The following is a 72,089-nucleotide window of genomic DNA, read 5'->3' on the forward strand; positions in this document are numbered from 1 at the left end:
TCTTGCCTCAAAGTGCCAACATCCGGCACAATAATCCTACTCTTGAATCTCTATAACCCATCTTTTTCTTCCGACACTCTCCACTGTTTTCCTTGCTCAATGGCCGGTAACACTTTCCATAACGCTTCATCATTTTGATGAGCCTTCAGGAGTTCGGACTTAAAGTCACTTGAGATTTCTAATCGGCTCAAACACAAGGTTCCGGATACTTCTTGAGTACCAATTTTCAGACTCTCGAATCCCTTGAGCAACTTCTCCTCTTGGAGCATCATCCAAGCTGCACATAACGACTTCCGACTTAATGCATCCGCCACTACATTCGCCTTTCCCGGATGGTAATGCAATTCAAAGTCGTAGTCCTTCAACAATTCCATCCACCTTCTCTGCCTCATATTAAGCTCTTTCTGATCAAAGAGGTACTTCAAGCTCTTATGATCAGAGAAAACTTGGAACTTAACCCCATAGAGATAATGCCTCCACACCTTCAAGGCAAACACAACCGCAGCGAGTTCCAAATCGTGTGTAGGATAATTAACTTCATGAGGTCTCAACTGTCGTGAGGCATACGCCACCACATTATGATGCTGCATCAGCACGCACCCTAGACCCTTTAATGAGGCATCACAATACACCTCACAAGGCTCGTTCGGCTCGGGTAACACTAACACAGGTGCAGTGGTCAACCTTTTCTTCAATGTCTGAAAGCTCTCCTCGCATTCAGGAGTCCAAACAAACGGAGTGTCTTTTCGGGTTAACTTCGTCATTGGTAACGCTATCTGTGAAAAGCCCTTGATAAACCTTCTGTAATAGCCAGCTAAACCCAGAAAACTCCTTATCTCTGTTACGGTGGTTGGTTGCTTCCAATCCATCACAGCCTCCACCTTAGTTGGATCTACGGCTATTCCCTTCTTACTCACCACATGCCCCAAAAACTTCACCTCACTCTTCCAAAATTCACACTTAGACAGTTTTGCATAAAGTTTCTTCTCCTTTAGAATCTGCAACACGGTCCTCAAGTGTTCCGCATGCTCTTCTTCAGTCTTGGAATAAATCAGTATGTCATCAATGAAGACAACAACGAATTTATCCAGAAACGGACGGAAGACTCTATTCATGTAATCCATGAATACCGCAGGAGCGTTCGTCAACCCAAAGGACATTACAGTGTACTCGTAATGACCATAATGAGTCCTGAAAGCGGTCTTAGGGATATCCTCACCCCTCACCCTTATCTGGTGATAACCGGATCGCAAATCGATCTTGGAGAAAACTCCAGCTCCTTGCAACTGATCCATGAGATCATCAATTCTCGGCAATGGGTACTTATTCTTTATTGTAACCTTGTTCAACTGCCTGTAATCCACACAGAGCCGCATACTCCCATCCTTCTTCTTCACCAGTAACACTGGAGCACCCCACGGAGAAACACTTGGTCGTATAAAATTCTTTCCCAATAAATCCTCTAACTGAGACTTTAGCTCGTTCATCTCCAACGGTGACATCCTATAAGGAGCACTTGAGATTGGTCCCGCCCCGGGATCCAACTCAATAGCAAACTCAACCTCTCGGTTAGGTGGAAACTCATCAATATCATCGGGAAACACTTCCGGAAACTCACACACAACCGGAATCTGTTCCAACCTTTGATCATCTCCCGAAACGCCCGCGGTTAACAACATGATACCCTGACATTCGATTCTAGAACAGTTCACCATCATCGAGTTCAAGTAATAATTATTCACCACGACCGGCCCTTCTGTATCTTCCGGCATAAAGTACACCGACTTTGTAGAACAATCAAGCAGAACATGGTTCATAGATAACCAGTCCAATCCCAAGATAAGATCAAGACCGACCATCGGCAAGCAGACTAAATTATGAACAAAATCACGCTGCTTGAACCTAAAGGAAACTTCCGGGCATCCTAGCCTAGTTACCGTGGCTTCATGGGTAGCATTGTACACCCTTAGATCATAACCTAAAGTTACAATCTTCAACCCTAACTCATGGGCTTTCTCAAATGTAATGAATGAATGTGATGCTCCCGAATCAAATAAAGCATTTAAAGTTTGACCAGCTAATTCACAGTTACCTCGAATGAGTGTCTCAGATCCCTCAGCTCCTACAGCTGAAGTGGTGAACACCCGTCCAGTCTGTTGTGCCTTCCCAGCACCTTGTTTCTGCTTTTCCGGACAGTTGGCGGCTTTATGCCCCGCCTTTCTACAATTGTAGCACAAACCCCATCCGGCCTTGCATGGTGCTCCCGGATGGTGACTTCCACACCTAGTACAAGCTTGATCATTCTGAGGCTGCTTCCCAAACTTCTTTCCTTGGGAGTTGTTGTTGTTGTTGGGCCTCCTAAATGAGCTTCCCCTCTTGAAAGACGGACCCCTAGGTGCAAAGCTCTTCCCTCGGTTCTGTGGGAATGATCCTTTGTGACTTCCTTTCTCAGCGGTTGCCCTTTTTACACACTCCTCAGCAACCCTACACTTGTTCACTAATTCGGAGAAAGTCCTAATCTCCATTGGTCCCACTGAACTGAAGATATCACTCCGGAGTCCTCCTTCATACTTAACACACTTCCATTCCTCATATTCCACCGGAGTCCCTTGGCACATACGAGAGAACCTGAACAGCTCCTCAAACTTGTCAGTATACTCTGATATGGACATAGTACCCTGCTTCAGTTGTAACAATTCAAGTTCCTTAGCCGTCCTAGCAGAAGTCGGAAAGTACTTCTTATAGAACTCTTCTTGAAAGACATTCCAGGTGATATAGTCATCACCCTGCTGCAGAAGACGTCGGATACCTTGCCACCAATGCGACGCCTCACCGGTGAGCATATAAGTGGCAAACTCGACACGCTGTCCTTCAGGTACCACTTGTGCTTGTAATGCTCGCTCTATAGCCTGAAACCATGTATCAGCCTCAGTCGGGCTAGTAGTTCCCTTGAACTTAGGCGGATTAACCTTCAAAAAGTTTGCCAAGGTCATCGGGCCCTGAACTCCACCTCCATCATTACCATGGTTGTTCATCTGTTGACCAAGAGCCTCAGCAGTGGCTTGCATAGCAGCAGCCATGTTCTCCAACGCAGCCATAAAGTTCACCGGGTCATTAGGGTTATTCTCCGGTGCACGAGCATTCGTACGACCTCTCGCACTACCTCTACCGCGTCCACGAGGCGCCATCTGGTTCCTATACACACCCAACAATCGATATTAAGTTGATCAGTCTCAATATCGGAAGTCTAGTGCTTCAAAGTCCCAAATGCATGCTCATGAACGTTTATGCCAATTATATCGAGCAGATATACTAATAGCACATAACACACATACAGAGAATGCACAGAAGCATAGTCAGTCCATCCCTCAGGCTCTACAGGAACGAACTGCTCTGATACCATAATGTAACACCCTACCATACAGAGTCTTATGCTTAAGTCATAATTCAGAGATGGCAAGGTATTACAACCTCTAAAATAAAAATTTAGTACGTATAGTAGTATGAATGATTGATTATAACTAGGAGCCTTTGTAGAAAAAGGGGTAAACAAAAATCGCAACTCAAAAGCGCATCACTCCGATCGATAACGTAACGAACAAGGATAACCAACGCGAGATTATATATATACAAAGGAGTGTCAAAAATAGGAATATCAAGACTCAAGATCCGGCTGCGAAGATAACCGGTCCGAGCATAGTAATATATACATATGATAAAATAATGAAAACCCCAAAGGAAACCCAAAGGGACACAAATACATAAACCTATTCTCCAAAATCTCCCATAAGAGGAGTCATCACAGTTTGTATTATTTAATGGAGATAAGAGTATCTAAGCAAAACATATAAACCAAAACATAGTCCCCAAGCACAAGGAATCTTCGCAAATCTAGAAGTCTCCAGCATGCCTCAGCGGGAAACCTCGCGTCCTGCATCTGAAAACCACAAAATCCGCATGGGTGAAAACCAGATGTCCCCAGCATGGTAACAGCTTCCACATATATAATACATAATAATAGAGGAAAGCCAAAGGCAATCCTAGAACTCCCTCCAGATAATATCAAAGCTTATAAACAAGCTAAACCATATAAGGGCATCTGACTAAAGATTCTTCAGTCTAACTAATACTTTCCCTTCCAATTCCTTCAAACCTCCCAACCACCAGCAGGAGTATATTATAGCAACACAGTTATATCAGACAAAGAATATACAAATAGGAGCAGTTAAGGCATTTAGACAATTAGCAAGTAATATGCAGTCAAATAGGCAATCTCGAACAATTCATATAGTATGCATATGATGAATGCCTGTCCCTAGTGGCTGATGATATCATCTTGTCGGTTATAGAGCCAACCCGACAAGTCCTGGTCGCTAACCATTGGACTGTCCCTCTGTCGCGCATCCCCAACTCGAGTTATACTCGTTATAAACTTGATCATAAACATGATCCATATCCATCACCCTCACTGGTGAATATTTCGGGGGCGAGCTCATCCGGGTCTTTCACAGTGCCCGGCCACACTTACGACATGGGGTCACCAGAGTATCAAGTCTCAACCTGGAGCACATGGTGGCTAGCCACTGCTACTACCCAGGGAAACTCGTATCTCAGATAGTGGAAGTGCAAATCACAATTATCAATAATTCAGCATAAACATGCATGAATCCTCATCCATGGATCAACATCCATATCAGCCATCCGGCTCACGGTTCAGTCCAGAACCAGCCAATATTCATAGCATACACAGCTATTCCGGCTCACGGTTAAATCCATAACCAGCCATTTCATTAACAATTATAGCCTTTCGGCCCATGGCATAACAAGCACTTCCACCACCATCCTCCGCATCTCACATAATCATCTTGATCCTCATTGATCATTCATATTTCCCTTGCTTCACCCGCAAGTTAACTCATTCACTAGCCCCTTTTTAATAGCTAGGCATGCCATAATGATTTAAGACATAAATGGTGAGATCGGAGGCTTAAAAGTATGAGATTTGGCTTTTAAAACTCAAAAATCAACTTTGGGATGAAAACAGGGCCACGCGTACGCGTACTCCACGCGCACGCGTGGATGGCCTCAAAAACTCATCGACGCGCAAGCGTCATGCACGCTAACGCGTGGATTACAACTTTGCCAATCGACGCGCACGCGTCAACCACGCGTACGCGCGGGTGTTCTCGTGCCCCAGGCACAACACCGGCACAGTTCTGGCATAACTCTCTGGAAAATGGCTGGGCATTGGGTGCAGCACAATCGGCGCGCCCGCGCACATCACGCGTACGCGTGGATGGCATTTTTCGGAAGATCGGCGCGTACGCGCCAGGTGCGCCCACGCGCAAGGGGTCATTCTGCTAAAAATTTTCTAAGTTAAAAGCTGCAGAATTTCACAGATTTACACCCCAATCTTCCAACGGACATAACTTCCTCATTTTAAATCATTTTTCACCCGTTCTTCAAACGGTATGGACATCCCGGATCCAATTTCATTTCTAAACAGATTTGGTACAAAACGGAGATCCGTAGTCCAAGTCATGTCCCGTCAAAGTATGCCCAAAAACCATATTTTCATACAAAACCACAATATGCCATTTTCAAAACAAACCATTTTCAACTCTTTTCAAAATCAATCAAAACATGCCAATTTCATCCCCTTTTCTTTGAAATCAATCAAAATGTGTCAAATTCAACGTCAAGCCTCCTCAACTCACACATTGACACATTATCACAATTTACCAAAATCACTATCTCATCATTTTACCCCACTTCACCCAAGTGGCTCAAACCCAAACATATTGACATATCATATACTATTCCTCATGCCAATTTTCAACAACACCAATTCCAAATAACCATCATTATACATAATCAATATCATATTCACCATCAACATGGTTCAACCCACAATTCAACCATAACCAATCATCAAGCATATATCACAACATGCATACTTCTCATACATCATACCATTAAGGCATCAATAATCATCATCACATATATGACCACATCATATATCTCAATCATTTAACAACATCAACCATTCAATGCCTATCTTAGGGCCTCTAGCCTAAGTATTTCCTACCACATTACATATTAGATACGGGAAACCGAAACCATACCTTAGCCGATTTTTCCAAGCTCCACCGGAGCACTTCCAAACCAAATATCCACAAGCTCTCAAGGCCTCAATACCTCCAAGAACAGATTTTTCACCACCAAACCCTTTCCAAGCTTTTCAAAATCACCAATCAAGCTCCAATATCCACACATACACAACCTAAGCCACAACCATCATACCCATACACAACATCTCAAAACCCAAGCATCATAAAACAACAAAATACACTAGGGTTGAGAATCTTACCACACCTAAGGTCCAAGGAGACAAGATTAACCTTCTCCTTCAAGAGAGTTTGGTCCTATAACATCAAAGAACCCAAAATCTCAACATTTCACCCATGAAACTCGAAAATAAGGGCTGAGATTTCGAACAGCAACACGTGGCTTACCTCAAGATTGATTATATGGGTTTTGTAGAGCTCTCCGCGGTGAACGCGTGGCCGCAAACGGGGCGGCAATCGGAGCTCTAGATCAAAAGTTATGATGGTTTGAAGATCAACCAAGGGAGAGAACTTGAGAGTGTGTTCTTCCTCCCTTTCTCTCTAATTTCAGCTTGTGTGTGTAACAAATGAGGAGAGAGAGTGCTGAAAACTAGGGTTTTGGTTAAGTTATGTTGGGCCAAGGGCCCACTTTGGGTCCGGTTGGCCCGGTTTGGCCCGTTCGGTCCAATCTTGGTCCGAATTCTATAAAATTGGTACCAAAATTCTCGTCTCAGTCTCCTCTATCACATTTAGCCATAAAAATCACATTTTAGGCTTTCTAGAATAAATTCTCATTTATGGGTTAATTAGCCATTAATTAACCGGGTTTTACAGTCCGCGCCACCCAACAGCCGCCGTCGCCGTTGGTCTGCTGTAGAACCGCCATCAAGAAATAGAACCGCACGAGGAGGCAGAACCGTCGTGCCACCGTCGCTGTTTTCATCGCGTGTGGAGTTGCCGTTGCTAACAAACCCAACCGCCGCCCAGTTGTGTCGCCGCCATGAAGACCTCGCCGACGTCTTCCCCTTCGCAGATCGTTGCCGTCTTTGGAGCAGAGAGCGAAAGAGATCTCACGGTGGAGGGAACAGGGAGGCGCCACCGTGCAGCGAGAAGATACCGCCGCCGCGAAGCTACCGCCGCTGTTGCACGCTCCGTAACCGCTACTGCTGGGGCTGCGCCGCCGTGACAGAGTTTTTGCCGCCCGAAACCCGCCGCCGCTGCCACCAGAAACCGCCACTGTGGCCTAAGTCAGTTTGGTAAGCTCTAATCTTGCCTCAGATCTTCTTTTCTGTTAAGTTGCTTATACTGTGAGTTGTTATTGAAGTTGTTTGCATTGGATTATATAGTCACCACTACTGCAGAATCATCAGAGCTTCCGGCCGTTATTAGAGCTGCTGTCCGGTCCATTTAGAAGCTGCTACTGTGTCGTTCTATTCTGTCTATCATGGTAAGAATATTCGGTGCCGTTCTTGTTTATCCCAACATCAATCATGTTCTAATATCGCACAATATCCGTCCCGCGTTAATTCTAAATTATGCCAGATAAATGGTTGTTGCCGTGATCCCTGCGGTTGATTGGGAATTTCTGCGGTTGCTGCTGATTAACATGAGAATAAGGATTTAATGTGTTTAATTATGCAACTTGCGACTAATTGAGGTAGGGTTTTTCTTAAAATCTAATTTACATTATAGAGTTGTGATAAATAGATATTGATGCAAAAAGATATATTTTTGTGATTATATTTGTCTTGTGGATGTAATGGATTGTTGGACTGGATTATTGGGTGCTTGATTGTTTGACTGAAGTACGGTTGTTGATAAGAAATAGATTTGGAAAGTTATTTACTTGATTATTGTGAAAAGTGGTTTTTCTTGGTTTGAAGTTAAACCGGTTTGATTTTGAGTCGGTCTGATTTTATAAATAATTTAATACTTGAGCTGGTTTGACTTTAAAAAGAGTTTTATTATTAGAATTGGACTGATTTGAAAATACTTTGATACTGGAATTGGTTGAATTTTGGAAAGTGATTGAGATTTGGAAATGGTTGAGAAAGGATTTGAGAAATGTTTGGATGGGACCCGAAAAGGGTGGCAGTGTCCGAGTTTTAAAGGAAATGCTGCCGAAATTTTATAAAATTGGAAGCTTTATTTGAAGTAATTAATTAAAAAGATTCGTTTTTAACGTTCTATGTTTCAAGATTAATTTATTTATCAAAGAAAGAATTATGTTTTAAATCGGGACTGTTAATGAATTGGATGGAAAGAAGGATGATGAGGATTGATGAGGATTTTCCTTGAAATATGGTTTTTGAATGAAGTTGGAAATGAGATTTGGATTGATGAATGATTATGATGTTAAGAATGTTGAGATATGATCTTTGAATTATTTATATGGCTTATGAATTTGAAATATCTGAGATACGAGGTTCCCTGGATTAAGTGCCGTGGCTTGCCACCACGTGTACCAGGTTGAAAACTCGATACTTTGTTGACCCTACGATGTAAGTGTGTGACCGGGCACTATATAAATTCCCGGGAATGTTACCCCCATTGAGTAATATTGATTATTTGAGAAAAAGCTATGCATAGACTCTTGGGGATGCACGTCGGGGGACTGTCTAAGTACAATTCAGACTTGTCGGGTTGGCTGGATAACCGACAGATGAGCCTCATCAGCCATAGGACAGGCATGCATCATATGCATTTGTATGCTTTGCTTGAGTTTAAACTTGTTTTGGTTTGCCTAATGGCTAAACTGTTCGTAACTGCTACTTGGACTATTTGCTGTAACTGCTGCCTACTTGTGCTTTCCTTGTCTGCCTTGCCTGTGTTTATCCTGGCGTGCTACATTTTGAGATTGAACTTTGGTGCTATATTAATGATTGTGTTGTTTGATTGCGTGGTTGGTTTCTGATTGAAAGTTTCTTATAAGAAAGAAAAGGTTTCGGATTTCTGAAAGATTAAACATTGTTTCTTTGAAAAGGTTTTGAACAATTATCTATTGGTTTTTAAAAATGATTCATAAGGCAATGATAATCACTGAGCTTGAAAACAGTTTTCTTATAAAATATCTTCTTATGACAACTTTGAAACTCCGTGGTGAGACCGTGTGGTTAGGTTCTCACCCCCTACCGCTTTACCTTTTCAGGAACCAGATGAAGAGGCATTAAGGAGTGTTATACTGCGTTTGGTTTATGTATTGTTGTATTAATTAGATTATTTTCTTCCCTCGTCTTTGTTATTACAAATTTGTAAGAGGGATAGGAGTTGTATGTTTTATATGTATATTATATTATGAGTTATTATGTAAGGAGTTTTGTATATGAATCTATGCCTGCTTGTATTTTTCTTAAGATAAAATATTTATTTCCGGTTTTTGAAGAAATCAGCGATACAGTGTCGAGTCACAGGCTCATATTTTAGTATTTGGTATGTAAAGTAGTCGTAATACTTCTTGCTATCAGAGTGGCGCAGCCGGAAGCGTGAATTCTGATAGTGAGGGTGTTACATTATGGTATCAGAGCGGTCCTTCCTGTAGAGCCTTGAAAATGGACTGATTATGCTTCAATTGCATATTCTGAGAGTCTGTCATGTAGTAGATCTTGTTTGAATAACGAGAAATAGAATTTGATGCACATGACTGCCTATTAATTAACATTGTTAGCTTACCGTTGCATATCTGTTGATGTTAAGTCTGGCCAACTTAATGTTGATGGTTTATGTGAACGGGAAAGTTAATAGGTTATTATAGGCGAAAAGAAATTGATAAGTAATGGGTAATGCGAGTCACGCGGTTCGCGGATGCTAGGGTTCGCTTTTCGTGCTTGGTTTCAATTTATTATTCTTGTTTACGTCGCTTAGGTTGGCATATCGTTTCTTTCTGTTTACTATCCTCATTGAAGTTCTTTGACTCGGATTCCTTTCTTGAACCATGATTGATCATTCTCCGACCGTATTTCATTTTTCGTCCATAATCTTATTTGATTGTATTCTTAAGAATTTGTTTGAGTCTTTTAAAAACATCTGTCTTTACCATTGATTATACTCTTCTTCAAGAATCCTGTGCTCATTGATCTGATCTTGAACTTGTTTTGGCATAATGCATGATCTTTAAATCTTGAACGATTTGAACCTTGAAAATTATGATTCGAACTAAGCTAACTTTGTAAATTGATACTTTTGCTTCATGTCTAATGTATACCATAAACTTATCATATTCCTGATTATCTTTCAAATTCTCGGCATCATAAATCCTGATCTTGAATTTCTCTATGTAACCTGTGTATTCCCTTGACGTAATCTGAGCTTACTTTGATTGGAAAAGTTTTGAATTGATCTTTTTCTTACTTAATTGTGTTTCCCAATCATCCTTCAAAATATTTGGATAAGATTACTTTTAAATTTAGTATATACTTTCCTACATGGATTCTAAAATTTCTTTATATGGTTTAAATCTGTTTATTTGTAAAGCTTCACCTATTCTTCTATAGAAAACAATTTCTACTTTGAATTTCCTTCATTAACTACAACTTGATTTATTTTCAACCTTATCACAATTTTTAAACATATTCTTATGTGATTTTACATTCGAGTATTTTTCAAGATTCTTGAAAAAAAAATAAAATAAAATATTAAAGCAAAATAAAATAAAATTTTATTCATAGCCCAATTAAATTTTATTTTACAAACTTTGCATATTTTATTTTAACTACGATTGTTTTGATGTAATACCTTATTTAAACCTTTTGTATTTCTTTGAGAAAATGAATTCATTCCTTCTTTAGATTACCCATTCTTTGTAAACGCTACCATTGATTTTTAGTCTTCTTTTTCCCTCAGCTCAAATCCGGTTTAAATAAAAGTACCGTTCTTCCTCTCAATTCTTCCTATCGAAGTTCTTAAATTCAAAATTCTTTCTTAGGATTACAACTTGATTTCCTAGCTTATGTTTTTATGCAAATTCTTATTTGATTATCTGAAAAGTCTTTCAAAGTTTTCGAAGAAAAATTTTATCCTTAGCATAATTAATTTTCATTTCACAAATCTTGCATAATCTAATTCGACTTGAATTTGTTTTAACATGACGTAATATTTACGCTTTTGATGATTCTCTTGAATTTTGTAAGCAATTGCCCTGTTTTCCTCTATGGTTTCTATTGGAGTTCTTTAAAATTAAAATTCTTTCCTATTTGCATTTTGATTCTTCCTTCCGACATACTTCATGACTTTTGGCCATTCTTATTTGTTGGTGGTTTGAACCATTTTGAAGGAGTTTTGAATTCTTTTGGAGAAATTTAAGTTTTGAATCAACTTTTTAAGTTATTGAGTTCCTTTTTTTCAGCGCATCTTAATATTATCGAACATCCTTATAAAGTTGTGACTTCAAGTATATTATTGGAGTCTTGTTTTAAACCTTTTTAAACATGTTTTGATTTATTCTTATGCAAAGTTGTCCCTAACTTTGAATTGCTTTACTTGAGCAGTGCCTCTCTTTGATGTGATTTGAACTTGTTTCTGGGCGATATAACCATCTATTAAAGTTTTAATAAAATTGCTTTCAATTCAGCCTACACTCTTTTACTTTATACTCTGAAAATTTCTGTATGTGATTTAAACCTGTTTGATTGTAATGCATCATCTTTTCTTTTATGAGTAAAACTTTATGTCAAGTTTTCTTTCAACAAGATTGTAGTTTTCATACATGCTTGAAAAAGAGAAAATACAATTTAGCTCTTAGCCAAATTAATCTTTCCATTTACAAAGTTTGTGTAATCTATTTCCACTTGAATTTATATTGAAATAATGCCACATTTACGCTTTTATTAATTTTTTGAAGGATGTTTGTTACCCATTTTCTCTTTTAGAACATGAAATGATTTCCCCTTAAGTTTCCATTCTTTACGAACAATGCATTTGAAAATACTTTTAAACCATACTCTTGAGTTCTATAAACTTTGTTTTTGGTTTGGATATTTTTCTTCTGTAAACCTCATATTTTTTGACTCAGCTTGAATTCGTTTCAAAATACTGTATTATTTTTCATCTTATTGATCCTATCGAATCCCTTCGACTGAAGAGTTACTCTTAAAGTTATCAGTTGATCCTTTTTCCAACATTCTTCATTACTTGTTTATCCTTGTCCACTTGTGATTTCAACAATTCTTTCAAATTCTTGCAAACATGGTCCTTGTTACTTTTCTTTTTTTTCTAAGGTCCGTTATCTTTCTGAGTATATTCGGAATTTATTTTAGTATCTTGTGTGCCTATTGGACTTAGTAAACGACACATTAATTCTTTAGGGTACGTTTGGTGGACGCAAAAGGTAAAATTTGTAAATATACGACGTTGCAGGGAGTTGTGAAACCTTATTTCAAGTGAAAGGATTTTGTTGATGTTGGGTTTGTGACCATTAAGATTTGTAAAGTGTTTGACGAGGTTGAAAACCCTCAGATGAGTTATTCGATGAAGTACGATTGAGGATGGAGGGAATAAGTTAAGTTGAAGTTTGAATAATTGAATCTCTAAAGATGGTGTGAGATCAAATGTGAACGTTAAGCACGTTGTTTTAATCCTAACCCGTTTTATAACCTTTTATCGCCTTGTTTTACCAACACATGTTTGAAACATCATTTTATGCATCAAGCCTATTTTGTAACCTTGTTTCACATCATACTTATACCCTTCATATTTTTATATGAAAATCCTGGTATTTGAAACTATATGTATATATATTGAGAACTTTTTGCCTTTTCTTTACATAAGTTCAAGAGGAATAATATGAAAATCTTTTTTATTTTGTATCAATTTTCGAGGACGAAAATTTTTATAAGGTGGGTAGGATGTAAGACCCAGAATTTTCAAATAAATCTTATTATGAATTATTTTGTATCATTTAAATTATAAAGTTGGTAGTTATGAGATAATAAGAATTTTATATGATTCAATTTTAGATGCTTTATATTTATATCATTTAGTACTTTAAGTTAAAGATAAAGAAAATTAATTATATTACCATATATTTTCAACTAGAGTAATTTATTGAGAATCAATTAGTATTTTTATACTACAAATACTATTTTAAAGTAATTTTAGAGATTAAATTAGTTTTTCAAATATTAATACTTCATACTCTAATTTTATTAAAATTATTTTATTTATATTAAACCCAAAATTATCAATTTCATAAGCAAACTCTAAACCTAAATAAACCATTTTTCCTTTACCCAGATGAAACCCAGCTGCCGCCTTACTTCCTTCAGCCACCAAGATTCCCTTTTTCCCAAACCTTCCCAAACCCACGCAGCAAAACAGCAAACTCATGGAAGAAAGAAAAAAGAGAAAGAGGGAAAGAGAGATGGGGGACTGAAGGAAGAGAAGAAAGAAAGGGAGAAGGGAGAAGAGAGGGAGACGGCGCCGGTGGGCCTCACTGCCACCATCGCCGTCGCTGTGCCGTCGGGAGGGAGATCCGAGAGAGAGGAAGAGAGCACCGAGGGAGGAGCTGTCCGCGCCACCCAACAGCCGCCGTCGCCGTTGGTCCAATGTAGAACCGCCATCAAGAAATAGAACCGCGCGAGGAGGCACAACCGTCGCGCCACCGTCGCTGTTTTCATCGCGTGTGGAGTCGCCGTTGCTAACAAACCCAGCCGCCGCCCAGTTGTGTCGCCGCCATGAAGACCTCGCCGACGTCTTCCCCTTCACAGATCGTTGCCGTTTTTGGAGCAGAGAGCGAAAGAGATCTCACGGTGGAGGGAAAAGGAAGGCACCACCGTGCAGCGAGAAGATACCGCCGCCGCGAAGCTACCGCCGCCGTTGCGCGCTCCGTAACCGCTACTGCTAGGGCTGTGCAGCCGTGACCGAGTTTTTGCCGCCAGAAACCCGCCGCCGCTGCCACCAGAAACTGCCACTGTGGCCTAAGTCAGTTTGGTAAGCTCTAATCTTGCCTCAGATCTTCTTTTCTGTTAAGTTGCTTCTACTGTGAGTTGTTATTGAAGTTGTTTGCATTGGATTATATAGTCACCACTGCTGTAGAATCATCAGAGCTTCCGGCCGTTATTAGAGCTGCTGTCCGGTCAATTTAGAAGCTGCTACTGTGTCGTTCTATTCTGTCTATCATGGTAAGAATATTCGGTGCCGTTCTTGTTTATCCCAACATCAATCATGTTCTAATATCACTCAATATCCGTCCCGCGTTAATTCTAAATTATGCCAGATAAATGGTTGTTGCCGTGATCCCTGCAGTTGATTGGGAATTTCTGCGGTTGCTGCTGATTAACATGAGAATAAGGATTTAATGGGTTTAATTATGCAACTTACGACTAATTGAGGTAGGGTTTTTCTTAAAATCTAATTTACATTACAAAGTTGTGATAAATAGATATTGATGCAAAAAGATATATTTTTGTGATTATATTTGTCTTGTGGATGTAATGGATTGTTGGACTGGATTATTGGGTACTTGATTGTTTGACTGAAGTACGGTTGTTGATAAGAAATGGATTTGGAAAGTTATTTACTTGATTATTGTGAAAAGTGGTTTTTCTTGGTTTGAAGTTAAATCGGTTTGATTTTGAGTCGGTCTGATTTTATAAATAATTTAATACTTGAGCTGGTTTGACTTTAAAAAGAGTTTTATTATTAGAATTGGTCTGATTTGAAAATACTTTGATACTGGAATTGGTTGAATTTTGGAAAGTGATTGAGATTTGGAAATGGTTGAGAAAGGATTTGAGAAATGTTTGGATGGGACCCGAAAAGGGTGGCAGTGTCCGAGTTTTAAAGGAAATGCTGCCGAAATTTTATAAAATTGGGAGCTTTATTTGAAGTAATTAATTAAAAAGATTCGTTTTTAATGTTCTATGTTTCAAGATTGATTTATTTATCAAAGAAAGAGTTATGTTTTAAATTGGGACTGTTAATGAATGGGATGGAAAGAAGGATGATGAGGATTGATGAGGATTTTCCTTGAAATATGGTTTTTGAATGAAGTTGGAAATGAGATTTGGATTGATGAATGATTATGATGTTAAGAATGTTGAGATATGATCTTTGAATTATTTATATGGCTTATGAATTTGAAATATCTGAGATACGAGGTTCCCTAGATTAAGCGCCGTGGCTTGCCACCACGTGTACCAGGTTGAAAACTCGATACTCTGTTGACCCTACGATGTAAGTGTGTGACCGGGCACTATATAAATTCCCGGGAATGTTACCCCTATTGAGTAATATTGATTATTTGAGAAAAAGCTATGCATAGACTCTTGGGGATGCACGTCGGGGGACTGTCTAAGTACAATTCAGACTTATCGGGTTGGCTGGATAACCGACAGATGAGCCTCATCAGCCATAGGACAGGCATGCATCATATGCATTTGTATGCTTTGCTTGAGTTTAAACTTGTTTTGGTTTGCCTAATTGCTAAACTGTTTCGTAACTGCTACTTGGACTATTTGCTGTAACTGCTGCCTACTTGTGCTTTCCTTGTCTGCCTTGCCTGTGTTTATCCTGGCGTGCTACATTTTGAGATTGAAATTTGGTGCTATCTTAATGATTGTGTTGTTTGATTGCGTGGTTGGTTTCTGATTGAAAGTTTCTTATAAGAAAGGAAAGGTTTCGGATTTCTGAAAGATTAAACGTTGTTTCTTTGAAAAGGTTTTGAACAATTATCTATTGGTTTTTAAAAAAGATTCATAAGGCAATGATAATCACTGAGCTTGAAAACAGTTTTCTTATAAAATATCTTCTTATGACAACTTTGAAACTCCGTGGTGAGACCGTGTGGTTAGGTTCTCACCCCCTACCGCTTTACCTTTTCAAGAACCAGATAAAGAGGCATTAAGGAGTGTTATACTGCGTTTGGTTTATGTATTGTTGTATTAATTAGATTATTTTATTCCCTTGTCTTTGTTATTACAAATTTGTAAGAGGGATAGGAGTTGTATGTTTTATATGTATATTATATTATGAGTTATTATGTAAGGAGTTTTGTATATGAATCTATGCCTGCTTGTATTTTTCTTAAGATAAAGTATTTATTTCCGGTTTTTGAAGAAATCAGCGATACAGTGTCGAGTCACAGGCTCCTATTTTAGTATTTGGTATGTAAAGTAGTCGTAATACTTCTTGCTATCAGAGTGGTGCAGCCGGAAGCGTGAATTCTGATAGTGAGGGTGTTACAATAGGAAGCATACATAAATTGCTACATTTTTTTATTATGTTATACAACTTAAAATTATACTATCATATTATTATTAATCCTAGATACTTGATATAATTATATCAAATTTAATTATGAATCTAAATAAATAAAATAGATAACATTCAATATTATTTTTTTCTTTTTTACATTCAATATTACTGTAAATATAAAAAGTAAAATAATTAATGAAAAAATATGAGCAGAAAATAAAACATATTAATTAAAATTCAATTGTTATCTAATTAATCTTGTGTCTATACGATATAACTTTACAAAAATGTTATGAATCACAACCTTTTTTATTCTACAAAAAAGAAAAATACTATATGTAGCCTTTAGTAGTAAAAAAAATAATTATAAAAATTAATTATTGATATTGATATTAATCATAATTGATTATTAATACTCTAATTTTTTAAAATATATTTTACCTTTTTAAAATATAAGGCATGTACCGTGTAGACTTTATTATTATTATTATTATTATTATTATTATTATTATTATTATTATTATTATTATTATTATTATTATTATTATTATCCCCTAATTGATATCAAATTAAATGGGTCACTATTAATGTGTACATCAATTATCTCTTAATAAAATTATTGCACTTGAATGAGAATTAGAACTATATCAATTGATATAATTAGAATGATTAAAAATATCGATGATTTATAAGTAGTTTAATAACGCATTAAATATTAATTTGATATAATTATAATGAAGATATTTTCTTAAATTAATATAATCATGCATTATTCATGAGCTAATTGTAATATAATTAAAATAAATTTATTTGAGAAAAAAATTCATGTATAATTTTCAAAAATTATAATAATTTTTTATTTATATATACGTATATATTAATTTTGTTAAATAATTCTCTCTCTCTCTCTCTCTCTATATATATATATATATATATAATTATATACATATACATAAATAAAAAATATATGAATTATATTTTGTTAAACTCCATGTTACCAGCTATTAAAAACATTTAAATCACATGTATTAATTTTTTGTTATAATTATTTCGTTTTATATATATGATTATTTTTTATTCTACAATCGTGCTGTAAGACCCAAGACTTTTGAAAAGGCTTATTTTGAGTCGATCTCAAATTATATATTTATTTATGATTTTAATTTCAGAAAATATTTTTGTTAAAAATAATTAAAGGTAATTAATTGGATTTGAAATAAATTAAGGTTTTTATCCAAACTCTATACCTATGAATTATTTTCCTATTTATGATTTAAAGTTTTGGAAATTCGAAAATAATGAGGTTTGGTTATTTAAATTAGAATTTTTGTCTGATTTTATAATTATGAATTATTTTCTATATTTAAATTATAAAATTGGTAGTTATGAAATAATAAGAATTTTATATAATTTGATTTTAGATAATTTAATTTATATCATTTAATACTTTAAGTTAAAGATAAAGAACAAAATTAATTATATTATCATGAATTTTTAATTAGAGTAATTTATTGAAAATCAATTAGTATTTTCAAATAATATTTTTAGAATAATTTTAAAGATCAAATTAGATTTCAAATTAATATTCTATATCTTAATTTGATTAAATTAAAAACAAAACCCTAACTTTCCTAATACTACCCGCCGCCAGTAACCTTCCTTTCCCAAAACCCACCTTCTTTCCCCAAAACCCACTACTTAGCAGCTTCAGGAAAATCAAAGAAAGAAATAAAGAAAAGAAAGGAAAGAAAGGGAAGAACGGATAGGGTGAAAAAAGGGGAAGAGGGAAACAGATCCACAGAGGAAGAGGAATGGGGAAGAGAGAGATCTGAGGGGGAGAGGGAGACCGTGACTAGCACCGCCGCCGCCTCGCCCAGTTGCCGTGCTTCTCGTCGTCGCCACCAAAAGGAAGAGAGAGAGAGAGCGCCGTCGAACAGAACGCGAGAAGGGAGAGGAGCTGTGTTCTGTTGTTGACGTTGCACCACCGCCACGCCGTCGTTTGTGCTCGTCGCCGTCGAGGGTCCATCCACGTCGTCGCTGGAGCCTGAACACCACTGCAACCACCGCGTGTTATTATCTTCAGATCCGCCGCCATTTGAGTCACGAACAGGGGAACGCGCGCGAAGGAAACTGTCGCAGAGCTGCCGTCGCTGCCGCGTTGATGGGCTCGCCGTTGTTCTGCTCTCGTGGCTGCTGCGTTGCCGAAGCTCCTCGTCGTTGCTGCTGGCGCCAAAAATTGCCTTTCAAGCCAATATCTGTTGGTAAGCCCTAACTCTACTTCAGCTTTTTCATCCGTTAAGTTTACCTTTATCATGAGAGTTGTTGCTGCTGTTGGGTTCACCGTAGGGAGGAGTCCGAGCAAGAAAAGGAAGAAGGTGGTGATGGATACCACCGCTGCTGCTGTTGTTACTATCGGTGTTCTGGAGCTTGTAGTTACTGCCATTTTTGGGTGATGAACCTAGCAGTGTCCTTGCTGCTGATTGATTGTAGTGAGAGACGTTATAGCCATTACTTTTTATCTTGGTAAGTTCATGAGTAAGATCGCTTTGGTTCTTCTTTGTGCCATTTTATTTACGCAGCTAGTTCTGATCCGTTTAATTTACCAGAGTCACCATTGTCATATCTCGGCGCTGCCGCCCTTGTTTGGAACTACTGAATGTTGTCTCCGGTAGCACTATTCTTCCCATTTTAATTTTAACTCCTTTAATTCTGAAATTTATAATGTTTCTGCCTTTATCCTACTGCTATTTGGTTTCCCTGTGCCACCCTTACTCTAATTATAGAAATATGTTTCCATTTTAGCCACTGTCGATTTATCTATTGCAAAGTCATAATTGATAATGGAGCTGCTAAGATTGCTGCTGCTGCCATGAACTGGGGATAAAGGGGGTTATTGAGTTAAATTCTGCGATTGAGACATTGAGGTAGGGGCGTCTTTCTTAAACTTGTTTTTCTTTCCAAAGTTGTTATAAATCAATATTAATGCATGAAATACATTTCTGTGATTTCGTAAGTCTTATGAATTGGATTGAGTTATTTTGGATGAACGAGGTTAATAGTTTGACTGACAGATTGATCGATTGAGAAAGTTGGGTGTTTTGATTAGTTGAATGATATTGATAAAGTGGTTTCCTTGAATTATCGGAGAAGATTTATAATTGGCATTTGGTTTAACTTTAGAAATGGTTTGGTTTGAAACTGTTTGAGAAAACCGAGAGTTCTTAATCATTGATTGGATTCTGGATTTATAGTTCCCTTGGATTGAATATGGTTGTTGTGAAAATGGTTATTAGAAATGATTTGAATGATTAACAGGTGCTTGGTTTGTAACACCCTACCATACAGAGTCTTATGCTTAAGTCATAATTCAGAGATGGCAAGGTATTACGACCTCTAAAATAAAAATTTAGTACGTATAGTAGTATGAAATGATTGATTATAACTAGGAGCCTTTGTAAAAAAAAAAGGGGTAAACAAAAATCGCAACTCAAAAGCGCAACACTCCGATTGATAACGTAACGAACAAGGATAAACCAACGCGAGATTATATATAAACAAAGGAGTGTCAAAAACAGGAATATCAAAACTCAAGATCCGGCTGCGAAGATAACCGGTCCGAGCATAGCAACATATACATATGATAAAAATAGGGAAAACCCCAAAGGAAACCCAAAGGGACACAAATACATAAAACCTATTCTCCAAAATCTCCCATAAGAGGAGTCATCACAGTTCGTATTATTTAATGGAGATAAAGTATCTAAGCAAAACATGTAAACCAAAACATAGTCCCGAGAACAAAGGATCTTCGCAAATCTAGAAGTCTCCAGCATGCCTCAGCGGGAAACCTCACGCCCTGCATCTGAAAACCACAAAATCCGCATGGGTAAGAACCAAAGGTCCCCAGCATGGTAACAGCTTCCACATATATAATACATAATAATGGAGGAAAGCCGAAGGCAATCCTAGAACTTCCTCCAATTAATATCAAAGCTTATAAACAAGCTAAACCAAAAAGGGCATCTGACTAAAGATTCTTCAGTCTAACTAGTACTTCCCTTTCCATTTCCTTCAAACCTCCCAACCACCAGCAGGAGTATATTATAGCAAACACAGATATATCAAACAAAGAATATACAAATAGTAGCAGTTAAGACATTTAGACAATTAGCAAGTAATATGCAGTCAAATAGGCAATCTCAAACAATTCACATAGTATGCATATGATGAATGCCTGTCCCTAGTGGCCGATGATATCATCTTGTCGGTTATAGAGCCAACCCGACAAGTCCTGGTCGCTAACCATTGGACTGTCCCTCTGTCGTGCATCCCCAAACTCGAGTTATACTCGTTATAAACTTGATCATAAACATGATCCATATCCATCACCCTCACTGGTGAACATTTACGGGGGTTCGAGCTCATCCGGGCCTTTCACAGTGCCCGGCCACACTTACGACATAGGGTTAACAGAGCTTCGAGTCTCGACCTGGAGCACGTGGTGGCTAGCCACTGCTACTACCCAAGGAAACTCGTACCTCAGATAGTGGAAGTGCAAATCACAATTATCAATAATTCAGCATCAACATGCATGAATTCTCATCCATGGATCAACATCCATATCAGCCATTCCGGCTCACGGTTAAATCCATAACCAGCCAATATTCATAGCATACACAGCTATTCCGGCTCACGGTTAAATCCATAACCAGCCATTTCATTAACAATTACAGCCTTTCGGCCCATGGCATAACAAACACTTCCACCACCATCCTCCGCATCTCACATAATCATCTTGATCCTCATTGATCATACATTTTTCCCTTGCTTCGCTCGCAAGTTATCACATTCACTAGCCCCTTTCTAATAGCTAGGCATATTATGATGATTTAAGACATGAATGGTGAGATCGGAGGCTTAGAAGTATGAGATTTGGCTTTTAAAACTCAAAAATCAACTTTGGGATGAAAACAGGGCCACGCGTACGCGCACTCCACGCGCACGCGTGGATGGCCTCAAAAACTCAACGACGTGCAAGCGTCGTGCACGCTAACGCGTGGATTCCAAACTTGCTCATCGACGCGCACGCGTCAACCACGCATACGCGCGGGTGTTCTCGTGCCCCAGGCACAACACCGGCACAGTTCTGGCATAACTCTCGGGAAAAAGGCTGGGCATTGGGTGCAGCACAATCGGCGCGCCCGCGCACATCACGCGTACGCGTGGATGGTACTTTTCGGAAGATCGGCGCGTACGCGCCAGGTGCGCCCACGCGCAAGGGGTCATTCTGCTAAAAATTTTCTAAGTTAAAAGCTGCAGAATTTCACAGATTTGAACCCCAATCTTCCAACGGACATAACTTCCTCATTTTAAATCGTTTTTCACCCGTTCTTCGAACGGCATGGACATCCCGGATCCAATTTCATTTCTAAACAGATTTGATACAAAACGGAGATCCGTAGTCCAAGTTATGTCCCGTCAAAGTATGCCCAAAAATCATATTTTCATACAAAACCACAATATGCCATTTTCAAAACAAACCATTTTCAACTCCTTTCAAAATCAATCAAAACATGCCAATTTCATCCCTTTTCTTTGAAATCAATCAAAATGTATCAAACTCAACGTCAAGCCTCCTCAACTCACACATTGACACATTACCACAATATACAAACACTATCTCATCATTTTAGCCCACTTCACCCAAGTGGCTCAAACTCAAACATATTGACATATCATATACTATTTCTCATGCCAATTTTCAACAACACCAATTCCAATAAACCATTATTGTACACAATCAATATCACACTCACCATCAACATGGTTCAACCCACAATTCAACCATAACCAATTATCAAGCATATATCACAACATGCATATTTCTCATGCATCATACCACCAAGGCATCAATAATGATCATCACATATATGACCACATCATATATATATCAACCATTCAACAACATCAACCATTCAATGCCTATCTTAGGGCCTCTAGCCTAAGTATTTCCTACCACATTACATATTAGATACGGGAAACCGAAACCATACCTTAGCCGATTTTCCCAAGCTCCACCGGAGCATTTCCAAACCACTTATCCACAAGCTCTCAAGGCCTCAACACCTCCAAGAATAGATTTTTCACCACCAAACCCTTTCCAAGCTTTTCAAAGTCACCAATCAAGCTCCAAAATCCACTCATACACAACCTAAGCCACAACCATCATACCCATACACAACATCTCAAAACCCAAACATCATCGAACAACAAAATCACACTAGGGTTGAGAATCTTACCACACCCAAGGTCCAAGGAGACAAGATTAACCTTCTCCTTCAAGAGAGTTGGGTCCTATAACATCAAAGAACCCAAAATCTCAACATTTTACCCATGAAACTCGCAAATAAGGGCTGTAATTTCGAACAGAAACTTGTGGCTTACTGGTGCGCGAAATTGTGAACTATACTTTTTCACAACTCTCATAATCCCTGGTAATGGCTCCAAAAACTTGGTGCGCTCAATACCATGGCATTACACAACTTCGCACAACTAACCAGCAAGTGCACTGGGTCGTCCAAGTAATAAACCTTACGTGAGTAAGGGTCGATCCCACGGAGATTGTTAGTAATGAAGCAAGCTATGGTCATCTTGTAAATCTTAGTCAGGCAAACTCAGATATATATGGTGATGAACGAAAATAACTTAGAAGATAAAGATAGTGATACTTATGTATATCATTGGTGTATGAGCTTCAGACAAGTGTATGAAGATGCCTTCCCTTCCGTCTCTCTGCTTTCCTACAGCCTTCATCCAATCCTTTCTTACTCCTTTCCATGGCAAGCTCGTATAGGGTCTCACTGTTGTCAGCAGCTACCTCCCATCCGCGCAGTGAAAGCTAATGCACACACTCTGTCACAGTGCTGCCAATCACCGGTTTGGTTCCCTCCCCTACCAGAATAGAATAACTCTTTTGCGTCTGTCACTAACGCCCAGTAGGTTACAGGTTTGAAGCACGTCACAGTCATTCAATCATTGAATCCTACTCAGAATACCACAGACAAGGTTAGACCTTCCGGATTCTCTTGAATGCTGCCATCAGTTCTTGCCTATACCACGAAGACTCTGATCTCATGGAATGGCTGGCTCGTTTGTCAGGCGAGCACTCGGTTGTCAGGCGATCAACCATGCATCATGCAATCAGAAATCCAAGAGATATTCACTAAGCCTCGGATGCGTGTAGAACAAGAATGGTTGTCAGTCACCTTGTTCATGAGTGAGAATGGTGATGGGCGTCAATCATCACCTTCATCATGTTGAAGAACAAGTGATATCTTGGATAAAGAACAAGTGGAATTTGAATGGAAGAACAATAGTAATTGCATTAATACTCGAGGTACAGCAGAGCTCCACACCTTAATCTATGGTGTGTAGAAACTCCACCGTTGAAAATACATAAGAACAGGGTCTAGGCATGGCCGAATGGCCAGCCTCCCAAAGGTCTCTCCTCTGATCTAAAATTGATCAAAAGATGATCTAGAGATCTAAAAGTGATCAAAAGATTTCTCATACAATAGTAAAAGGTCCTACTTATAGAAAACTAGTACATAGATGAGTAAATGACATAAAAATCCACTTCCGGGCCCACTTGGTGTGTGCTTGGGCTGAGCAATGAAGAAATTTCGTGTAGAGACTCTCCTTGGAGTTAAACGCCAGCTTTAGTGCCAGTTTGGGCGTTTAACTCCCAATTAGGTGCCAGTTCCAGCGTTTAACGCTGGGATTTCTTGAGGTGACTTTGAATGCCGGTTTGGGCCATCAAATCTTGGGCAAAGTATGGACTATTATATATTGCTGGAAAGCCCAGGATGTCTACTTTCCAACGCCGTTGAGAGCGCGCCAATTGGGCTTCTGTAGCTCCAGAAAATTCGCTTCGAATGCAGGGAGGTCAGAATCCAACAGCATCTGCAGTCCTTTTTGGTCTCAGAATCAGATTTTTGCTCAGGTCCCTCAATTTCAGCCAGAAAATACCTGAAATCACAGAAAAACATACAAACTCATAGTAAAGTCCAGAAAAGTAAATTTTAATTAAAAACTAATAAAAATATAATAAAAACTCAACTAAAACTACCAAAAACATACTAAAAATAATGCCAAAAAGCGTACAAATTATCCGCTCATCACTTACCTCAAGGTTAATTGTATGGGTTTTGTAGAGCTCTTTGCGGTGAACGCGTGGCCACAAACGGAGCGGCAATCGGAGCTCTAGATCAAAAGTTATGGTGGTTTGAAGATCAAGTGAGAGAAAGAACTTGAGAGAGTGTTCTTCTCCCCCCTTCCCTCTAATTCAGCGTGTTTGTGTGTGTAATGAGGAGAGAGAGTGCTGAAAACTAGGGTTTTGGTTAAGTTATGTTGGGCCAAGGGCCCACTTTGGGTCCGGTTGGCCCGGTTTGGCCCGTTCGGTCCAATCTTGGTCCGAATTCTATAAAATTGGTACCAAAATTCTCGTCTCGATCCCCTCTATCACATTAAGCCATAAAAATCACATTTTAGGCTTTCTAGAATAAATTCTCATTTATGGGTTAATTAGCCGTTAATTAATCGGGTTTTACATTCTACCCACCTAATTGGGAATTTTGCCCACAAAATTCAAATGCAATTACCTGAGAATAAATGCGGATAATCCGTTCGCATCTCCGACTCAAGTTCCCAAGTGTGTTCCTCAACACCGCCTCGACTCCATGCCACTTTGACTAGTGAAACATCTTTTCCATGAAACCATTTAATACTAGTATCATCAATTCTGACTGGAGCCACTGGAAGCGTCAAATCTTCCCTTAACTGAACCGATTCGGGTTCCAACACATGGCTAGCATCAGGAGTGTACTTCCGAAGCTGCGACACGTGAAACACGTCGTGCAGGTTCGAAAGATGAGGTGGTAGAGCCATCCGATACGCCACCGGTCCAATCCTCTCCAGGATTTGAAATGGACCAATGTATCGAGGATTCAACTTCTTTGCTTTAATCGCCCTACCTACTCCCGTGGTCGGAGTAACCTTAAGGAAAACATGGTCTCCTTCCTCAAATTCTAAGGGCTTTCGCCTCTGATCGGCGTAACTCTTTTGACGACTCTGCGCCGTGAGCATCCTATCTCGGATTTTCTTGACTTGCTCAGTAGTCTCAGCTATCATTTCCGGCCCTAACAAGCCTTTCTCCCCAGCTTCATACCAACATAGCGGAGATTGATATTTCCTCCCATACAAGGCCTCATACGGAGCCATTCCAATGCTCGCATGATAACTATTATTGTATGCAAACTCCACTAATGGCATATACCGATCCCAACTCGCCGGTTGGTCCAAAACACAAGCTCTCAACATATCCTCTAATGTTTGGATCGTCCTCTCAGATTGACCATCTATTTGAGGATGGTAAGCCGTGCTCAAGCTTAATCGGGTTCCAAAAGCCTTCTGGAATGCACCCCAAAATCTTGAAGTGAAACGAGGATCTCTATCAGAGATTATAGTAGCAGGTACACCATGAAGTCTCACAATCTCCTTTATGTATAACCGTGCTATCTCCTCAAGGGTGTAAGTCATACGAATGGGCAAAAAGTGAGCTGACTTCGTCAGTCGGTCCACAATCACCCAAACAGCATCAAAACCAGCCCTAGTCCTTGGCAATCCTGACACAAAGTCCATTGCAATACTTTCCCACTTCCATTGTGGAATCTCTAAAGGTTGCAACATACCGGCAGGCTTTTGATGTTCAATCTTTACCTTTTGACAAGTTAAGCACTTTGAAACATATTCTGCCACATCGTTCTTCATACCCGGCCACCAAAACATCGCCTTCAAATCATGGTACATCTTAGTACTTCCCGGGTGAATGGAGAATCCGCTTTTGTGTGCCTCCTTTAAGATATCTTGCCTCAAAGTGCCAACATCCGGCACAATGATCCTACCCTTGAATCTCCATAACCCATCTTTTTCTTCCGACACTCTCCACTGTTTTCCTTGCTCAATGGCCGGTAACACTTTCCATAACGCTTCATCATCTTGATGAGCCTTTAAGAGTTCGGACTTAAAGTCACTTGAGATTTCTAGTCAGCTCAAACACAAAGTTCCGGATACTTCTCGAGCACCAATTTTAAGACTCTCGAATCCTTTGATCAACTTCTCCTCTTGAAGCATCATCCAAGCCGCATATAATGACTTCCGACTTAATGCATCCGCCACTACATTCGCCTTTCCCGGATGGTAATGCAACTCAAAGTCGTAATCCTTCAACAATTCCATCCACCTTCTCTGCCTCATATTAAGCTCTTTCTGATCAAAGAGATACTTCAAGCTCTTATGATCAGAGAAAACTTGGAACTTAACCCCATAGAGATAATGCCTTCACACCTTCAAGGCAAACACAACCGCAGCGAGTTCCAAATCGTGCGTAGGGTAACTAACTTCATGAGGTCTCAACTGTCGTGAGGCATACGCCACCACATTATGATGCTGCATCAGCACGCACCCTAGACCCTTCAATGAGGCATCACAATACACCTCAAATGGCTCATTCGACTCGGGTAACACTAACACAGGTGCAGTGGTCAACTTTTTCTTCAATGTCTGAAAGCTCTCCTCGCACTCAGGAGTCCAAACAAACGGAGTGTCTTTGCGGGTTAACTTTGTCAATGGCAAAGCTATCTGTGAAAAGCCCTTGATAAACCTTCGGTAATAGCCAGCTAGACCCAGAAAACTCCTTATCTCTGTTATGGTGGTTGGTTGTTTCCAGTCCATCACCGCCTCCACCTTAGTTGGATCTACTGCTATTCCCTTCTTACTCACCACATGGCCCAAAAACTTCACCTCACTCTTCCAAAACTCACACTTAGACAGTTTTGCATAAAGTTTCTTCTCCCTTAGAATCTGCAATACGGTCCTCAAGTGTTCCGCATGCTCTTCTTCAGTCTTGGAATAAATTAGTATGTCATCAATGAAGACAACAACGAATTTATCCAGAAACGGACGGAAGACTCTATTCATGTAATCCATGAATACCGCAGGAGCGTTCGTCAACCCAAAAGACATCACAGTGTACTCGTAATGACTATAACGAGTCCTGAAAGCGGTCTTAGGGATATCCTCACCCCTCACCCTTATCTGGTGATAACCGGATCGCAAATCAATCTTAGAGAAAACTCCAGCTCCTTGTAACTGATCCATGAGATCATCAATTCTCGGCAATGGGTACTTATTCTTTATTGTAACCTTGTTCAACTGCCTGTAATCCACACAGAGCCGCATACTCCCATCTTTCTTCTTCACCAGTAACACTGGAGCACCCCACGGAGAAACACTTGGTCGTATAAAATTCTTTCCCAACAAATCCTCTAACTGAGACTTTAGCTCGTTCATCTCTAACGGTGACATCCTATAAGGAGCACTTGAGATTGGTCCCGCCCCGGGCACCAACTCAATAGCAAACTCAACCTCTCGGTTAGGTGGAAACTCATCAATATCATCGGGAAACACTTCCGGAAACTCACACACAACCGGAATCTGCTCCAACCTTTGATCATCACCCGAAACACCCGCAGTTAACAACAGGATACCCTGACATTCGATTCCAGAACAGTTCACCATCATCGAGTTCAAGTAATAATTATTTACCACGACCGGCCCTTCTGTATCTTCCGGCATAAAGTACACCGACTTTGTAGAACAATCAAGCAGAACATGGTTCTTAGATAACCAGTCCAATCCCAAGATGAGATCAAGACCAATCATCGGCAAGCAGACTAAATTATGAACAAAATCACGCTGCTTGAACCTAAAGGAAACTTCCGGACATCCTAGCCTAGTTACCATGGCTTCATGGGTAGCATTATATACCTTTAGGTCATAACCTAAGGTTAAAATCTTCAATCCTAACTCATGAGCTTTCTCAAATGCAATAAATGAATGTGATGCTCCCGAATCAAATAAAGCATTTAAAGTTTGACCGGCTATTTCACAGTTACCTCGAATGAGTGTCTCAGATCCCTCAGCTCCTACAGCTGAAGTGGTGAACACCCGACCAGTCTGTTGTGCCTTCCCAGCACCTTGTTTTTGCCTTTCCAGACAATTGGCGGCTTTATGCCCCGCTTTTCCACAATTGTAGCACAAACCCCATCCGGCCTTGCATGGTGCTCCCGGATGGTGACTCCCACACCTAGTGCAAGCTTGATCATTCTGAGGCTGCTTCCCAAATTTCCTTCCTTGGGAGTTGTTGTTGTTGTTGGGCCTCCTAAAAGAGCTTCCTCTCTTGAAAGACGAACCTCTAGGTGCAAAGCTCTTCCCTCGGTTCTGTGGGAATGATCCCTTTTGACTCCCTTTCTCAGCGGTTGCCCTCTTCACACACTCTTCAGCAACCCTACACTTGTTTACCAACTCGGAGAAAGTCCTAATCTCCATTGGTCCCACTGAACTGAAAATATCACTCCGGAGTCCTCCTTCATACTTAACACACTTCCATTCCTCATATTCCACCGGAGTCCCTTGGCACATACGAGAGAACCTGAACAGCTCCTCAAACTTGTTAGTATACTCTAATATGGACATAGTACCCTGCTTCAGCTGTAACAATTCAAGTTCCTTAGCCGTCCTAGCAGAAGTCGGAAAGTACTTCTTATAGAACTCTTCTTGAAAGACATTCCAGGTGATATAGTCATCACCCTGCTGCAGAAGACGTCGGATACCTTGCCACCAATACGACGCTTCACCGACAAGCATATAGGTAGCAAACTCGACACGCTGTCCTTCAGGCACCACTTGCGCTTGCAACGCTCGCTCTATAGCCTGAAACCATGTATCAGCCTCAGTCGGACTAGTAGTTCCCTTGAACTTAGGTGGATTAACCTTCAAAAAGTTTGCCAGTGTCATCGGGCCTTGAACTCCACCTCCATCATTACCATGGTTGTTCATCTGTTGACCAAGAGCCTCAGCAGTGGCTTGCATAGCAGCAGCCATGTTCTCCAACGCAGTCATGAAGTTCACCGGGTCATTAGGGTTATTCTCTGGTGCACGAGCATTCGTACGACCTCTCGCACTACCTCTACCGTGTCCACGAGGCACCATCTGGTTCCTATACACACCCAACAATCGATATTAAGTTGATCAGTCTCAATATCGGAAGTCTAGTGTCTCAAAGTCCCAAATGCATGCTCATGAACGTTTATGCCAATTATATCAAGCAGATATACTAATAGCACATAACACACACACAGAGAATGCACAGAAGCATAATCAGTCCATCCCTCAGGCTCTACAGGAACGAACTGCTCTGATACCATAATGTAACACCCTACCATACAGAGTCTTATGCTTAAGTCATAATTCCGAGATGGCAAGGTATTACGACCTCTAAAATAAAAATTTAGTACGTATAGTAGTATGAAATGATTGATTATAACTAGGAGCCTTTGTAAAAAAAAAAGGGGTAAACAAAAATCGCAACTCAAAAGCGCAACACTCCGATCGATAACGTAACGAACAAGGATAAACCAACGCGAGATTATATATAAACAAAGGAGTGTCAAAAACAGGAATATCAAAACTCAAGATCCGGCTGCGAAGATAACCGGTCCGAGCATAGCAACATATACATATGATAAAAATAGGGAAAACCCCAAAGGAAACCCAAAGGGACACAAATACATAAAACCTATTCTCCAAAATCTCCCATAAGAGGAGTCATCACAGTTCGTATTATTTAATGGAGATAAAAGTATCTAAGCAAAACATATAAACCAAAACATAGTCCCGAGAACAAAGGATCTTCGCAAATCTAGAAGTCTCCAGCATGCCTCAGCGGGAAACCTCACGCCCTGCATCTGAAAACCACAAAATCCGCATGGGTGAGAACCAAAGGTCCCCAGCATGGTAACAGCTTCCACATATATAATACATAATAATGGAGGAAAGCCGAAGGCAATCCTAGAACTTCCTCCAATTAATATCAAAGCTTATAAACAAGCTAAACCAAAAAGGGCATCTGACTAAAGATTCTTCAGTCTAACTAGTACTTCCCTTTCCATTTCCTTCAAACCCCCCAACCACCAGCAGGAGTATATTATAGCAAACATAGATATATCAAACAAAGAATATACAAATAGTAGCAGTTAAGACATTTAGACAATTAGCAAGTAATATGCAGTCAAATAGGCAATCTCAAACAATTCACATAGTATGCATATGATGAATGCCTGTCCCTAGTGGCCGATGATATCATCTTGTCGGTTATAGAGCCAACCCGACAAGTCCTGGTCGCTAACCATTGGACTGTCCCTCTGTCGTGCATCCCCAAACTCGAGTTATACTCGTTATAAACTTGATCATAAACATGATCCATATCCATCACCCTCACTGGTGAACATTTACGGGGGTTCGAGCTCATCCGGGCCTTTCACAGTGCCCGGCCACACTTACGACATAGGGTTAACAGAGCTTCGAGTCTCGACCTGGAGCACGTGGTGGCTAGCCACTGCTACTACCCAAGGAAACTCGTACCTCAGATAGTGGAAGTGCAAATCACAATTATCAATAATTCAGCATCAACATGCATGAATTCTCATCCATGGATCCACATCCATATCAGCCATTCCGGCTCACGGTTAAATCCATAACCAGCCAATATTCATAGCATACACAGCTATTCCGGCTCACGGTTAAATCCATAACCAGCCATTTCATTAACAATTACAGCCTTTCGGCCCATGGCATAACAAACACTTCCACCACCATCCTCCGCATCTCACATATTCATCTTGATCCTCATTGATCATACATTTTTCCCTTGCTTCGCTCGCAAGTTATCACATTCACTAGCCCCTTTCTAATAGCTAGGCATATTATGATGATTTAAGACATGAATGGTGAGATCGGAGGCTTAGAAGTATGAGATTTGGCTTTTAAAACTCAAAAATCAACTTTGGGATGAAAACAGGGCCACGCGTACGCGCACTCCACGCGCACGCGTGGATGGCCTCAAAAACTCAACGACGCGCAAGCGTCGTGCACGCTAACGCGTGGATTCCAAACTTGCTCATCGACGCGCACGCGTCAACCACGCATACGCGCGGGTGTTCTCGTGCCCCAGGCACAACACCGGCACAGTTCTGGCATAACTCTCGGGAAAAAGGCTGGGCATTGGGTGCAGCACAATCGGCGCGCCCGCGCACATCACGCGTACGCGTGGATGGTACTTTTCGGAAGATCGGCGCGTACGCGCCAGGTGCGCCCACGCGCAAGGGGTCATTCTGCTAAAAATTTTCTAAGTTAAAAGCTGCAGAATTTCACAGATTTGAACCCCAATCTTCCAACGGACATAACTTCCTCATTTTAAATCGTTTTTCACCCGTTCTTCGAACGGCATGGACATCCCGGATCCAATTTCATTTCTAAACAGATTTGATACAAAACGGAGATCCGTAGTCCAAGTTATGTCCCGTCAAAGTATGCCCAAAAATCATATTTTCATACAAAACCACAATATGCCATTTTCAAAACAAACCATTTTCAACTCCTTTCAAAATCAATCAAAACATGCCAATTTCATCCCTTTTCTTTGAAATCAATCAAAATGTATCAAACTCAACGTCAAGCCTCCTCAACTCACACATTGACACATTACCACAATATACAAACACTATCTCATCATTTTAGCCCACTTCACCCAAGTGGCTCAAACTCAAACATATTGACATATCATATACTATTTCTCATGCCAATTTTCAACAACACCAATTCCAATAAACCATTATTGTACACAATCAATATCACACTCACCATCAACATGGTTCAACCCACAATTCAACCATAACCAATTATCAAGCATATATCACAACATGCATATTTCTCATGCATCATACCACCAAGGCATCAATAATGATCATCACATATATGACCACATCATATATATATATCAACCATTCAACAACATCAACCATTCAATGCCTATCTTAGGGCCTCTAGCCTAAGTATTTCCTACCACATTACATATTAGATACGGGAAACCGAAACCATACCTTAGCCGATTTTCCCAAGCTCCACCGGAGCATTTCCAAACCACTTATCCACAAGCTCTCAAGGCCTCAACACCTCCAAGAACAGATTTTTCACCACCAAACCCTTTCCAAGCTTTTCAAAGTCACCAATCAAGCTCCAAAATCCACTCATACACAACCTAAGCCACAACCATCATACCCATACACAACATCTCAAAACCCAAACATCATCGAACAACAAAATCACACTAGGGTTGAGAATCTTACCACACCCAAGGTCCAAGGAGACAAGATTAACCTTCTCCTTCAAGAGAGTTGGGTCCTATAACATCAAAGAACCCAAAATCTCAACATTTTACCCATGAAACTCGCAAATAAGGGCTGTAATTTCGAACAGAAACTTGTGGCTTACCTCAAGGTTAATTGTATGGGTTTTGTAGAGCTCTTTGCGGTGAACGCGTGGCCACAAACGGAGCGGCAATCGGAGCTCTAGATCAAAAGTTATGGTGGTTTGAAGATCAAGTGAGAGAAAGAACTTGAGAGAGTGTTCTTCTCCCCCCTTCCCTCTAATTCAGCGTGTTTGTGTGTGTAATGAGGAGAGAGAGTGCTGAAAACTAGGGTTTTGGTTAAGTTATGTTGGGCCAAGGGCCCACTTTGGGTCCGGTTGGCCCGGTTTGGCCCGTTCGGCCCAATCTTGGTCCGAATTCTATAAACTTGGTACCAAAATTCTCGTCTCGATCCCCTCTATCACATTAAGCCATAAAAATCACATTTTAGGCTTTCTAGAATAAATTCTCATTTATGGGTTAATTAGCCGTTAATTAATCGGGTTTTACATGGTTTGGTTTGGTTGGGACCCGGAAAGGGTGGCAGAGTCCGAGTTTTAGAGGAGATGCTGTCGGAATTTTATAAAATTGGAAGTTTCATTTGAAGTAATTATTTAAAAAGGGTTATTTTTTTAAAATTTTATATGTTTTAAGATTGATTTATAATGAACGGAATGGAAAGAATGATGATGAGGATTTTCTTTGAAATATGATTTTTGAATGAATTTGGAAATGAGGTTTGGATTGAAGAATGATTATAATGTTGAGAATGTTGAGATAACTTTGAAGTATTCACATGGCTTATGAATTTGAAATATCTGAGATACGAGGTTCCCTGGATTAAGTGCCGTGGCTTGCCACCACGTGTACCAGGTTAAAAACTCGATACTCTGTTGACCCTACGACGTAAGTGTGACCGGGCACTATATAAATTCCCGGGAATGTTACCCCCATTGAGCAATATTGATCATTTGAGAAAAAACTATGCATAGACTCTTGGGGATGCACGTCGGGGGGACAGTCTAAGGACAATTCAGACTTGTCGGGTTGGCTGGATAACCGACAGATGAGCCTCATCAGCCATAGGACAGGCATGCATCATATGCTTTTGTATGCTTTGCTTGGGTTTGAACTTGTTTTGGTTTGCCTAATTGCTAAACTGTTCTTAACTGCTACTTGAACTACTTGCTATAACTGCTTCCTACTTGTGCTTTCCTTGCCTGTGTTTGTCCTGGCGTGTTACATTTGAGAATAGACTTTGGTGCTGAATTAATGATTGTGTTGTTTGATTGCGTGGTTGGTTTCTGATTGAGAATTTCTTATGAGAAAAGAAAGACTTTGGATTTCTGAAAATACTAAACATTGGTTCCTTAAAAAGGTCTTGAACGATTAGCTATTAGATTTTAAAAGGATTTATAAGGCAATGATAATCACTGAATTTGAAAACAATTCTCTTATTGAATATCTTTTTATGACAACTTTGAAATTCCGTGGTGAGACCGTGTGGTTAGGTTCTCACCCCCCTACAGCTTTACCTTTTCAGGAACCGGATGAAGAAGCATTAAGAAGAGTTATACTGTGTTTGGTTTATATGTTGTGGTACTAATTAGTTTATTTTCTTCCCTCGTCTTTGTTATTACAAGTTTGTAAGAGGGATAGGAATTGTATGTTTTATATGTATATTATATTATGAGTTAATATGTAAGGAATCTTGTATATGAATCTAAACCTGCTTGTATTTTTCTTAAAATAAAGTATTTATTTTCGATTTTAAAAAAAATCAGTGATACAGTATCGAGTCAAAGGCTCCTATTCTAGTAACTAGTATGTAAAGTAGTCGTAATACCTCTTGCTATCAGAGTAGCGCAGCCAGAAGCGTGACTTCTGATAGTGAGGGTGTTACATTATGGTATCAGAGCGGTCTTTCCTGTAGAGCCTTGGAAATGGATTGATTATGCTTCAATTGCATACTCTGAGAGTCTGTCATGTAGTAGGTCTCGTTCAGATAACGAGAATTAGAACTTTATGCACATGACGGTCTATTGATTAACGTTATTAGTCTTGCATTGCAGAACTCCTGGTATTAAGTTTGGCCGGCTTAACACTAGAGAATTATGTATATGAAAGCACTAATAGGTTATCATAGACGATATGCGAGTCATAGATAACGCGAGTCGCGGGTTTTTGGAAACGTTAGAAACTATTTCTCGAAGTTACTTGGTTAGGTGCCGAACTCTGTGGATGTCATGTGACTTGTTCCTTCTTGTTACGCCTTGAGGTTCTCGTTTGCGATTCTTTTCTTGGAAAGTAATCGGATTACCTTCCAATCTTGTCCTCTTGTTCGTATACATTCTTTTTTTTATCTTAACTGTATATGTCTGTTTGAAATTCCTTGAAATAACTGCCTCATTTGTTCAAAATCCTTTATCTTGACTCATGTGTTCCTTGATGTATTTTTGAATTGTTTGATATATCAAAAAGCACTTTGAAAATCTTTAAGAAAATCATTATCGATTGAGTTGTACCTCTTTGTAAATTCTGTAATTCATTGAATCACCTAAAAATTTGTTCGTTATTTCCAATTTTATGAATCCTGCTTGATTTTCTTTGAATTGAGTTCTGCAAGCAAGTTGACCTTCCTTTCTAGTGCATTCTGAATATCCTTATTAGGGTACAATTTTAAGATTACATACGGAATTTTTAATTTAAACCTTTTGAAAAGAAGTTTTGGATTCTTTTAAAAGAAATTTCAAAAGCTAATTTTTCTCTTACTTGACTATATTTACAACCATTATTCTTGAAACCCTTATAAAATCATTTTTGTTTCGATATAACTTTCTCTATATGAAATTTTGAAAATTGTTTAAAAACTAATTACTCCTAATATCTCGCCAGTTCTTTTACTGGTTTATGAAAATATACTTATTTTAAAATATATGTATGCAACTTGATTTCCTAACATCTATATTACAATTTTTATGAATATTTTTGCTTGATTATGTATTTAGATACTCTTCAAAGGAAGATTTTTGTCTCTTTCTAGTTGATTTTCGTTTAATAAACTTCACCTGATCTATTTTTAATTTGAATTTGGTTTAGCATAACACGTTAATTAATCATTCTTTGCTCTTTTGAAAATGTTGGGTTCATATCTTCCCTTTCAAGAATGGACCAATTCCTTTTTGAGCCTTTCACTTTTATGGATGTCATATTTGATTCTGTATTTAATTACTCTCTTACTTTTGTGAACGTCACCATTAGTCTTAATTTTCCTTCTCTTACGAATTTCACATTCATCCGAGTTAGCTTGAATTTGTTTCTATCTAATGCACCGTTTACCCTCTTAATTGTCTTTCTTTAGTCAAAAGTTCTTTCTTGAAAATTTTCTATTGATTGAATCGTCTTTCCTTGCGCATTTTGTATTCCTTTGGATCAATTGAAAACTTGCTTGATATTCCAAGCCTAGTGAATTTTGTTTAAATTCCCTTGATTTAAAGATCCTTTCTCATATGGGCTAAATTCTTTTTAAGTGCACCTTAATCTCTTGGATATTCTTGTGAAAATGGTAATTTCAAGTATACTTTTGGAGTCTTGTTTTGAACTATTTTGTGAATTCTTTTTGAAGAAGTTTCAAACTAAATTTTTCTTGCTTGATTGTAACTGAAAACCATTTATTAAATCTTGATAAAGTTGATTTGACTTAGCGTACACTTCTTTACGTAAAATTCTAAAAACCTTATCGTGCATACGCGGAACCCTGCTTTCACCAGAAATGTGTTTACAGAAATTTTTATCTCGAATTTTCTTTTCTAAATAGAGTTTAAATTTTCTTCTATCTTTGTTGTAACCCATATACCCGTTTGGCTTAAATGAGGACCAAAATAATTTTTAAAATTTTTGAGAAAATTGCCTTTGGCCCTTAGCCTTATTGAAATTCACTTTTGAACTTCACATATTCTATCTATAACTTGGAAAATTGTTTTGAAGTAATGCAACTTAATTCTCTTCCAAGTTTTATTGTATGCAACATAAAAAGTTTTTCGTTCTTCATAAACAACGTATTCAAAAAGTATTTTTAATCCTACTATTGAGTCCTGTGAGCTTTATCTTTGGTTTTAGGCATTTTTTTTTCTTTTCTTCTGTAAATCTCATATTCCGTGACTCGAATTGATTTTATCTCAAACTACTGCACTACTTTTCTTTTTATTATTTGTATCAGATTTCATTAATTCGAGAGTCATTCTTGAGATTGCCGAACTAATCTTCTTTCTGGCACTCTTCATTCCTTGTACATACCTGCTTATTTGTGATCTCAATAATTCTTTCAAGCTCTTGCGGATTTTGTCCTTGTCGCTTGTCTTTTTCCAAGGTGTTATATCCTTCAAATAAACTCGGGGATAGCTTTAGAGTCACGTATGACCTTTAGGCGTAATAAGCAAAGCGTTAGTCTCTTTAGAATGCAGTTCGTAAACGGGAAAAGGGAAAGTGGTAAGTATGCAACGTTATGAGGAGTGTGGTAGTTTTGTTCCTCGTAAAAGTTTGCGGATGATTATGCTTGTGGCGGTTAAGAGGTTGTGAAGTGACTGATGGAATTGGGAAGTTGAAATTTTGAAGTTGGTACGAAATCTATGTACAGACATTATCTGGTTTGTTCACGTTGTTTTCAAACTTTTGCCACCTAGTTACCCCCTTTGTTTTTTTTCAAGCACCTAACTTGAACACTTACACCTTCTTGTGCTCCAAGTTTTAGTAAAATAATAACCCCCTAACATTTTTGTTTTGGACCATCTCCTGACTTTTGCTTTAGACCATGCTTTTCCTTTACATCTAAGTTTTACGAGTCATCCAATATTTGGAAAATTATATTTATATATGTGGCAAGACTTCTACTTTTCTAAAGTATACAAAAGTAAAATATTCAAAACTATTTTAGTATTTTGTGTATTAAGTTAATTTTCGAGGACGAAAATTTTTATAAGTGTGGCAGGATGTAAGACCCAAGACTTTTGAAAAGGCTTATTTTGAGTCGATCTCAAATTATATATTTATTTATGATTTTAATTTCAGAAAATATTTTTATTAAAAATAATTAAAGGTAATTAATTGGATTTGAAATAAATTAAGGTTTTTATCCAAACTCTATACCTATGAATTATTTTCCTATTTATGATTTAAAGTTTTGGAAATTCGAAAATAATGAGGTTTGGTTATTTAAATTAGAATTTTTGTCTGATTTTATAATTATGAATTATTTTCTATATTTAAATTATAAAATTGGTAGTTATGAAATAATAAGAATTTTATATGATTTGATTTTAGATAATTTAATTTATATCATTTAATACTTTAAGTTAAAGATAAAGAACAAAATTAATTATATTATCATGAATTTTTAATTAGAGTAATTTATTGAAAATCAATTAGTATTTTCAAATAATATTTTTAGAATAATTTTAAAGATCAAATTAGATTTCAAATTAATATTCTATATCTTAATTTGATTAAATTAAAAACAAAACCCTAACTTTCCTAATACTACCCGCCGCCAGTAACCTTCCTTTCCCAAAACCCACCTTCTTTCCCCAAAACCCACTACTTAGCAGCTTCAGGAAAATCAAAGAAAGAAATAAAGAAAAGAAAGGAAAGAAAGGGAAGAACGGATAGGGTGAAAAAAGGGGAAGAGGGAAACAGATCCACAGAGGAAGAGGAATGGGGAAGAGAGAGATCTGAGGGGGAGAGGGAGACCGTGACTGGCGCCGCCGCCGCCTCGCCCAGTTGCCGTGCTTCTCGTCGTCGCCACCAAAAGGAAGAGGGAGAGAGAGCCCCGTCGAACAGAACGCGAGAAGGGAGAGGAGCTGTGTTCTGTTGTTGACGTTGCACCACCGCCACGCCGTCGTTTGTGCTCGTCGCCGTCGAGGGTCCATCCACGTCGTCGCTGGAGCCTGAACACCACTGCAACCACCGCGTGTTATTATCTTCAGATCCGCCGCCGTTTGAGTCGCGAACAGGGGAACGCGCGCGAAGGAAACCGTCGCAGAGCTGTCGTCGCCCCCGTTTTGATGGGCTCGCCGTTGTTCTGCTCGCGTGGCTGCTGCGTTGCCGAAGCTCCTCGTCGTTGCTGCTGGCACCGGAAATCGCCTTTCAAGCCAATATATGTTGGTAAGCCCTAACTCTACTTCAGCTTTTTCATCCGTTAAGTTTACCTTTATCGTGAGAGTTGTTGCTGCTGTTGGGTTCGCCGCAGGGAGGAGTCCGAGCAAGAAAAGGAAGAAAGTGGTGATGGATACCTCCGCTGCTGCTGTTGTTACTATCGGTGTTCTGGAGCTTGTAGTTACTACCATTTTTGGGTGATGAACCTAGCTGTGTCCTTGCTGCTGATTGATTGTAGTGAGAGACGTTATAGCCATTACTTTTTATCTTGGTAAGTTCATGGGTAAGATTTCTTTGGTTCTTCTTTGTGCCATTTTATGTACGCAGCTAGTTCTGATCCGTTTAATTTACCAGAGTCACCATTGTCATATCTCGGCGCTGCCGCCCTTGTTTGGAACTACTAAATGTTGTCTCCGGTAGCACTATTCTTCCCATTTTAATTTTAACTCCTTTAATTCTGAAATTTATAATGTTTCTGCCTTTATCCTACTGCTATTTGGTTTCCTTGTGCCACCCTTACTCTAATTATAGAAATATGTTTCCATTTTAGCCACTGTCGATTTATCTATTGCAAAGTCATAATTGATAATGGAGCTGCTAAGATTGCTGCTGCTGCCATGAACTGGGGATAAAGGGGGTTATTGAGTTAAATTCTGCGATTGAGACATTGAGGTAGGGGCATCTTTCTTAAACTTGTTTTTCTTTCCAAAGTTGTTATAAATCGATATTAATGCATGAAATACATTTCTGTGATTTCGTAAGTCTTATGAATTGGATTGAGTTATTTTGGATGAACGAGGTTAATAGTTTGACTGACAGATTAATCGATTGAGAAAGTTGGGTGTTTTGATTAGTTGAATGATATTGTTAAAGTGGTTTCCTTGAATTATCGGAGAAGATTTATAATTGGCATTTGGTTTAACTTTAGAAATGGTTTGGTTTGAAACTGTTTGAGAAAACCGAGAGTTCTTAATCATTGACTGGATTCTGGATTTATAGTTCCCTTGGATTGAATATGGTTGTTGTGAAAATGGTTATTAGAAATGATTTGAATGATTAAAAGGCGCTTGGTTTGGTTTGGTTGGGACCCGGAAAGGGTGGCAGAGTCCGAGTTTTAGAGGAGATGCTGTCGGAATTTTATAAAATTGGAAGTTTCATTTGAAGTAATTATTTAAAAAGGGTTATTTTTTTAAAATTTTATATGTTTTAAGATTGATTTATAATGAACGGAATGGAAAGAATGATGATGAGGATTTTTGTAACACCCTCACTATCAGAAGTCACGCTCCCGGCTGCGCCACTCTGATAGCAAGAAGTATTACGACTACTTTACATACTAAATATTAAAATAGGAGCCTGTGACTCGACACTGTATCGCTGATTTCTTCGAAAACTGGGAATAAATACTTTATCTTAAGAAAAATACAAGCAGGCATAGATTCATATACAAAACTCCTTACATAATAACTCATAATATAATATACATGTAAAACATACAACTCCTATCCCTCTTACAAATTTGTATTAACAAATATGAGGAAAGAAAATAATCTAATTAATACAACAATATATAAACCAAACGCAGTATAACACTCCTTAATGTCTCTTCATCTGGTTCCTGAAAAGGTAAAGCTGTAGGGGGGTGAGAACCTAACCACACGGTCTCACCACGGAGTTTCAAAGTTGTCATAAGAAGATATTTTATAAGAAAACTATTTTCAAGCTCAGTGATTATCATTGCCTTATGAATCTTTTAAAAACCAATAGGTAATTGTTCAAAACCTTTTCAAAGAAACAATGTTTAATTTTTCAGAAATCCGAAACCTTTCCTTTCTTATAAGAAACTTTCAATCAGAAACCAACCACGCAATCAAACAACACAATCATTAATATAGCACCAAAGTTAATCTCAAATGTAGCACGCCAGGACAAACACAGGCAAGGCAGACAAGGAAAGCACAAGTAGGCAGCAGTTACAGCAAATAGTCCAAGTAGCAGTTACAAACAGTTTAGCAATTAGGCAAACCAAAACAAGTTCAAACTCAAGCAAAGCATACAAATGCATATGATGCATGCCTGTCCTATGGCTGATGAGGCTCATCTGTCGGTTATCCAGCCAACCCGACAAGTCTGAATTGTACTTAGACTGTCCCCCGACGTGCATCCCCAAGAGTCTATGCATAGCTTTTTCTCAAATAATCAATATTACTCAATGGGGGTAACATTCCCGGGAATTTATATAGTGCCCGGTCACACACTTACATCGTAGGGTCAACAGAGTATCGAGTTTTCAACCTGGTACACGTGGTGGCAAGCCAAGGCACTTAATCCAGGGAACCTCGTATCTCAGATATTTCAAATTCTTAAGCCATATAAATAATTCGAAGATCATATCTCAACATTCTTAACATCATAATCATTCATCAATCCAAATCTCATTTCCAACTTCATTCAAAAACCATATTTCAAGGAAAATCCTCATCAATCCTCATCATCCTTCTTTCCATCCCATTCATTAACAGTCCTAATTCAAAACATAATTCTTTCTTTGATAAATAAATCAATCTTGAAACATAGAACGCATAAAAACAAATCTTTTTAATTAATTGCTTCAAATAAAGCTTCCAATTTTATAAAATTTCAGCAACATTTCCTTTTGAAACTCGGACACTGCCACCCTTTTTGGGTCCCATCCAAACATTTCTCAAATCCTTTCTCAACCATTTCCAAATCTCAATCACTTTCCAAAATTCAACCAATTCCAGTATCAAAGTATTTTCAAATCAGACCAATTCCAATAATAAAACTCTTTTTAAAGTCAAACCAGCTCAAGTATTAAATTATTTATAAAATCAGACCGACTCAAAATCAAACCGGTTTAACTTCAAACCAAGAAAAACCACGTTTCATAATAATCAAGTAAATAACTTTCCAAATCCATTTTTTATCAACAACCGTACTTCACTCAAGCAATCAAGCACCCAATAATCCAGTCCAACAATCCATTACATCCACAAGACAAATATAATCACAAAAACATATCTTTTTGCATCAATATCTATTTATCACAACTCTGTAATGTAAATTAGATTTTAAGAAAAACCCCTACCTCAGTTAGCTGAGTCCGCGTAACTTATCGTGATAATTCCTTTTCCTTTTAATTCATGGCAGCAGCGATAGCATTAACCCCACGAAAATAGCAACAATTCTAATGCCTCTTATAGCGACCGCATTATTACAAATTGCAATTATAGTAGCTGAAACAACTTCAAGAAACCCAAACAAGGATACATTCAGAAATTGAATCAGAATAAGCATGGCAAAAATAGTAAAACATCTAAATGACCTAAAATCGAAAAAGATATCCGACCAGAATCATTAGGAACAGCTCTGGTGTCGGCTCCTAGCGGTAGAAGAACAGAAATCTGACCCGGACATCCGTCCTAGCGGCAGTAGCGTCACTCCGAGTGATTAAAGTAACGGAAACACCAACAATAATCAAAATAGTGGAACAGAATAGAAGCAGAACAGATTTTAAGTAAGGAAGAAGCAAAGTTACCGGCGGATGTTCCGATTTCGACGGCGATGGAGCATGGTGGTGGCGGGACGTTCCTCCTGCGACGGCGGCTGGGCAGTGGCGGAGCTCCCACGAAGCCCCTTGTTCTCTCTCCTATCCGCGTTTCCTCTCCCTCAGCTCAAACCGGCGGCAGATTCGACTCCATCGATGACGGCAAAGGCAAGGGCTTGGGCTGAGGGCGACGACGGCGAGGCTCAAGGCGACGGCGGTGACTTCGCACAGCACGGCGGCGTGGCGGTAGCGCGACGTCAACAACAGAACACAGCTCCTTTCCCTTCTCACGTTCTATTCGACGTCGCTCTCTCTCCCTCTTCCTTTCGGCGGCGACGACAAGAAGCACGGCAGCTGGGCGAGGCGGCGGCGGCGCCAGTCACGGTCTCCCTCTCCCTTCAGATCTCTCTCTCCCCCGTTCCTCCTCTTCTGCAGATTTGTTTCCCTCTTCCCCTTTTCTCACCCTCTTCGTTCTTCCCTTTCTTCCTTTCTTTCCTTTCTTCTTTCTTTTCTGTTGGGTTTTCTGTGTCTAGTGTGTGTAGGTCTGTGTGAGGAAGAGGGTGGGGGTTTGGGTAGTTTTAGGAAGTATTAATAAGATATAGATAATAATGTAAATTAATTTTTTTTTAAATAAAGGAAGATAAAATAATAATTAAGAAAATCAAATTAAATACAAAATATTCATCTTTAAAATACCTTTTTATTTACTAATTTATAATTTATTTCAGTTAAACACTAATTTAATAAAAATTGGAGATAAGTAAATTGATTCTCCTTTATTTACAAGATAAGGTTAAAAATATATATATATTTAAAATTAAGGCATATGAAACATTCGCTATATATATTTTTTTTCAATCATAAGAATTCTAAATAATAAATAGGTATTTACTCAACTTATATATAAATCTCTAAAAAAAGTTATAATCTTAAATAAATATAATAGATCATAAATAATTTATTAATAAATAAAGAAAAATTCAGGGTCTTACAATTTTCTTTGAAATATGGTTTTTGAATGAATTTGGAAATGAGGTTTGGATTGAAGAATGATTATAATGTTGAGAATGTTGAGATATGAACTTTGAATTATTCATATGGCTTATGAATTTAAAATATCTGAGATACGAGGTTCCCTGGATTAAGTGCCGTGGCTTGCCACCACGTGTACCAGGTTGAAAACTCGATACTCTGTTGACCCTACGACGTAAGTGTGACCGGGCACTATATAAATTCCCGGGAATGTTACCCCCATTGAGCAATATTGATCATTTGAGAAAAAACTATGCATAGACTCTTGGGGATGCACGTTGGGGGACAGTCTAAGGACAATTCAGACTTGTCGGGTTGGCTGGATAACCGACAGATGAGCCTCATCAGCCATAGGACAGGCATGCATCATATGCATTTGTATGCTTTGCTTGGGTTTGAACTTGTTTCGGTTTGCCTAATTGCTAAACTATTCTTAACTGCTACTTGAACTATTTGCTGTAACTGCTTCCTACTTGTGCTTTCCTTGTCTGTCTTGCCTGTGTTTGTCCTGGCGTGTTACATTTGAGAATGGACTTTGGTGCTGAATTAATGATTGTGTTGTTTGATTGCGTGGTTGGTTTCTGATTGAGAATTTCTTATGAGAAAAGAAAGACTTTGGATTTCTGAAAATACTAAACATTGGTACCTTAAAAAGGTCTTGAACGATTAGCTATTAGATTTTAAAAGGATTTATAAGGCAATGATAATCACTGAATTTGAAAACAATTCTCTTATTGAATATCTTTTTATGACAACTTTGAAATTCCGTGGTGAGACCGTGTGGTTAGGTTCTCACCCCCTACAGCTTTACCTTTTCAGGAACCGGATGAAGAAGCATTAAGAAGAGTTATACTGCGTTTGGTTTATATGTTGTTGTACTAATTAGTTTATTTTCTTCCCTCGTCTTTGTTATTACAAGTTTTTAAGAGGGATAGGAATTGTATGTTTTATATGTATATTATATTATGAGTTAATATGTAAGGAGTCTTGTATATGAATCTATACCTGCTTGTATTTTTCTTAAAATAAAGTATTTATTTTCGATTTTAAAAAAAATCAGCGATACAGTATCGAGTCAAAGGCTCCTATTCTAGTAATTAGTATGTAAAGTAGTCGTAATACCTCTTGCTATCAGAGTAGCACAGCCGAAAACGTGACTTCTGATAGTGAGGGTGTTACACGTGCAATGATATTTTTTATAATATTATTGCTATATATGAAGCAGCTTTATATTACTATAATTATATCAAATTTAATTATGACTATAAATAAATAAAATAGGAAACAATCAAAACTAATTTTTTTTATAGTCAAAAAATAAAATCACTAATGATTAAAAATTTGAGTAGAAAAAATAAAATCCATTAGCTAAATTCAATTTGTTAACTAATTAATTTTATGTCCATATAATATATTATTATTATATATTGATTAAAACTGTGAATACATACTAATAAAATTATTTTATACAAATGAGAATTAGAACTATATCAATTATATTAATTATATAAATTCAAAATTATTATTATTATTGAGTAATGATGATAATTCATGTGATAATGAATATTACTTATAAAACATCTAAAATTAAATAATATTCAAGTATAATTATGTGACAATTATAATTCAAAAATGACTGTATATGAAGTAACGTGAATTATTATTATAATTGATATAATAATTGCTATAATTGCTACATATTCTCAATCTTATCGATTGTATCAATTTAACTATATCAATTATATTCAAATTAGTAGTCAATTATTTTTATAAAAATTCTTGCTATAATTAGGTTATACTTATGAGATTATCTTGTATTAATTGTTATAATTAATTTAATAAAGATATTTATTAAGTATATATGTTATCGATATTAATTATATGCCAATATTTGTAAGAATGAGTTTAAAAAAGTGATATATAAATATATATAATATTATTGGCAACTAAATTGTGTTTAGGTCAACAAAAACTATATGTTTAGGTAGAGATTTTTGTCAAATATAATGAAAATACAAATAAAGAAATAAAGGATAAAAATAAACTTAAATAATATATCTGGCACCACTTTATTTTATTAATTATTAAATTATTTAAAAATAGTACATCCACGAAAAATACTCATAATATATAAATTGAGGCAATAATTTAAAATTTTCTAATTATAATTTAATCAAATACTAATATTAAAGCCAAATTACTTAAACAATATTGAATCTATTCTAGTTCTTAGTCACGTAAAATATAGAGTCATTCTCGTAACGATAACCAACTGAAATAACATCGTAAATATCAATATTTAGAATTCGTGCAAATTCAAACCATCCTCTTGTTAAATAAGCTTTATCATCTGCTATCCATGCAGTGCGGCAAGGTATAGAATTGCCACACCGAGAAACCAAACTAACCCTTATTCCTCTCAATGGCATTGCATGCATGCAAAAGAAAGCCGGTAATTTCTGAAAAAAATCACAATATGTTATAAAATTATTCTAATAATGAACAAATTAAAATAAAAAAATTTAAATATATTACCAATCGTTGAAATTGCATATCTGAGTTTGTCACGAATTTAGCAAAACTGAACTTAAACTGAGAGAATTCAATCTCATTATGTGCTCCACTTTGAAGATTTTTGGGCATACGTAAAAAGCATAGAGGGGATAGAACTTGAACTTGTCTTATAAAATTCTGTGGATGCAATTCCTCAATCAAAAATCGAGCTCCTCCCAAGAAAGCTAACTTTAACCACATTCCATTAGGTTGGTCATAATAGGTGAGTAGATCCAACCATCTTTCGGTAAAGTAGAGATTATTGCCCCTTCTTTGAACGCTTACATTCATGTAGTTGGAACCTGAATCAGTGAAGACAACTCGATGAGGTATTTTATGGATGTGATGCATTGTAAACGATTGTGGTAAAAGACAATCGAACTGGAACATTAGACGATAAGAATAACTTAGAGTAACAACAATTAATAAATTATTAAAAAATAATATAATAGAATGAGTATATGAAAAATATTATAAAAAATTATAAATTGTACCTTAAAAGGATCAACTTCAATAAAAAAACGAAGAATACATTCTTATTCTATGAAGTAGTAAAAAAAATACTATACATAAAATTATGAGCTGACTCTCAAATTTAGATTCATGTACCACAAAAAAATACTATTTATAGACCTTAGTAAAACAAAAATAAATATGTAAATTACTTATTATTAAGGCAATTTTTTATTATGTATAGTAATTACACATTATAATTGATAAGTAGTTTAATAGTGCATTAACTATTGATTTGATATAATTATAATGAAGATATGTTCCTAAATTAGTATAATTATATATTATTCATTAAATATTAATTATAATATAATAATATAATTATAATAAAGGTATTTTTTATAAAATAATTTAGAATAGATGAAAAATTTCATTCGTTTTGGAGGGAAAACGGACTCACGAGAGATTGACACGTCACCCTTATTAGTTGGGAGAAAACCCAATTTTAGTATATTAAGTAGATAGATTTGTAAAAATATGTATTTTAAATTTTAAGTTTTAATTTTAATTTTATTTTTATATTTTTATTTAATTATGATTGGGTCAACCGGGTGAATCAGCAATTCACCAGTTGACCCTGTGACTCAGTGACCTGATCGTATGACTGGATTAATTACCAATTCAGTTTTAATAACTATACTTTGTAGAACCATTATAAACAAAATGATTGAAAAAACTTGAAACATCACAGAGTTTGTTATTCTTATGTATTCTCTACATATTTTTAGGGCTAATAACTTCTTTCTCATATCAATGCCATTCTAAAAATTGTTGCTTGGTTTCAAAGAATTTTCAACATCATATACAGAAATGATGATAATGATCATGACAAAATCAAATCACTTCCATAAAGTACCAAAATCTCTATTATTATCAAGGTTGCGAGAACCGGATCGGTCAACGAACTAGTGAGGTGATTGGTTTATTGGTTTAATGGTTCGATCAGAGTTCAAATGGTTTAATGAAATATTAAATAAAGTTATTAAAAATTTAATATATAATTTTAAATATTTAAATTCAATAATTTTAATCGAATAAAATTAAAAAAATTACAATTTCACCTAATAACATATTCATAATTTGTCCATAAAAGTTCATAAACAATTTTAAACATCAAAATTTATAACTAAAGTAGATCAAAATATACGTAAATCGACAAACATACAATATTATTAACCCAACATGCAACCAAAAATTAACAAAAATCAGTAGTTCATCTTCAACATACAACAGAAAATCTATTAATAAAATTAACTCAAAATAAGAAAACAGCAACGGTAACACCCCGTTACCCTAACCCTTACCTCTAGTCGTAAGGAAAAGAATAACAAAGTTCCACAACAGTTCTAAAGCTTATACATCAATAAATATAGAAGGAGATAATAATACTAGGAGCCCGATGAAGGAATAAAGTTCAAAATCACATAAAGCGGATTTACAAGCGCGAGGCGTCCACACATGATAACTAAAAGCGTAAAGGCACAGAGTACAACATGAGACTTAATATAATAATAGTCAAAATAGATATACATAAGTGTAATAAACAAAAGAACTCTAGTCGTAGCCCGCGAAGTTTAGACCGACTAGTTACAACAGGAAAACATAGAGTCTTTGAGTTAAAATAGCTTATACAACTTATTTCTCAAGTAAGCCTCTAAAGCCATAAGGTCTAAAACAAAAAGGTGAGAGAAAGTACTACAACAAAATAAAACAGAAATAAATCAGGAAGAAACCATACTCCTCTCTGTCACCATGTCCGCAATTTCACCGAGGTGAATTTCAACCTGCATATGAAAATCAACAACAACATATGGTATGAGAACCGGAGGTTCTCAGTATGGTAACAGTGCCCAATATGTAAGATGTAAGGCTCCGGGACGCCAAAGGCAATCCTAGAACTTTACATCGAATACGGATATTCAAGCTTATAATAAAATAAATAAATAAAGAACTTAAACCATAAACAGGGTTATCAAAACTTAGGAGAATTCTAATTAATACTAATCACACCGATGTATCCCACAACCTTCGCCAATCTAACCTCCGTGCAATCCCATCGCCACCGCCTACCTAACCTCCTCAGCACCAGACAATCACAAATAATGCAAATAAGTAATACACAGGTAGTAATCATATATAACAAGTAATTCATGAAGCAAGTAGGAATATCACACAACTAGACAAACCCAAGTAATCAAAGCAAACAAGAACATAAGAAATACATATGATGAATGCCTGTCCTATTAGCTCGTGATATCACTTGTCGGTCCGTAAATGCCAACCCGACACATTCTTCCGGATGTAGCCTTTTCTGCCACGCCAGAGATATAGTGCCCTGCACACTCATGCAGTAGGGAGTCTACTACGCCAAGGATATAGGCCCCGCACACTTCATGCAGCAGAGAAGGAAACAACAACAACTACTCATGAAGCAGAGTAATCTGCTACGCCGGAGATATAGGCTCCGCACACTCTCAACAATAACTACTCATGCAGCAGAGAAATCTGCTACGCCGGAGATATAAGCTACGCACACTCTCATATAATTCAATAATTTCATCATTCCTTTCTGAGTTCTCAACTCATCATAACCATTCCATCACCAGTTTCCACTTTTCAAATTCATCATAAGCATTCTCTTTTCTCAATAATCTCTTCAATCATACACTTCACAACTCAACATTCACCAATTCAAACTAGAAAATACACAAACCTTCCATACCTACGTCACCAGCTCTAAACTCATAACTAAAAATACCCTTTTTTATTCCTTTATTATTTTATCCCTTGACTCAAGACCTTAAAACTGGCAAAAAGATTTTAAACAAGTGTTACGGAAGTTTACAAGCTTGCCGGAAAGGTTAAATAGTTGAAAACAAGGTTTTGATTGAAAAACAGGACAGTGTGCGTACGCACAGGGATGTGTGCACACACGCCCAGAAAAATTTTCAAGATGTGTGCGTACGCATAGAGGTGTACGTACACACAGGGGGTAAAATCTCAACTCTGTTCATCCGCGCAAGGCGTGCGAACGCCCTTAACAGAGTGCACCTTCCAACGTGTGCGTGCACACAGCTTGCAAAACTTCATTGGTTGTGTGCATGCACAGAGCGTGCTAATGCTCCCAACTGCACCCATATCCCCGTGTGTGCGTACGCACAAGAGTGTGCATGCGCACACAAACAAAAAACCACAAATTCTGCAGCATTCACAAAATTCAGATTTCGGACACCAACTTTCAACGATCATATCTTTCTCTACAAAATTCAGATTTCTACAAAATTGATACCGCTTTAAAGCTCTTTGAATTGTCTTTATTTTGATACAAAAATCATTCAATTTCAAAAATCGTAGCGCAAGATATGATCTGTCAAAATTCACCAAAAATCTATTTTTGCCAAAAATCTCTAAACCTCAATTTTATCAAAACTCCTAATTCAAAGCCAAACTAATCACAACCCAAACAATACCAAAACAACATAAAAGTCCATACCCTTCCTCTCCCAACTCAACCATCCATCCCTCAAAATCCTTAATCATCAACACCCAAAACCATCATAAACACTCATAATCATCATCAACCAACAACAACATCAACAACCACTACAAATCCTCATCAATTTCAATAACCATCACCAAACAATATCTAACATTAAGCAAATCCATCTAAATGTTTATTCCTCACATTATCCTCATAAGACTCACATCCTTCACCAATTGTCATCAAAATCAATATTCCTACTCCTCATTAATTAACCTCAACATTAGCAATCATTACCAACATTCATATTACCACAATCAACATACACACTCATCAACATCAACCAACATAATAATATATCATTAATACCAATAACCCTCATACCCCTTATCAACCTCCCACTCATCATCAATATCATCAAACCCTCATCAACAACAATAAATCACAACATTCATCATCCACCTCCATACAACTTATCATCAAACATCAAATTTACATACAATTAAACATACACCCAAATATTCAATCATATCTTAAGGTCAATTAGTTAAGGTCAACTAGCCTAAATATCCAGAAATATTACATATTACATAAAGGAAACCGAAACCATACCTTGGCCGATTCCCAATATGCGCAAACACCAAAAGCTTGGCTCCAACAAGCTTCCATCAAGCTCTAAACCATCAAAGCCAAACCAAAAGCCACAACCAACTCTAAAAACAAGCTTCATACATACAACATAACCATGCATTGACAACTAAAGCTCACATTATACTAAACCACAAAGATATAGAGGTTCCTTACCTTATCCAACGGTGATTGGGACAAAACGCGATGATTACCCGCTACTAGAGATCACCTAAACAAGCAAAATCACAAAATCTACTCAAAAATCAAACCCAAAAATGTAGAAACTCTAGCTGGAAACTAGAGCTTGAGTTTCAAAATCTTACCAAAAAAACTTAGATAGAAATGAAGAGCTCATCGAGAGCTTCGCATGGCCATGAACGGCTTGTCAATCGGAGTTCCGTAGCTTAAGTTATGGCTCCCGGAAGGTGATGATGAATAGTAACAACACCTCTTCTCCTCTCTTCTCTCAAACCGCGTCTCTCCCTCTCTCTTTGTGATGGAAAATGAGTTCAAAGCTCATTAGTTAGGGCATATATGTGTTGGACTTGGGTCCACTTGGGCCCGGCCCAATCCGCTAAATAATTTTGGTCCGTTTGGCCCACTTTGGGCCAAAACCTTTAACATTAGTGCCCGATTATTAATTCTAAATTATTTTTGTCCTTTCAAAACAGCAAATCAATTTTTAAAATTTTATTTTCCAAAATACGTGGTACTGGACAGACTAGAGCCGGTACTGCCAGCTTAAGCACCAGTACGCATTATTACAAAAACTTTTCGAAAAAGATACATTTTCTAACTCAGAAAAATTTATTGAAATCAAATTTCACCTTTATATTTTCAAATTAAAACTTTTAAATTTTGAATCTACTCCGAGCACTTACAGCAATAATATTATTTCAGAGAATCAACAACAACATTATTTCAAACAAGGTTTTGAAACCCCCTTTGAGATTCTTAGACAGCACTATCTAATAACCCAGCATACATCTAAGAATTAACAAAATAAGTAGTTCTATCTTCAACATACAACAAAAAATCATTAATAAAATTAACTCACAATATCAAAAAATAAAAAAATAGCAAAATTATTTCAAACAAGGTTCAGAAAACTCCTTTGAGATTCTTGGACAACACTATCTTCTGGTTGTTGATCACTATGATTGTTCCATCTAAATTACAAATATGCAAATTACAAATTACATATAGCAAAATAAAATCTCAGCCATCAAAATCCAGATTCCAAAATTAAATTTATCATTATTTTTGACAATTATATCAACCAAAATCAAAATTCCATTTAGTAACCAAAATCCAAAATTCAAAATAGTAAAATATAGCAATTCAGAATCATTATGAATAACAAAATAAAAAATAAACTGAATAACTGAAGATTGAAGAACTCACGACAACAGAGAGCAGGGAAGGCGTCTAGGTCGCAGCAGCAAAACAGAGCAGCTTCCATCAACCAGACGAGCAGACGATCAGATGACTAGACGACCAGACCAGCTTCGGAATTCAGATGACGCCGCCGCTGTAGCAGCTTCAATCCACGACAGTGACTTTCTTCTGCCTGTTGGAGGTCCTTCTGCCCGATGACAACGTCAATTGTGGTAGAGTGGGAACGACGGTGACCATCGTTGTTGGATGAAGATTGGAACTTGGAAGTAAAATTAGGGTTGAATGTGTGGTGGCTGGTGAATCATGGGACTGAGGTCTCAGTTCGCTTCAAGGGTGGGGTTGGATTGGGTTGGGTTGGGTTATCAGGTCAGGTGGCGGGTTTCTTTTTTTTTTACGTCTCAAAACAACGCCGTTTAGGACATAGGGTAAAAAATTGACACTTTTAAAAAATTGGCCGGTTCGACTGGTTCACCAATTAACTACCGATTTTTTCACCAGTTTTTTGCAGGCCAATTTTGGATGTCAACCGAACTGGCTAAGTGACTGATTTTCAGTTAATCCAATTGAACCGGCCAATTCGGTCTGATTTTTAGAATCTTGATTATTATACTTGAGGAGGTAATTATCCATAAGAATTTTCTTTAAATTTAATTTTTTAGCTATACACAACATGTGGTATTACAAATAATTTCTTGCTAGTGTCATGAACAAATACTTCAAGATGCGTTGCAGTTGAAGGGGCCCTTGTAATTCATTATCTCAAGCATAGTTATCAGAACCAGATTAAACCGGTCAGTTCGACCAAAAACTCGATAAACCGGTGATCTGGCCGATTCGATTTACTATGCAGACTGTTTCTGCAATTAATTCGGTCAACAGTGGTCAAACTTGTTGAAAACTGGGTGGTTCAGGCGCTTGACCCGCGCGTCTCCACGGTGCAGTTGGGTCTCAAACCAAGATCCTTGTGCAAAAGCTTCAGCACCCTAGCCACTAAACCAGACATTCTTCTTTGTCAATTTTAGGCTAATAATAAAATATATAATAACAAAATTCACATGAGAATGCTCTAAACCTACAATCATACACTAGTTCATATGTGTAAGATTAATTTTATTTATATGTAACTTTTTTTTAATTTTTTTTAGATTAGACCCATTAAATTAAAGACTAATAATTTATATAAATTATATATAAATCATATTTAAGTAATAAGCTAATGAAATTTATATATAATTTATTTAAATTTAAATAATATGAAATATTAAACACTAATTTTTATTTTTTAATAAATATTGTAGTATAATTTTATATATATTTATTTAATTATTACCGGGTTATTAAATGGTTCGACCATAGACCCATCAGTTGAACCACTAGTCTAGTAACCCAATAACTTTATCGGGTCGATTGTCGACTCGATTTTGATAACTATGATCTCAAGCATTAGCTTTGGTAGGCCATCCCTTTGTTCCAGTAAAATTTATGTTTTAATTAAGATAAATGTGATTATGGTAGGGGCAGCAACAACAACAATAGCAGTGGTGGTGGTGGAAATGTTGGAGGGAGGAGTAGGGAGGAGTAGATAATAATAAGTGAAAATTTAAAAATATACAGATAAAATTAGAATATAAAAACGAATTTAGATAATAGAGACAAAATTTAAATTAATTTAGAGAAATGTTAAAGGACTATCAGACTTTATTAGTCATCGCTTTTAACTATAGTATCAATCTAATAATTCATTTAGTTTGGTAATTTAACAACATATTTTAGCCTATATTTTTAAAGATTGATAACTAACTAATTAATAATTAAAAACAATAAATTCTAATAGTCTTCTAGTATATCTTTATTATTTTAAACATTCAGGTAAAATTAGAAAGCAACTACCCACTTCTACTAAGGCTGAGCTTAATAGGAGCAAGAGACTTGGTGGCAACAACCAGAATGAAATATTATTTAATCGTGGAAATGCCATGTCAGGTGCACCTATCAGAATCGGAACAGACCAATTACCAGATCCACCTATCATCGCCGGCATAACCATAAAAAAGATCATTAAAAAAGCGTGAGCCGTTATTAAAACATTATAAAGTTGATGATTCCCACCAAGAATTTGATCGCCGGGTCGTGCTAATTCATCTTTGATTAGCTAATAATGAACATGTGGCTAAAAATGGAAAAAAAATTGTCAATTTGTTTAGGCAAAGATTTTTCTCGTATCTACATATATTTCTCATGCAACTATATTACGTGATAAAAAAATTACATGAACATGCCAAATAAAAAAAGGGCAATTAATGAAAATTTAGAATAAATTTTCAAGTCCAACTATTACGTTAAGTTCCCGCTATTCGCCGTATATTTTAATTATTTTTTTGTTAAAATAACTTTAATGCATGATACAAGAGTGTATCTATATGACTTGACTTTTATTTATAACTTGAGATATTGGTAATACATTATCAACGCAAAGACTAACAAACATTTTGTTTAATTACATAAGGGATTTTGCACACAATCTTCACGTACAATATTTAAGAATGGAAATTTGTGGTCGTTAGCAAAGATAGATGTTTTTTTTTTTTTATCTTTTCATCAAATCATTATGTGCATAGACAAAAAAAGAAATCATGATGCGTGAAAGAGTGATTTTATGTTTATCTAGAATTTTTCAATAAAATCGAATCATTTCGTTGTAAGTATAATCTAGACCAACAACTAATTTTCAATCAAAGTTTAATTTTAGTTGTCACGAATGCAAACCCAATAAAAATAATCGAGAGTATTAGTCTTGGGTCATTCTCCCTAGGAATCACAATCGAATGCTTAATTATTATGAGTTTCAAGGGAGTTTGCGAATAAAGAAGCAAGAAATTAAATGGCAATAAAATAAAACAAACAATTAAAGATAACAACTAATAAAAGATGCATTCATGGTAAGGATTGAGAATCAAGACTTTTTATCCTAGTCATTAATCATGATACAATAATTAACAAGAGCTAATCCTATTTCGTCATCTCCAACATCGGAAGAAGATACAATGTTATCTTCACATTGAGAGAAAGTCAAATAAGACTAGTTAATCTCAATCCATAAGTCTTAATCAACTTACTAATTGAATTAGCAAGAGATTACAGTCAATAGAAATAATCCATTTTGCATGCTTTTATCTTCACTTCTTTCATCCAATCCTTACCTTATAAGCCTGAAATCACTCAACAAACATATCAAGGCATCGAATGGAATTAAAGTGAATTAAAATGGCAAATTTAAAGCCTAAAAATCATGTTTTTAACTCTTAAGCACATTAGGAAGAATTACAAAACCATGCTATTTCATTGAATAAATGTGAGATAAGTTGATAAAATCTCCTAAATTCAACACAAGATAAATCATAAAATTGGGGTTTATCAAACCTCCCCACACTTAAACTAAGCATGTCCTCATGCTAAACTCAACAAAGAGACAAAGGGTATCACATTTATTCAATGCACACTATCTAAATGCAACCTATCTACATGGAATCTATCTAAATGAATGCAACTACATGGTCAAAATAAATCAATCCCCAAGAATACATATATGAACATAAAGGCTAAAGGTATTAACAACCAAGTCAAATCCACAATTGAATTGAGTTATTGAAAATAGTTTACAAACTTGCAAGGAAAGAGATGATCATAGGTGAAAACATGTAATTGAGCAATTGAACCATCACCGGATGTGTATCCGTTCTAGTCGCTCAAGTGTATAGGGTTGATTCACTCAATTCTTCCCTATTCATGCTTTCTAAGATTTATTTTTCATCTAAAAATCAACAATTATTCAATGCATGCATACAAATATCATGAGAACTTATCCATAGGTTGTAATGGGGCTAGGGTCAAGGTAAGATTGTATTCGGTCAAGTGAGCTTGAAATTTGAGTCTTTGATTAACTTAAACTTCCATCTAACCTACAACCTATACAATTCAAAATGCAAAAACGTAATACCCATTCTTCACTTTTCCACACACTCATGCATTCTCTTTTTTTATCACAACCCATATGCATTGATTATTATTTATATTTACTTTGGGGCATTTTTTCCCCTTTTTATTGCTTTTCTTTTTCTATTTTTTCTTTTTCTATTTTTTTCTTTTTATTATTTTTTATTTTTTTCTTTTTTTTAATAAGATATATAAAAGTATCAATGCACATGGTTTAAATATAATTAACATATGAGTATGTACCCAATTCCTAAAATTTTGACAAAAATATAAAAACACAATTTTATCCCAACCAATGTTCCCAAATTTTCCCTTACTTAAATGATACACACTCTCACTAGCCTAAGCTAATCAAAGATTCAAACAAGGGACATTTATTATTTTTCGCTTCAAGGCTTGTAATGTGCTAAAATTGAGAATAGGAGGGGTTTAGCATAGGCTCAAAATTGACTAACAATGAAAGATAAAAGGTAGGATATTTGGGTAAGTGAGCTATTTGAAACGATGTTCTCAATCATATAAGTGCATTCATACACAAAATAATGGACATAAAGAATCAAACAAATCAAACATTACAATCACAGAAAGAGAATAATACACACAATTAGGCTCAAAACTCAAATGCTTATGTGCTTTTAACTCAAAAATATGTTCCACAATATATATATTCAAGCAAGTTCTAAAAAATTTTTTACTCAAATCAATTGGGATGCCCTATAGATAAAATCCTTGAAAAATTTTCATTATTTTGTCTAAGCTTATTATATATATGCAAACTAAGAAAATGCAACTAAAATTCTAAAAGACCTAAAAATAAAATGCAAAACTGTTGGGATTAGAAATTTGTCACCCAAAAATGGCCAATCGGTCGGATGACCTCCCCACACTTAAAAGTTTGCACCGTCCTCGGTGCATTCAAAGATGAACAAGGGGGTACGACAACTTTCCGGATTGCCACCTTCAGCTGGTGGATCAACTGGCTACTGCATGTTCTTTCTCCCACTTCAGTTTTAGCTTATGATGACTCACCCATAAAAAATAGAAAATAGCACAGCAAAATGAGAAAATGCAAAAGCAAGAAAGCGTAAATTGTTGGAATGAGGTAAGAACCACTAGAATGGAGTGAGTGAATTAGTGTGACATTAAGGAAGAATAGTGTGTGAGTTCTAAGTTGTATGCAGTTTAGAACACACACACACTGATATTAAAAGTTATCTCACAAGTACACAAAAGAAAGCATACACTTCACTCATTCTAGTGTGCTTGAAATACTTTAAAGAAACTTATAAGTTAAGATAAACAAACAAGTAATAAAGGATCATGAAAGCACTCAAGAAAATAAACAACCAATTGCGAATTGGATAATGAATGGACATTGATTGATGTATAAGAAAACTTAGTAAACCAAATGAAATATAAAGCTCACACATCAAACAATGACACATATTAAACTTTGTTTGCAACACCTAAGTGACATAGAGGTGGAACACATGGGTGCTATGGAACTTAGGAAAAAAAGATAGAAATTAAACTCAATCACATAGCAAGCATGGTCCACAAAGCTTTACAAAGCTCAAAAATATGTTACTAGGTAAGCTTTTAATCCAATTCCACAATTCCAAAATCTCAATGCATGAAATAGGTAAAGTGAATAAGGGTCAATCATAAACAAGCATCACCTAACAAAAAAAATACATTGATAATACATATATTGTCTCATCACAGATAATGAAATCAAATCACATGGTGGCCCATGCAATTCAAAAAATTTAAAATTCTTTGAAGGCAATGTCATACACTTGGTATCCAAAAACATTAAGTATTAAGAACTCAAAACTAAGTAACAAATTGTAACCTCAACAAAGAATCTAACAATGAATAATTTCAGCATCAAGAAATAGCAAATCAAATCAATAATCTAACACTTATCATGAAAAATAGAAAATCAAATAGAAATTAAACTAACTAAATAACTAACTAACTAAAGGAGTTGGCGATAGATGGTGATTGGTAGTGTTGGATGATGGTTGAAGGAGGGAAAAAGAAGAGGAGAAGGGAAACGAAGAAAAGAAATGGAGAGAAGAGAAGAAAAGAAGTAGGTGAAACAGGGTAGGGGGTCACGCGTACGCGTGCATGGCAAAAATAAGGTGCGACGCATAACCATCGTCGATGCACACGCGTGATGGTGCAGAGAGAGACAGATGACGCGTACGCGTGGGTCACGTGTACGTGTGGGTCAAAATTGTGCTAAACGCAAGATGGGTCAGCGTATCTTTTACCTTGTTTCGCTTACGTTATCGAATTCGTAAGTTTTGCGCTTTTCAATTTAACAATTTTGCTTTACCCTTTTCTTCAAAGGCTTCTAGTTAAAAATATTTTTCATTATATTATACATATAATTTTACTTTTAGAGGTCGTAATACTTAACCACCTCTGTCTTATGACTTAAGCATAAGGCTCTGTGTGGTAGGGTGTTACATATTACATCTAATATTATTCGATTATTCTAAAGGTAATTAAGTAATACAAAATAAGATAACTTTGCAAAATAATAAAGTATTTTTGTACAAATATACAATAAAGAGATAAAATTTAATGTAAAGGAAGAAATTAATTTCTATTTTTTAACTTGTTAATTTTTTATAGTAGACTTTATAAAAGTTGTTGCCCCATTAATGAAAAAAAATCTTTTTGTTTAATGAATTTTAACTTAAAAAAATTATTCTAAATTTTTATTCATTTATTGGCCTTCCATATTTGTCATGATTAAGTTTACTTCTTCTGTAAAACCATTATAAATAAGATGACTGAAAAACTTTGAAATATCATATAATTTGTTAATCTTATGTATTCTCTAAATGATTTTAGGGTTAATGTGTAAAATCCAGTTAATTAATATATAATTAACCCATAAATTAAAATTTATTCTAGAAAATTAGAATATGAAATTTTATAGTTTAATGTGATAGAGAAAATTAAAATAAGAATTTTTATACTAATTTTAAAGAATTTCGCCCAAAATTAGGCCGAACGTGTAACACCCTAACTACCAAAGCTCACGCTTCCGGCTGCGCAACTCTGATAGCTCGGACTGTAAAACCCGGTTAATTAACGGCTAATTAACCCATAAATGAGAATTTATTCTAGAAAGCCTAAAATGTGATTTTTATGGCTAAATGTGATAGAGGATGCCGAAACGAGAATTTCGGTACCAATTTTATAGAATTCGGACCAAAATTGGACCGAACGGGCCAAACCGGGCCAACCGGACCCAAAGTGGGCCCTTGGCCCAACATAACTAGACCAAAACCCTAGTTTTCAGCACTCTCTCTCCTCACTTGTTACACACACACGCTGAAATTAGAGAGAAATGGGAGAAGAACACTCTCTCAAACCTCTATCTCTCACTTGATCTTCAAACCACCATAACTTTTGATCTAGAGCTCCGATTGCCGCTCCGTTTGCGGCCACGTGTTCACCGCGGAGAGCTCTACAAAACTCATACAATTAATCTTGAGGTAAGCCACGTGTTTCTGTTCGAAATTCCAGCCCTTATTTTCGAGTTTCATGGGTAAAATGTTGAGATTTTGGATTCTTTGATGTTATAGGACCCAACTCTCTTGAAAGAGAAGGTTAATCTTGTCTCCTTGGACCTTGGGTGTGGTAAGATTCTCAACCCTAGTGTAATTTTATTGTTCTATGATGTTTGGGTTTTGAGATGTTGTGTATGGGTATGATGGTTGTGGCTTAGGTTGTGTATGTGTGGATATTGGAGCTTGATTGGTGACTTTGAAAAGCTTGGAAAGGGTTTGGTGGTGAAAAATCTGTTCTTGGAGGTGTTGAGGCCTTGAGAGCTTGTGGATAAGTGGTTTGGAAGTGCTCCGGGGGAGCTTGGGAAAATCGGCTAAGGTATGGTTTCGGTTTCCCGTATCTAATATGTAATGTGGTAGGAAATACTTAGGCTAGAGGCCCTAAGATAGGCATTGAATTGTTGATGTTGTTGAATGATTGAGATATATGATGTGGTCATATATGTGATGATGATTATTGATGCCTTGGTGGTATGATGTGTGAGAAATATGCATGTTGTGATATATGCTTGATGATTGGTTATGGTTGAATTGTGGGTTGAACCATGTTGATGGTGAGTATGATGTTGATTGTATACAATAATGATTTATTGGAATTGGTGTTGTTGAGAATTGGCATGAGGAATAGTATATGATATGTCAATGTGGTTGAGTTTAAGCCACTTGGGTGAAGTGGGGTAAAATGATGAGATAGTGATTTTGGTAAATTGTGGTAATGTGTCGATGTGTGAGTTGAGGAGGCTTGATGTTGAATTTGATACATTTTGATTGATTTCAAAGAAAAGGGATGAAATTGGCATGTTTTGAATGACTTTGAAAAGAGTCGAAAATGGTTTGTTTTGAAAATGGCATATTGTGGTTTTGTATGAAAATATGGTTTTTGGGCATACTTTGACGGGACATAACTTGGACTACGGATCTCCGTTTTGTACCAAATCTGTTTAAAAATGAAATTGGATCCGGGATGTCCATGCCGTTCGAAGAACGGGTGAAAAACGATTTAAAATGAGGAAGTTATGTCCGTTGGAAGATTGGGGTTTAAATCTGTGAATTCTGCAGCTTTTGACTTAGAAAATTTTTAGCAGAATGACCCCTTGCGCGTGGGCGCACCTGGCGCGTACGCGTCGATCTTCCGAGAAAGTGCCATCCACGCGTACGCGTGATGTGCGCGGGCACGCCGATTGTGCTGCACCCAATGCCCAGTTATTTTCCAGAGAGTTATGCCAGAACTGTGCCAATGTTGTGCCTGGGGCACGAGAACACCCGCGCGTACGCGTGGTTGACGCGTACGCGTGGTTGACGCGTGCGCGTCGATTGGCAAAATTTGGAATCCACGCGTTAGCGTGCATGACGCTTGCGCGTCGATGAGTTTTTGAGGCCGTCCACGCGTGCGCGTAGAGTGCGCGTACGCGCGGCCCTGTTTTCATCCCAAAGTTGATTTTTGAGTTTTAAAAGCCAAATCTCATACTTCTAAGCCTCCAACCTCACCATTTATGTCTTAAATCATTATGACATGCCTAGTTATTAAAAAGGGGCTAGTGAATGAGGTAACTTGCGAGTGAAGCAAGGGAAAAATGAATGATCAATGAGGATCAAGATGATTATGTGAGATGCGGAGGATGGTGGTGGAAGTGCTTGTTATGCCATGTGCCGAAAGGCTATAATTGTTAATGAAATGGCTGGTTATGGATTTAACCGTGAGCCGGAAAGGCTGTGTATGATATGAATATTGGCTGGTTCTGGATTGAACCGTGAGCCGGATGGCTGATATGGATGTTGATCCATGGATGAGAATTCATGCATGTTTATGCTGAATTATTGATAATTGAGATTTGCACTTCCACTATCAGAGGCACGAGATCCCTGGGAGTAAGCAGTGGCTAGCCACCACGTGCTCCAGGTGGAGGCTCGAGACTCTGTTGACCCTATGTCGTAAGTGTGGCCGGGCACTGTGAAAGACCCGGATGAGCTCACCCCCGAAATATTCACCAGTGAGGGTGATGGATATGGATCATGTTTATGATCAAGTTTATAACGAGTATAACTCGAGTTGGGGATGCGCGACAGAGGGACAGTCCAATGGTTAGCGACCAGGACTTGTCGGGTTGGCTCTATAACCGACAAGATGATATCATCGGCCACTAGGGACAGGCATTCATCATATGCATACTATGTGAATTGTTTGAGATTGCCTATTTGACTGCATATTACTTGCTAATTGTCTAAATGTCTTAACTGCTCCTATTTGTATATTCTTTGTCTGATATAACTGTGTTTGCTATAATATACCCCTGCTGGTGGTTGGGAGGTTTGAAGGAATTGGAAAGGGAAGTATTAGTTAGACTGAAGAATCTTTAGTCAGATGCCCTTATACGGTTTAGCTTGTTTATAAGCTTGATATTATCTGGAGGAAGTTCTAGGATTGCCTTTGGCTTTCCTCTATTATTATGTATTATATATGTGGAAGCTGTTACCATGCTGGGGACATCTGGTTCTCACCCATGCGGATTTTGTGGTTTTCAGATGCAGGACGTGAGGTTTCCCGCTGAGGCATGCTGGAGGCTTCTAGATTTGCGAAGATCCTTTGTTCTCGGGACTATGTTTTGGTTTATACGCTTTGCTTAGATACTTTTATCTCCATTAAATAATACAAACTGTGATGACTCCTTTTATGGGAGATTTTGGAGAATAGGTTTTATGTATTTGTGTCCCTTTGGGTTTCCTTTGGGGTTTTCCTTATTTTTTTATCATATGTATATATTGCTATGCTCGGACCGGTTATCTTCGCAGCCGGATTTTGAGTTTTGATAATTCCTGTTTTTGACACTCCTTTGTATATATATAATCTCGCGTTGGTTATCCTTGTTCGTTACGTTATCGATCGGAGTGTTGCGCTTTTGAGTTGCGATTTGTTTTTGTTTACCCCTTTTTCTACAAAGGCTCCTAGTTATAATCAATCATTCATACTACTATACGTACTAAATTTTTATTTTAGAGGTCGTAATACCTTGCCATCTCTGAATTATGACTTAAGCATAAGACTCTGTATGGTAGGGTGTTACATTATGGTATCAGAGCAGTTCGTTCCTGTAGAGCCTGAGGGATGGACTGACTATGCTTCTGTGCATTCTCTGTGTGTGTGTTATGTGCTATTAGTATATCTATTTGATATAGTTGGCATAAACGTTCATGAGCATGCATTTGGGACTTTGAAGCACTAGACTTCCGATATTGAGACTAATCAACTTAGTATCGATTGTTTGGTGTGTATAGGAACCAGATGGCGCCTCGTGGACGCGATAGAGGTAGTGCGAGAGGTCGTACGAATGCTCGTGCACCGGAGAATAACCCTAATGACCCGGTGAACTTTATGGCTGCGTTGGAGAACATGGCTGCTGCTATGCAAGCCACTGCTGAGGCTCTTGGTCAACAGATGAACAACCATGGTAATGATGGAGGTGGAGTTCAGGGCCCGATGACTCTAGCAAACTTTTTGAAGGTTAATCCGCCTAAGTTCAAGGGGACTACTAGCCCGACTGAGGCTGATACATGATTTCAGGCTATAGAGCGAGCACTGCAAGCACAAGTAGTACCTGAGGGACAGCGTGTCGAGTTTGCTACCTATATGCTCACAGGTGAAGCGTCGCATTGGTGGCAAAGCATCCGACGTCTTCTGCAGCAGGGTGATGACTATATCACTTGGAATGTCTTTCAAGAAGAGTTCTATAAGAAGTACTTTCCAACTTCTACTAGGACGGCTAAGGAACTTGAATTGTTACAGCTGAAGCAGGGTACTATGTCCATAACAGAGTATACTGACAAGTTTGAGGAGCTGTTCAGGTTCTCTCGTATGTGCCAAGGGACTCCGGTGGAATATGAGGAATGGAAGTGTGTTAAGTATGAAGGAGGACTCCGGAGTGATATCTTCAGTTCAGTGGGACCAATGGAGATTAGGACTTTCTCCGAGTTGGTGAACAAGTGTAGGGTTGCTGAAGAGTGTGTGAAAAGGGCAACCGCTGAGAAAGGGAGTCACAAAGGTTCATTCCCACAGAACCGAGGGAAGAGCTTTGCACCTAGAGGTCCGTCTTTCAAGAGGGGAAGCTCATTTAGGAGGCCCAACAACAACAATTTCCAAGGAAAGAAGCTTGGGAAGCAGCCTCAGAATGATCACCATGCAAGGCCGGATGGGGTTTGTGCTACAATTGTGGAAAAGCGGGGCATAAGGCCGCCAGTTGTCCGGAGAGGCAGAAACAAGGTGCTGGGAAGGCACAACAGACTGGTCGGGTGTTCACCACTTCAACTATAGGTGCTGAGGGATCTGAGACACTCATTCGAGGTAACTGTGAATTAGCTGGTCAAACTTTAAATGCTTTATTTGATTCGGGAGCATCACATTCATTCATTGCATTTGAGAAAGCCCATGAGTTAGGCTTGAAGATTGTAACCTTAGGTTATGATCTAAGAGTGTACAATGCTACCCATGAAGCCACGGTAACTAGGCTAGGATGCCCGGAAGTTTCGTTTAGGTTCAAGCAGCGTGATTTTGTTCATAATTTAGTCTGCTTGCCGATGATCGGTCTTGATCTTATCTTGGGATTGGATTGGTTATCTAAGAACCATGTTCTGCTAGATTGTTCTACAAAGTCGGTGTACTTTATGCCGGAAGATACAGAAGGGCCGGTCGTGGTGAATAATTATTACTTGAACTCGATGATGGTGAACTGTTCTGGAATCGAATGTCAGGGTATCATGTTGTTAACCGCGGGCGTTTCGGGTGACGATCAAAGGTTGGAACAGATTCCGGTTGTGTGTGAGTTTCCGGAAGTTTTTCCCGATGATATTGATGAGTTTCCACCTAACTGAGAGGTTGAGTTTGCTATTGAGTTGGTGCCTGGGGCGGGACCAATCTCAAGCGCCCCTTATAGGATGTCACCGTTAGAGATGAACGAGCTAAAGTCTCAGTTAGAGGATTTGTTGGGTAAAAATTTTATCCGACCAAGTGTCTCTCCATGGGGTGCTCCAATGTTACTGGTGAAGAAGAAAGATGGGAGTATGCGACTCTGTGTGGATTACAGGCAGTTGAACAAGGTTACAATAAAGAATAAGTACCCATTGCCGAGAATTGATGATCTCATGGATCAGTTACAAGGAGCTGGAGTTTTCTCCAAGATTGATTTGCGATCCGGTTATCACCAGATAAGGGTGAGGGGTGAGGATATCCCTAAGACCGCTTTCAGAACTCGTTATGGTCATTACGAGTACACTGTGATGTCCTTTGGGTTGACGAACGCTCCTGCGGTATTCATGGATTACATGAATAGAGTTTTTTGTCCGTTTCTGGATAAATTCGTTGTTGTCTTCATTGATGACATACTAATTTATTCCAAGACCGAAGAAGAGCATGCGGAACACTTGAGGACCGTGTTGCAGATTCTAAAGGAGAAGAAACTCTATGCAAAACTGTCTAAGTGTGAGTTTTGGAAGAGTGAGGTGAAGTTTTTGGGCCATGTGGTGAGTAAGAAGGGAATAGCCGTAGACCCAACTAAGGTGGAGGCTGTGATGGATTGGAAACAACCAACCACCGTAACAGAGATAAGGAGTTTTCTGGGTTTAGCTGGCTATTACCGAAGGTTTATCAAGGGCTTTTCACAGATAGCTTTGCCAATGACAAAGTTAACCCGCAAGGACACTCCGTTTGTTTGGACTCTTGAATGCGAGGAGAGCTTTCAGACATTGAAGAAAAAGTTGACTACTGCACCTGTGTTAGTGCTACCCGAGCCGAATGAGCCATTTGAGGTGTATTGTGATGCCTCATTGAAGGGTTTAGGGTGCGTGCTGATGCAGCACCATAATGTGGTGGCGTATGCCTCACGACAGTTGAGACCTCATGAAGTTAGTTACCCTACGCACGATTTGGAACTCGCTGCGGTTGTGTTTGCCTTGAAGGTGTGGAGGCATTATCTCTATGGGGTTAAGTTCCAAGTTTTCTCTGATTATAAGAGCTTGAAGTACCTTTTTGATCAGAAGGAGCTTAATATGAGACAGAGAAGGTGGATGGAATTGTTGAAGGACTACGACTTTGAGTTGCATTACCATCCGGGAAAGGCAAACGTAGTGGCGGATGCGTTGAGTCGGAAGTCATTATATGCGGCTTGGATGATGCTTCAAGAGGAGAAGTTGCTCAAGGGATTCGAGAGTCTTAAAATTGGAGCTCGAGAAGTATCCGAAACTTTGTGTTTGAGCCGACTAGAAATCTCAAGTGACTTTAAGTCCGAACTCCTAAAGGCTCATCAGGATGATGAAGCCTTATGGAAGGTGTTACCGGCTATTGAGCAAGGAAAACAGTGGAGAGTGTCGGAAGAAAAAGATGGGTTATGGAGATTCAAGGGTAGGATCATTGTGCCAGATGTTGGCACTTTGAGGCAAGATATCTTAAAGGAGGCACACAAAAGCGGATTCTCCATTCACCCGGGAAGTACTAAGATGTACCATGATTTAAAGGCGATGTTTTGGTGGCCGGGTATGAAGAACGATGTGGCGGAATATGTTTCAAAGTGCTTAACTTGTCAAAAGGTAAAGATTGAACATCAAAGACCTTCCGGGATGTTGCAACCTTTGGAGATCCCACAATGGAAGTGGGAAAGTATTGCAATGGACTATGTGTCGGGATTGCCAAGGACTAGGACTGGTCTTGATGCTATCTGGGTGATTGTGGACCGACTGACAAAGTCAGCTCACTTTTTACCCATGCGGATGACTTACACCCTTGAGGAGCTAGCACGGTTATACATAAAGGAGATTGTGAGACTCCATGGGGTACCTGCTACTATAATCTCTGATAGAGATCCTCGTTTCACTTCAAGGTTTTGGGGTGCATTTCAGAAAGCTTTTCGAACCCGATTAAGCTTGAGCACGGCTTACCATCCTCAAACAGATGGTCAATCTGAGAGGACGATCCAAACACTAGAGGATATGTTGAGAGCTTGTGTTTTGGACCAACCGGCGAGTTGGGATCGGTATATGCCATTAGTGGAGTTTGCATACAATAATAGTTATCATGCGAGCATTGGAATGGCTCCGTATGAGGTCTTGTATGGGAGGAAATGTCAATCTCCGCTATGTTGGTATGAGGCTGGAGAGAAAAGCTTGTTGGGGCCGGAAATGATAGCTGAGACCACCGAACAAGTCAAGAAAATCCGAGATAGGATGCTCACGGCGCAGAGTCGTCAAAAGAATTACGCCGATCAAAGGCGAAAGCCCTTAGAATTTGAGGAAGGAGACCATGTTTTCCTTAAGGTTACTCCAACTACAGGAGTAGGTAGGGCGATTAAGGCAAAGAAGTTGAATCCTCGATACATTGGTCCATTTCAGATCCTAGAGAGGATTGGACCGGTGGCGTATCGGATGGCTCTACCACCTCATCTTTCGAACCTGCACGACGTGTTTCACGTGTCGCAGCTTCGGAAGTACACTCCTGATGCTAGCCATGTGTTGGAACCTGAATCGGTTCAGTTAAGGGAAGATTTGACGCTTCCAGTGGCTCCAGTCAGAATTGATGATACTAGTATTAAACGGCTGCGTGGAAAAGATGTTTCATTAGTCAAAGTGGCATGGAGTCGAGGCGGTGTTGAGGAACATACTTGGGAACTTGAGTCGGAGATGCGAACGGATTATCTGCATTTATTCTCAGGTAATTGCATTTGAATTTTGTGGGCAAAATTCCCAATTAGGTGGGTAGAATGTAAAACCCAGTTAATTAACGGCTAATTAACCCATAAATGAGAATTTATTCTAGAAAGCCTAAAATGTGATTTTTATGGCTAAATGTGATAGAGGAGGCCGAGACGAGAATTTCGGTACCAATTTTATAGAATTCGGACCAAGATTGGACCGAACGGGCCAAACCGGGCCAACCGGACCCAAAGTGGGCCCTTGGCCCAACATAACTAGACCAAAACCCTAGTTTTCAGCACTCTCTCTCCTCACTTGTTACACACACACGCTGAAATTAGAGAGAAATGGGAGAAGAACACTCTCTCAAACCTCTATCTCTCACTTGATCTTCAAACCACCATAACTTTTGATCTAGAGCTCCGATTGCCGCTCCGTTTGCGGCCACGCGTTCACCGCGGAGAGCTCTACAAAACCCATACAATTAATTTTGAGGTAAGCCACGTGTTTTTGTTCGAAATTCCAGCCCTTATTTTCGAGTTTCATGGGTAAAATGTTGAGATTTTGGGTTCTTTGATGTTATAGGACCCAACTCTCTTGAAGGAGAAGGTTAATCTTGTATCCTTGGACCTTGGGTGTGGTAAGATTCTCAACCCTAGTGTAATTTTGTTGTTCTATGATGTTTGGGTTTTGAGATGTTGTGTATGGGTATGATGGTTGTGGCTTAGGTTGTGTATGTGTGGATATTGGAGCTTGATTGGTGACTTTGAAAAGTTTGGAAAGGGTTTGGTGGTGAAAAATCTATTCTTGGAGGTGTTGAGGCCTTGAGAGCTTGTGGATAACTGGTTTGGAAGTGCTCCGGGGGAGCTTGGGAAAATCGGCTAAGGTATGGTTTCGGTTTCCCGTATCTAATATGTAATGTGGTAGGAAATACTTAGGCTAGAGGCCCTAAGATAGGCATTGAATTGTTGATGTTGTTGAATGATTGAGATATATGATGTGGTCATATATGTGATGATGATTATTGATGTCTTGGTGGTATGATGTGTGAGAAATATGCATGTTGTGATATATGCTTGATGATTGGTTATGGTTGAATTGTGGGTTGAACCATGTTGATGGTGAGTATGATGTTGATTGTATACAATAATGATTTATTGGAATTGGTGTTGTTGAGAATTGGCATGAGGAATAGTATATGATATGTCAATGTAGTTGAGTTTAAGCCACTTGGGTGAAGTGGGGTAAAATGATGAGATAGTGATTTTGGTAAATTGTGGTAATATGTCAATGTGTGAGTTGAGGAGGCTTGATGTTGAATTTGATACATTTTGATTGATTTCAAAGAAAAGGGATGAAATTGGCATGTTTTGAATGACTTTGAAAAGAGTCGAAAATGGTTTGTTTTGAAAATGGCATATTGTGGTTTTGTATGAAAATATGGTTTTTGGGCATACTTTGATGGGACATAACTTGGACTACGGATCTCCGTTTTGTACCAAATCTGTTTAAAAATGAAATTGGATCCGGGATGTCCATGCCGTTCGAAGAACGGGTGAAAAACAATTTAAAATGAGGAAGTTATGTCCGTTGGAAGATTGGGGTTTAAATCTGTGAATTCTGCAGCTTTTGACTTAGAAAATTTTTAGCAGAATGACCCCTTGCGCGTGGGCGCACCTGGCGCGTACGCGTCGATCTTCCGAGAAAGTGCCATCCACGCGTACGCGTGATGTGCGCGGGCGCGCCGATTGTGCTGCACCCAATGCCCAGTCATTTTCCAGAGAGTTATGCCAGAACTGTGCCAGTGTTGTGCCTGGGGCACGAGAACACCCGCGCGTACGCGTTGTTGACGCGTGCGCGTCGATTGGCAAAATTTGGAATCCACGCGTTAGCGTGCATGACGCTTGCGCGTCGATGAGTTTTTGAGGCCGTCCACGCGTGCGCGTAGAGTGCGCGTACGCGCGGCCCTGTTTTCATCCCAAAGTTGATTTTTGAGTTTTAAAAGCCAAATCTCATACTTCTAAGCCTCCGACCTCACCATTTATGTCTTAAATCATTATGACATGCCTAGCTATTAAAAAGGGGCTAGTGAATGAGGTAACTTGCGAGTGAAGCTAGGGAAAAATGAATGATCAATGAGGATCAAGATGATTATGTGAGATGCGGGGGATGGTGGTGGAAGTGCTTGTTATGCCATGGGCCGAAAGGCTATAATTGTTAATGAAATGGCTGGTTATGGATTTAACCGTGAGCCAGAAAGGCTGTGTATGATATGAATATTGGCTGGTTCTGGATTGAACCGTGAGCCGGATGGCTGATATGGATGTTGATCCATGGATGAGAATTCATGCATGTTTATGCTGAATTATTGATAATTGAGATTTGCACTTACACTATCAGAGGCACGAGATCCCTGGGAGTAAGCAGTGGCTAGCCACCACGTGCTCCAGGTGGAGGCTCGAGACTCTGTTGACCCTATGTTGTAAGTGTGGCCGGGCACTGTGAAAGACCCGGATGAGCTCGCCCCCGAAATATTCACCAGTGAGGGTGATGGATATGGATCATGTTTATAATCAAGTTTATAACGAGTATAACTCGAGTTGGGGATGCGCGACAGAGGGACAGTCCAATGGTTAGCGACCAGGACTTGTCGGGTTGGCTCTATAACCGACAAGATGATATCATCGGCCACTAGGGACAGGCATTCATCATATGCATACTATGTGAATTGTTTGAGATTGCCTATTTGACTGCATATTACTTGCTAATTGTCTAAATGTCTTAACTGCTCCTATTTATATATTCTTTGTCTGATATAACTGTGTTTGCTATAATATACCCCTGCTGGTGGTTGGGAGGTTTGAAGGAATTAGAAAGGAAAGTATTAGTTAGACTGAAGAATCTTTAGTCAGATGCCCTTATACGGTTTAGCTTGTTTATAAGCTTGATATTATCTGGAGGAAGTTCTAGGATTGCCTTTGGCTTTCCTCTATTATTATGTATTATATATGTGGAAGCTGTTACCATGCTGGGGACCTCTGGTTCTCACCCATGCGGATTTTGTGGTTTTCAGATGCAGGACGTGAGGTTTCCCGCTGAGGCATGCTGGAGGCTTCTAGATTTGCGAAGATCCTTTGTTCTCGGGACTATGTTTTGGTTTATACGCTTTGCTTAGATACTTTTATCTCCATTAAATAATACAAACTGTGATGACTCCTTTTATGGGAGATTTTGGAGAATAGGTTTTATGTATTTGTGTCCCTTTGGGTTTCCTTTGGGGTTTTCCTTATTATTTTTTTATCATATGTATATATTGCTATGCTCGGACCGGTTATCTTCGCAGCCGGATTTTGAGTTTTGATAATTCCTGTTTTTGACACTCCTTTGTATATATATAATCTCGCGTTGGTTATCCTTGTTCGTTACGTTATCGATCGGAGTGTTGCGCTTTTGAGTTGCGATTTGTTTTTGTTTACCCCTTTTTCTACAAAGGCTCCTAGTTATAATCAATCATTCATACTACTATACGTACTAAATTTTTATTTTAGAGGTCGTAATACCTTGCCATCTCTGAATTATGACTTAAGCATAAGACTCTGTATGGTAGGGTGTTACACGGACATTACAACGACTCTTATACTATTTAATACTAAAATATGAGCCTGTTTAAAACTTTAAACCGCAATACCGCTCCCAAATACTTCTGCTATACAACGTACATCCATACATTCAATACACTTACAACAACTCACAAAGAGTACATACATATATATATATATATATATATATATATATATATATATATATATATATATACACATACATAATTAATATTACAATCATTATCCAATGCAGTGCCTATCCCTCTTACAGAAAATATCAAGATAAAGGCGAGGGTACAACAAATAATAATCTAAAGCAACACAGAGCATCTCAACAACAATTAAATAAACTCTTCGTGACTTCTGCATCCATATCCTGAAAGGGAAAAAATGTAGGGGGCATGAGAACATCATCCTCTAAAGGATTCTCAATAGAGGATTTTTGGGAATTACTGTAATAGGATACATGAAGATAAACCGTACCGGTGATTAATAACCGTCTTATGCTTCTTTTCGAAAACAACGGTTTACCATAAAAATAAAGTCGGAAATCTTTTCTGAAAGTGGAACCGTTCAATTCTCAAAAACTCAAAAGCTTTTCAAAAATATTTATCTATGCTGAACCAAAATAGCTTTTTATATTTTTCCAAACTAAAAACACAAAACCGAAACCAACCATCGGTCCATCTCAATTCAATCACGGCCCTAGGCCCAAACAATCCAACCATCAATCAAATTACCACAATCCAACAGAGTCCCAGTTGTAAACACAGATAGGAAGTTCAAGCACAAACAAACAGTTACAACAAGTAGAAAAATAGCAGTAAATTATAAGTAGTCACAAAGGCAAACCAAGTACAATATGCATACCCAAACAATGTCACATAGATGCATATGATGCATGCCTATTCCTAGTGGCTGATGATATCATCTGTCGGTTATCAAGCCAACCCGACGTGTCCAGTAGCTAACCCGGGCACAGTCTCTCTGTTGCGCATTAATATCATTAGAGGAAATATGTGCCCTGTCACCATTAGAGGGTATCTGCGCCCTGTCGTCATTAGAGGGTGTCGGTGCCCTGTCACCCTTACAACCAGAGAGAAAACACAAGCGTACTCACATACAACATTCATCTCAGCCATCCGGCTTAAATTCACAATTCATTCAATTGCATACATGCATTTATACTCAACCACAGATCACCATCCATCTCAGTCATCCGGCTCATGGTTCAATCCAAAACCAACCAA

At 38.0% G+C, this 72,089-nt stretch overlaps 2 long non-coding RNA genes across 2 annotated transcripts; both read left to right on the forward strand.

Annotated features, from left to right (window-relative positions):
• Positions 1-18,763: 18,763 nt before the first annotated feature.
• LOC130951688 (uncharacterized) lies at positions 18,764-34,438 on the forward strand. Its single transcript, XR_009074069.1, has 4 exons — positions 18,764-18,818; positions 18,902-18,963; positions 19,098-19,219; positions 34,202-34,438. It is a non-coding gene; the product is annotated as an uncharacterized LOC130951688 (long non-coding RNA).
• A 3,773-nt stretch (positions 34,439-38,211) lies between these two features.
• LOC130951144 (uncharacterized) lies at positions 38,212-44,399 on the forward strand. The gene is made up of 5 exons (XR_009073844.1): positions 38,212-38,817; positions 38,903-39,079; positions 39,163-39,224; positions 39,359-39,480; positions 44,228-44,399. It is a non-coding gene; the product is annotated as an uncharacterized LOC130951144 (long non-coding RNA).
• Positions 44,400-72,089: the final 27,690 nt, after the last annotated feature.

Source organism: Arachis stenosperma, chromosome 9, assembly GCF_014773155.1.
Source record: "Arachis stenosperma cultivar V10309 chromosome 9, arast.V10309.gnm1.PFL2, whole genome shotgun sequence".
NCBI classification, from domain to species: Eukaryota; Viridiplantae; Streptophyta; class Magnoliopsida; order Fabales; family Fabaceae; genus Arachis; species Arachis stenosperma.